Below are 72,089 nucleotides of genomic sequence, written 5' to 3' on the forward strand. Positions count from 1 at the left end.
CCTTGAATTTTGTTAAGAAATGTTTTATTGAATCAATAGAGCCACTGAATCTGCTGCTGCTGCTGCTGCTAGCGAGGAGGATGACTTTTTTTTTCCTTTGAGAAAGAACCCGGTCAGGTGAGACCGCCGTTATGTCTGTGAAACCAAGGTGAAGCCTTTGGGAGATTATTCTCTATCTCCCAAAGTGCTGCACCCCCGTGAGGCACATAAATACCATTACAGTTGAATGAAGTGTACTCTGGCACAGAAGAATCTTCTGGGGACCAAGATAGAGCCAGTAGATCATGGCTTGTTGTCAAGTCAGCACAGAGCAGAGAACAAATTAAACAAAGTGAAAATATAAACAATCAAAAGTAAACAATCTTGGTCTAATTCAGATCACAAGACTTCTGTCTGCATGCTCATTCAGTGCTGTAGGAATCGGATCACTCACAGACCGCAGACACGCCCCCTGTGCTTCCATGCCCAAATAAGGATTTGATGAACACTTGTGGCAGTGTGGACGCCGCGTCAAATGACGAATGTGCTCGCCATAGGCAGTAAACTTTGATATAATGTAATAATAATGTGATAAATTCTGTCCAATGCATTCAGATTCCAAACTTTTATTTTTAATAGAACGCACAAAATAATACCCCCCCCCCCCCCCCATTTCCATTGTACTGGCATTGTTAAAGTGTATGCATGTCTTTGGTAATTGTTACATTATGAAAAAAAAACATTGCACAGTGCTGTCTGTGTTCAATCACAAAGTATTAAAACAGTGGAATAGGCACAAGCACAGGACCAAAGGAACACAAAATTCAGCTTGTGGTAAGGCAGACTGTGGGGGTCTGGGGGAGGTGTCACTGACAGATTCCCTCTGCCTTAACATCTGTGGTGTGTCATATTGTGATTAAAATGAATGTTCCTCATGCACACCTCAAAATAAGAAAAAGCTGCTCCAAAATAATGTAGAACTGCAAGACTTTCCCCCTGTCTGAACCATCATGTGCTGTGTCAGAGTTGAATTTTGACTAAAGTTAAATTTTGACTAAAGTTGAAACAAAAACTGTACAGCTAGGACTTTCCAACTGTATGAATCTGCATGTGCGTGTTCAGATGACCCTTTTGACGAAAGCTATTGCCACAGACTGTACAACTAAATGGCTTTTCCCCTGTATGAATCCTTGTGTGTTCATTCAGAGCACCCTTTTGACTAAAGTGGTTGCCACAAACAGTACAGCAGAAGGGTCTTCCCCCCGTATGAATCTTCATGTGTTTATTTAGACTACCTTTTTGACTAAAGCCGATGCCACAAACCGTACAACTAAATGGCTTTTCCCCTGTATGAATCTTCATGTGGTCCTTCAGATATTTACTGCCACTAAAGCTGTTACCACAAACTGTACAGCTAAAGGGTTTTTCCCCTGTATGAATCCTCATGTGCTGCTTCAGAGTACCCTTTTTACTAAAGCTGTTGCCACAAACTGTACAGTTAAAGGGCCTTTCCCCTGTATGAATCCTCATGTGCTGCTTCAGAGTACCCTTTTGACTAAAGCTGTTGCCACAAACTGTACAGTTAAAGGGCCTTTCCCCCGTATGAATCCTCATGTGCACCCTTAGAGGACCCTTATGACTAAAGCTGTTGCCACAAAGTGTACAGTTATGAGTCTTTAATGATGGAATTTGTTGTGGTGATTTCACGCCATGGAACAGTGGGTTGCTCATCAACACGCTTTTCCCTTCCATAGGTTGTGTCTTGTGTGATTGCAGTGTGTTTAAAACTGACTGGGTTTCCCTGGTTTCCTCACACTCATCACTGTCTTCAGTATCAGAATCAGAATGGTGTGAAGAGAGGAGCTGAGCATCACTAGTTGGTTGTGATGTACAACACTCATCTGCACCAGCTGGTATTTGTTTGTGTGCAGATGAGGTGATGGCTGGAGGGTCTGTTTCTGTGTTTTCAACATCTTCACTTTTCACTGTTAGTAATGTCAACATCGTCCCATCAGCCTCTAACGGGACATCATCTTGTGTTTGAAATTGATCCTCCTGTTCCTCTTTAATGTGTGGATGTTCTGGTTCCTTCTGGATCAGTCTGGCCCCACTCTCCTTCTTTTCATATGAAGACTCCTCTTTACACACAGGGACACAGTCTAGGTGGAAGGAAATGTGACAGTTAAGTCATGACACTCATAGAGATAGAACCAATGTAGTCCAACAATGTTAACCATTTGTATTTGACAAAGTGTTTCATCACAAAAGGAAACATGGCAAGCCAGCAAAATCTCTTGATTTCACACAATGCAATACAATACAATACAATATAATATAATATAATATAATATAATATAATATAATATAATATAATATAATATAATATAATATAATACTACAAATGACATACTATAACAGGGTGTCCAACATTGGGGCCACATTAGAAAATATTAAAACAGCCAAGGGCAGACTATGTCCTGACATAATGTACTTTCGGTCGGACTATAACAAAGTCCCATACACCGATATACCCATTGTATATTTACCCATTTGAACGATTTTATTTAACTTTAACATCATCTATACAGTCTTTTGTCTGCGCCTGCTCTGAACAAAACACAAATAACTATTCGCCTTTTCACATTACCAGACGTGCAAGGTCAAAAAAAAGCTGTCTGGCCACACTTTTGACACCCTGGCATGTAGTATACTATTGACTCAACAGCCACTGACAATGGGTGCTGCATAACCAGAGAAAATGCACTCCCAACTAGCATCTTTCTCAACAAGTATCAGCCTAGTAGTATTCTATTTGGTGCATTACTCTAGGTGCATATTCCCAGCATAGCTTATATGATCTGCTATTCTCTACATGCATGTGAGCTGTCTCTTGTCCTATACACACAGGACAGGAGCAAATTTTTTATGACAGCAATCAATGCATTCACATTTGAAGTCACTGAGTCAAATCAGTCCCAGCAACAACAGACAAATGTTAATGAAGTGTAATTACGATCACTCTCACCTTTGGTGTTTCTTGTGCACGGCATATGAAGACCCTCCTCCTTTATAACCAGTTTCACATTCCAGCCTGATGGCTTTGATGGCACCTCCACAACGCATGTTGTTGTCACCACCTACCAAAAAAAAACTGTGTAAAAAACACACTATCTTTTTTCATATACTAAAATACAGTCAGCAGCAGATTTCTATCGATTTCCTAAATTTGGCATCTTAATGTGTAAGAAAACATTAATGTTACGGGCCTAAGGCACTTAAAACATCTTATATATTTCATTGACTGGTGTTCCCCAGCTACTTGTCCTTCACCTTTTATCACCAATCCACCAGAGCCCTTCACATGAGTGATCTACAAGCCTACAACATGTTGCCAATTACATAATAATAGATAAAACATGGTTATACACTAACACAAACATTACAAACCTGGTGTGCTATCTTCCTCCTTTTGGGTTCTCTACAGGACTGCTCAACATCCCCAGGTTGGTCCATCTGTAATGACGCATGGCTTGGTATTAAACACAGTTATAGATAGGTGTAGGCCTACTTTGTATTTTAGATAAATACAGATGTCTTCTTCAATGTTAGTAGTCTGTAATAAACAATATCCTACATAGTCCCACTCTTTAGTTTGACTTATGTAAAATGAAAAGGCTCAGTCACACAATTGCACTGTGCAACCTTACCTTCTTGTCCTATTCTCCCTCAAAGTGAAATCCTTGGAACTTGGATGAAAGGTCAGGTCTCTGAATTTGCTGAAAGACAAACAACATAGTCTAGCCTACACCAAACGTTATGGTACTTATACCTGAGGAGTGTCTTTCACACATTTCATTCCACCAATCAGGGTAGAGCAATGGAAGTTGGGGGAGGGGAGGGCTAAAATGCTTCCAATGGCACTGGACTGACATCAAAAAGCACATAGCATCAACTACCAGGGAACGTTTTAGCAAATTTTTTTGTAGTTTTGTAGAAATAAACATACTTTGTTTTTGTCCATTCATTTATGCTACAAAAATCAACCAGGTAGAATACCATATGACACCCCTTCCACCCCTATGGACAAGCAATCACAAACAGAAAGCTGTCAAAGGACATGTCCTCTTGCATTCAGTACAGTCTGATCATATAACATGCCTTGCATCCTTGCTTGAAACAATTTTATTAAATTATGTTTAAAAACTATCTTCAATGTTATTCTGTGTGTTACATTAAATTGGAATTACAATCATTACTGACTTTTGACTTTTACTGTTGTCAAAGTTAAATAGTGATCATTGATACAATGCTTGTTCATTAACAGGGGTTTCCCCAGCTCAATGTATTAAACATGAAATATAGTTTCAGGTGGGAAAGTAATATGGAGAGATAAGCCGTTTATCAGAATCAGTGTTATATTGTTCCAGACAGTTACCAATTGCTTTATTAATTTTCCTTTTCTGCTTGTTTATCCTGAATTCTGCATGAATTTTGTCTGCTGATTGGATAAAATTTGTATTTTACTAACGTAAAGTAATCCCTGTTAATAAACAAATACTTTATGTCAGTGATTAGACCTACTATTGGAATAAACACTATAGAGCCTTTTAACACTTGTTTTAATGATATCACACAGTGGTGTAAAATAACTAAATACACATGTAATGTAGTTTAAATATAAGCTGTACGGTACTTAGAAGCTCACAATGCATGTGCTTGTAGATCGGCATATTTTTACAAATTTAGAAAACTTGAGAAATGGGACATTCTGCACCATTCTACCTTTGTCACTTTAAGTACATTATTATACCAATACTTGTGAATGCTACTTTTACCCAAGTAAATGTTGAATTCCTGACTTTTACATGTGAAAGAATATTTTTTACAGTTCAGTATTGCAACTTTACAGTTTACATGCATTAATGCATTGTTGCTGGTTGTAGGGGTTGAAACTCTATATGTATATCTAATCAGTTAAAAAACACAGGTTGAGAATGTTGTGGAATGTTTTGGAGGAAGTTTGTCCCATTGTTAGTGGACAGATGGGTTGGGTCAACTCATTTGCATGTATTCCTTTCATTATGAAACCTATAGTGAGCACATAGCCCCCAACAGGATTGTGTAAATGATGTGGAACATGCAGATTAGAACTAATTTGCATTAGCTTTAGGATGGGGACAATTTAGCCTCCAGCAACACCTGAAAGGTGACAAATCACTTTCCATGACAGGCAGCTTATGAGCTCTATACTGATATATTGTTATTTGTCCAAATAAAGAAAGTATTTTTGTACCTACCCCTGTGTGCTACCTATTGTGCCCCCCCCTCTATTTCCATTTTACTGACATTGTTAGTAAGTGTATGGATTTATTTGGTTTGTTACATTATGAAAAAAAAACATTGCACAGTGCTGTCTGTGTTCAATCACAGTGGCTAAAAACTGTAGAATGGGTATAAGCAGAGAAGCAAAGGAAACCAGAATTCAACTTGTGGTAAGGCAGACTGTGGGGGTCGGGGGGAGTTGTCAGACTGATTCCCTCTGCCTTAACATCTGTGGCATGTCATATTGTGATTACAATGAATGTTCCTCATGCAAACATTGTTAATACAAAATAAAATAAAAAATATAATGAATGTTGTCCAATGTATCCTGATTCCAAAGTTGTATTTTCAGTGTCACAAGTTTCACTTTTACACTGAACTTCATCACCTACTTCATCTTCTATCACCTACACCTGAAATCCTCCTCATCACACGAGGGTTATGAGAACATTGTATCTTACACTCTATGTTATTTAGGAATACATACTCCTGATTTGGATTGTTGCACGTGTTGTCCTTATATTGATATTTGTGTCTATATTACTCAGATACTTATCGTTGAATCTTGTTCATAATGTGAATATATTCACATTATTGGTGTTGTATGTCCCATAGTTTATATATCGCCGTGGCAGTGTGCACACCACATCAAATGATGAATGTACTCACCATAGGCAGTAAATGTTAATACGATAATAATAATAATGCAATGAGTTCTATCCAATGTACCCATTTCAGCTAAATGAACAGCTAAATGGCCTTTCCTCCATATGAATTGTCATGTGGCTTTTTAGACTATCCCTTGGACGAAAGCTATTGCTACAAACTGTACAACTAAATGGCCTTTCCCCCTGTATGAATAAAATGTTTATAAAACAAAGACTTCTGTAGATTAGACTTTCATGGTTAGATTTGACCTGGACCTGGTCTCCTCTCCAGCACACAACGGTTAATACTGAGAACATAGGATCCCTTCTTCTTTAGGATTAGAGATTCCCGCTTTGAGCCTGACAGTGTCTGTTCTTTTGGCTTTAATATTGTTATATTGATATGTGCTTCTATATTACTCAGATTGTTGAATCCTGTTTACACTGTAAATATATTCACATTATTGATTGTATATGTCCCATATACTTTGGAATGCAATAACAATCTGTAGTGTTCTTTAGGATACACAAATACATTGGTGAGTCCAAAAACACAATTGCTGCTTTTTTTGCTTCATAGGGCAGAATAGGCTTTCATTACCCTTTCACCTTTACGGTTTAAAATGTAATTTCTAAAGTCAGAGGTACTTGATAACTTCAGTGTTTTCCATATCGCCTTATATTGTCAATCTTAACAGCTGATACTGTGATTTGGAAAATGAAACAGAGTATTTAATATATCTTTATTTTTATCAGAGATAATGTTGTTTTCACTTTTGTAGAGGGTTGCATAGAGCATGCTGGGGGGAGGAGGGAGGGGTGGAGCACAGTATGTTAGATTGTGATTGGTGGAGAGATGGTTCTATTGTTGTCTTTGGCCAATCATTCAGAGCAGTTGTGTTTTCACCCCAGACTCTCTGGTATAAGAAGAATTGGTCTGTGTCATTTCTCCACAAGTCTTCCAGGATATCAATCATTTCTGATCGCATCCCACTGTGAACTCCAGACTTCAGGATAAGATGAACTCTCTGAAACTAAACTCTGCTGAACAGGAAAACAAGGACCATGGTATGTTACTTATTCTACCTCCCTTTTAACTCCATATTGGTTTTCCTACATATTCATTTCATTCACAAGCTTACATGTTGTTTCATTGTATTTTGACATGTAGCTTTGCTTTAGATTAGATGGAGATCATCTATGTTGTGCACTACAGTTCATCAACAGAATCAGTGACTATAGAATGCAAGTAATTTTAGTAGTGCTTAAGCCTTAATGCATTTATTTTATGGCATGCAACATCTTTAAGGTAATTCATGGTAGTTAGGTAAACAATGAGATTTTATACAATCCACAAGAAAGTTAACAACTTGCAAGTCCACAAATAATGTCTACCACTCAACGATATTTCATTTGTATGTGTTTCCAATCCAGTGATCCAGTATCTTCAGTCTGGCATCCCTGTTCTACCAGAGGTGAATGTAAAAAGAAGGTTGGCTAAGAAAAAACAACATGGCTGTGATCAGTGTGGAAAACACTTCCCTAGCACCACCAACCTTAAAATACACCAGAGAGTTCACACTGGAGAAAAACCTTATGGGTGTGATCAGTGTGGACAGCACTTCACTCAGATGTCCAACCTTAAAAGACACGAGAAAATTCACACTAGGGATAAAACTATTTCCTGTGGTCATGGTGGAAATAGTTTTACTGCTACAAACAACTGAACATGTCAAGAGCGTATGAAAGACACATCAGATTAGTGAGATTCACATAGGACAAACATCAGCATAGCATGATAATCCATTATAGTCTTTTCATAAGCATAGTTATTAAGATGGCTAAACTTTTATAAACACATTACACATATATGAGCATGCAGATTCTAGAACAATAGTTCAATTGTTGGGGATGAATTAAATGTTAGGATGCAATGTTGTTATTCAATGATTAAACAAGCTACCTATGTAGTCATACAATGTATAAATTGCCATTATGATTTTTTCCCTTGTTCTAAAGGGACTTTTCTGAGCATAATAGAAATTGAAACACGATCTATGTGGTGACACATTATTGTGTTTTTATGCATCGCTTTTATTCGCTTTGTTAATTGTAAATAATTTTTGGTACAGGTTGTACAGTCACAAATAAAGGCAAACATTAGTAAAGATGTTTTTTAGTGTTGGTTTATAGTAGTATGTGATGGTAACGAGTTGTGTGTGTTAATTTCAGTCAATCACATGAAATACCTTAATATGTGGTAATAACACACCTTAATGTGTTCAATATAGCCTACAGATGCTGGTGTGAACAATCACACAGCTTACTACACACGTTATATAACAAACAGATGTTCCTTCAGCAAAGCAGATTCTACCTAATTTTGTGGTTCTGAACAGATTTGGAGCAATCCGGTGCAAATTAGGTTTCTATGGGGACTTGATGGTCCAATCTATCTTAAAGAGGTGGTGCCATGATTTCCCCCCCTCTAAAACATGATTATCAGGTATTATGATTATACTAGGAGGAAGATTTTTTTCCAAAAAAGTATACAGAAAGAGTTAAAATTGGGTTTTTATGTGGCCACACCCCCAGTTCATTAAGTATGCATGGATGGCATGGTGGGTGGTGACCCAGCTGATATAGCCACACCCCACAGTGTTGGGTGAATGGCAATTGGGGAGGAGTTGATACTGTGACACACTTAGTATCTGTGTTTTTTAACTGATCCTGGAGGCTAACCTATCCAGTGAAAAAATGACCACCAAGGTAATCAATAAAGTCAATCAACGAATTCGCTTCTTGCAAAGAGTTGCCCCACTGATCAATATTAAATCCCGAAAGACACTAGGAGGTGCTCTTATTGGGCCCCTCATTGATTACGGAGTCCTTGTCTGGTATCGCGACGCCCCAGCTGCCTTAAAGCTAAAGCTCCAAACAGCCCAAAACAAACTAATTAGGGTTGTGCTTGGTCTCCCTCCTCTGACCCACCTTACCGAGCATCACCACGAAAGCGTGGGGTGGCTCAAAGTAGCTGACAGAGTACAGCATCTTGCAATGGGCCTGGTGTACAAGATACACTACACCTCCAAGATTCCCATGTACCTGACAAACTACTTCTTAAAGGTCAAGGATGTTCACGATCATAACACCAGAGGCAGCTCCACTAATCATCATCAGCGTAGATTTAACACTAAACAAGGCGCTAACTCGTTCTCCTGCTATACCATCAACATGTGGAACGCCCTTCCACAAGCCCTAAAGGAGAGCAAATCCCTAGCCTCCTTCAAAATTGGTATGAAAAGTCACCTTCAGACAGCAGCTACCCGTGACTTGTAAATAGACTAAGCCCCCATGCTCCCCCCCCCCCTTTTTCTTTGTATCCTGCCTTTTGTATTTGATGTTATGCTTTTGAAACTGATATTATCCTAGATAAAGTACTATGTTCTATCCGTCTGTCTTTCAATGTTATATGAGATACTTAAAGTGTGGTTCCTGTGGAAATAAGCCTCGGCTTTCTAGGATCTCCTTTTAGTTGACCTTGTACCAGTGATTTGTACTGTCATGAAACTGTACTTTTTTCTATTGCAAACTTCTAATAAATTCTTCAATCAATCAATCAAACACTTTTGACCACAAGGGGCAGCCTCCAAGAGAAAACAAACAAATACTAAGAGAATACATCATTTAAAAAAAAACACATCAGGGGGTCTAATGAAGTACTTTCAACCTCCTAGACACAGAAAAAGTACAAAACTATGGCACCACCTCTTTAATGACTCTGCATGAATAGCAGAGCAGGGAGGTGAGAGACTCATTCATACAGAGGTTCCCACACGGAAAAGAAATATATGCACATATATGATCAAATATATGCACATGTATGATCATATATGCATCATATATGTTGCATATATGCCATATTGAGGATAATATATGTGCATATATGTGGATATATAAGACATATATGTGTCATATACGGCTTATATATGTGACCGCTCGTGGTGTTTTCAGACACAACGGGGCCATGGTCATTTTTCTACTTTTCACATTTTCCGAAAGTACAGAATCTAAGCTTTCATATGATGTATCATTATTAGAAATTTGACAAAATTTGAAGAAGATACGGTCATTTGAAACTTGTAAGTCCAGAAACACCAAAGCAAAGAAAATGCCCTTGAAAGGTTTCTCTATTTTAACACCTTTTCAGGTCCCAGAAAATGGGAGTGACATAGTAGTTAACCCCACCTCTAACCACTCCCCAAACCACTCCCCCACTAGCTGTCAACTGTCTGTCAATATTTAAAACACATTTCACATTAAGACAGACCTTCAAGCCAGTAGATCTAATAATACTCGGGTTCTCAAACCTTTTTAGGCTGTGACCCCCAAAATAAACAAATAAAATGACATTAAGCTAATCATCTGGGGACCCCAAAATATAATTTGGAGACCCCACAGTTTGAGAACCACTGGTATAAAGTAATTAAGTACATTTACTTAAGTACTCTACTTAAGTATAATTTTGAGGTATTTGTTCGAGTATTTCTAATATTTTTACTCCACTACGCTGTGAGCTTGTAGATCTGCTATTTTCAAAGTATTATTTTATAGCCTATACATTTTGAAAACATGAAATGAATAATGAAAGATGCCTACTTCATGAGTAGGCCTACTTATTTCTATGTTTACTTTAAGTACATTTTGATGGAAATACTTGTATACTTTTAATCAAGTAAATTCTGAATATTTCTGCATTATAGTATTGATACTTTTACTTGAGTAAAGATCTGAGAACTTTTCCCACCACTACTCTTATTTCTTTGCCCAAAGACGCGATTCTCTCTCTCTCTCTCTCTCTCTCTCTCTCTCTCTCTCTCTCTCTCTCTCTCTCTCTCTCTCTCTCCAAAGCGATGGTCACTTTACCAGTCACTCCTCCCCTCCCCCCCCGCCTCTCTCTCTTTTCTCTCCATACAGAGTGATGCTCACTTTACCAGTCATCAGTAATTCACCCGTCATCTCTCTCTCTCACGGAGAAGGTAGCGACGCGACAGGTTTTGTAACATGAATGAGACAGAAAGAGGGAGCTCAGTGGTCATGTGAAACGGTGCATGCAATAAGAATAAACTTAATCTGACGCTGATTATAAACCAATTGATCCCCGGATCTTTCTATGCTAGATTGAACCACCAAGTCTTGACAAAGAAAGTGAGAGGGAGGGGGAGGGGGAGAGAGAAAAAGAAAGAAAGAGAAACGCTCCTTGCAAAAAAGCGACTCAACTCCGCAGTCAAGCCGGACTTTCACTTCGTCGTACAACGTGTTGCAATGCATTCTGAAACTAGCTGATCTATAAGCTCACAACACGTTGCATTCGCAACATGTTGTGAGCTTGCAGATCAACTCTTTTCACCACGCTAAAACGTCTCACTTTTTCGATCTGAGTGATCGCCACTGTGGAGACAGGCAGCTGTCCTGTTGTGTTCCTGGTACATGATTCAACGCATTATAACAAGCGTGCTGACACAAAGTGAGTAGCAAACTTAGCCATTAAGAAGATACATTGATATTGTTGTGTTTACTGTTAGAAACACGTGTGCTTATGGGCGGTGCTGCGGCGGTGCTCAGCCAGGAGGGAGAACAATAGGCGAGCCGCGAGACCAATCGCAAGCACTCTATTTAAATACGTGGAAGAATGTTACACCCCCAAACAACCACGGAAAATGTCTTAAACAGAGCCATGTTTAAGATTTAATTTTAACCATTTAGTGAACCTAAAACGCCTATCTCTTGTTATAAAAACCTCCTACAACATTCAAACTGTTTTATTATGGCTACAAACGAAAAAACCCCAAAAATAAAATCGAATGCATTTAGCTCTATTGTAGAAATCCATTACCCCCGAGTTGTGTCTGAAAACTCTGTGAGTGGTCACATATATCCACATATATGCCATAGTCATGGTCATATATTTGCATATATGTCATCCATAATGCCTCATATATGTTCATATATGTCTGACCTTTTGCATGTATGTCATACATAATGCCTCATATATGCTCATATATGTCTGACCTTTTGCATACATGTCATACATAATGCCTCATATATATGCTTATATATGTATGACCTTTTGCATATATGTCATACATAATGCCTCATATATATAGCTCATATGTCTGACGTTTTGCATACATGCCATACATAATGCCTACATCTCACTTTTATTTGCAAAATAATGTGCATATAAGTTTAATATAACACAATTTATCATAGTACTGCAGGTCACCCCGGTTGCTGGGGGGCCGACTTATGGCCTTTTTAGCGTGCTGCAGTGGCAGGGGTCCACCACTAGGTGGCGGTCTACGAATGGCTGTTTCCGCGCCACCGAGGCGGACGCGTGGATACCGGCCCCGGCTCTCCCGGTCGCTCCTAGGCCTAGTTACGGCATTTTATGTGCACTGCAGTGGAGGGGGTGCCTCACTAGGGGGTGCAATCACTTTTGGATCTGTTCTGGAGCAGCTGGAGTCGGTGGCCCCCCGGGAATTCCCCATGAGCAGCCCTGTTGGGGTCATTTTTGCACTTTTTGGAAGCTGGAACAGGGGGCCCCTGGAGCTCCGGGGGTCCTGGGAGGGGTGGAGGTTGTGGTTTGCCAGGCAAGGACTGTGTGTGCAAAGTTTGGCATGGATTGGGGCATCGGTGGCAGAGATATGAGTTGGGGAAAAGTGTGACGTGACGGACAGCCAGCATTTTCACGCGACGGGACCAACTACATCGGACTCAATGTAAAAAGTCAAGTCAGAATAAGTATATTTTATCTGAAAAAATATATAATTGATGCCGTCCAAAAAAAAATTATATAAAACTAATTATGTATAATACAGATTTATTAATATAATTATAGGCTATTAATTATATTATTAAAATTATATAGTATGTATTATAATTATAATAGGTGTAATAATTATTGTTATTATCATTATCAATCAATTTATTATCTAATATAATCTTTGCATACAGTAAGTGTTGTTCATCACATGAGAAACAATGCATTGTTGCATCAGCAGTTATAGGGTTAAGTGCCCAAACTTGGTTAGACCAGTGACATCACACAGTGCTTTGACAGTGCTCTGCCTTGCAGCAGACTGAAACTGGATTGAACCGGTTTGTTTGAATTGCTTTCAGTGACTCACTGCCAGTCTGCCACTGCCAGTGAGTGTGAGTGCAGGCTGAAGGCTCTCTCATGGACTACATTTATATCCTTTTGGTAGGTGAAATTTAAACAATACATAACCACTGGATAATGTAACTGTTACATGTTTGTTAAGAATGTTGTCTGTGGTGTTTTTGTCTGTGTTTTTTCCTGAAGGGCCCATGCTAACCAGTAGACAAATACAAAGCTAATGCTAACGCTAGCTGATGCTAAAGTTATTACAATACATCCTAAAGGAACTGAATGTTCCAACTGTGTTGAATAGCTTATACTATGCCCTTTTGATAGAAGTGGCAGTTATTTTGTTTAGTGTTATCAATGCTTTGCTGTGTACTGTAGTATGTGTGGCTAACAAAGCTAACATTAGTTAGCAACTGTTCCATGTTAGCAGCATGTGTTGTTTGTAGCTGACATAGCTAATGACAATGTGCTAGTTGTTCAATGGTAGCAGAGAGTGTACAAATGGAATCAAACAACCCCTAACAGGTTAATTTGGTTCCATTTGTACACTGTTAGAGTTAAGGGGAGACCTTGACATTTTAATCTGTTGTTGACTGTTAGCCATGCAAGCCCCCAAAATAATCACATTTGAACTGCATGGGGACCTCCCAAAATATTCAAATTTTAACTGGGGACCCTCCACCCACCAAGCACTTGGAATGCAGTGAGCTTGTAGATCTGCTATTTTCACATTTGTTGCCTCTTTCTTATATCAGCTGACAATTTGGCCAATGTTTGACCAGTTCTTATTTAGTGTTGTTTACTTTTGATATTAGATCTTATAGTGGAGCTGATGTTAACACCACTGACACTAGCCAGACAAAATGACACACATCTGACACTCAAAGGAGGCATGTGCTTGATCCATCATCATGTGTCAGATCATTTAATTTAATTTCTGGAATCAAATTGGTGTGTGTGTGTGTGTGTGTGTGTGTGTGTGTGTGTGTGTGTGTGTGTGTGTGTGTGTGTGTGTGTGTGTGTGTGTGTGTGTGTGTGTGTGTGTGTGCACACTGTAGGAAGAGTCCTTCAAGGCGTGATAAAGAGGACTACGCAAATCATTGCCTTGTTTCCATACCTGGCCGATCCCCAGGGCACTTTGGGCTATGTAAGTACATAATACAAGTCTAACTTCTTTACTCCTCACTCCTGGAATTGCTCAAAAAGACAAGAGTGCGATTTAAACTAAATGTCAACACATTTTCTATATGCTGACCCTTTCTCCTAACCCCAACAAGTCGATCGCCACAGATGTCAGACCTGTTGACCTTGACTTTAGCAATTCTCCAGACAAGGGCATGTGTTTAGTTTTTTAAGGAGAAAAAATAAAACAGGTTCTTGTTTTTTAGGAGCAGTATTACAATCCAGCAGATGGGAGTGGGTTTCTTGCATGGAGAGTGAAAACACTTCAAAACGAAGCCTCAGGGGGACACAAGAAGAGAAGAAACACTCAGCCACTGACAGGTATGTGATTTTGATTATAGTTAGAATTTCACATGTTAAATTATTTTTTAATGTGCATAGGCCTATAGTGCATTTTTTGCTACTGTGGTGGGCATCGCAAGGGGGTCCAGTAAAAAGACAAGTGGCCCTCTGGTGTAAGGGGTAAAAACTGTCTCAACGTGTTTGAGAAACTAAACCCAACATCACATTGTAGCACTTGTTGCCAAGCAGTGGGTCGGGATCCATATGTGGGTCGCAGACACATTTTTTAACGTACCTTATATTTGTATTGTTTTTTTAAAAAAAAATTTTTCAAAACATTTTCATAAACAGTCTCCAAAAAGCTAAGGTTTTCATGAAAAAAAAAATCAATACAATGATTTTACGAAGTAATTTCATTAAAGAAAAAAAAGTAGTTAGTGAAAATGGCCTAAACTAGTGAAAACAGCAGATCTACAAGCTCACAGTGCGTCGCACCGCATTGTGAGCTTGTAGATCTGCTGTTTTCACTAGCTTGGGTCCTGGGCAAATGTCTAATTTCTCTTGAGCTAATAGTTTGGGAACCACTGCTCTAAGCCATGGCCCATTGGTCAGAACTAGTCCCAAGTCCCAACATACCTTTCTCCTAACCCCAACAAGTACATACCTTTCTCCTAACCCCAACAAGTTGATCGCCACAGATATCAGACCTGTTGACCTTGACTTTAGCAATTCTCCAGACAAGGGCATGTGTTTAGTTTTTTAAGGAGAAAAAATAAAACACGTTCTTGTTTTTTAGGAGCAGTATTACAATCCAGTATATGGGAGTGGGTTTCTTCAGCTAACGACAGAAACCCAGTGTCTTGAGGGCATCGCACTGATGATGGTCAAGGAGAAGATGGAACAGACCTTCACCCATCGCCAAACAATGGTTCATGACCCAGTGAAGTCCTCTGAAATATTCACCACCTTTACAAGATTTCTTGACATCGCAGGAATGGTATGTCGCTCTTAAACTGTCATGCCTTAAAATCAAACTGAAATGAAAAATTACTTTAAACAGATCACATCCCTGGTCATAGGGTGAACCCATTAAAATGTATGCCATGTCGTCTGTATTCCATCCTGTCTGCAAAATGGAGATACAGGATTTCAGTCTGATGTTTGGTGATGACATCGCTGCAGAAGTGGCCTACTTACTCACTACATGCAGTAAGTCCTTGAACAAAGCTGTGGACTCAACCAAACAGGTGACCATGTAGATCTGCTTCATAACGCTGAATCCACAACAGAAGAACTGGAAAATGGTACGCTGGAATTAAAGGAATAATACTAATGGAAGAGGGAATTGGTTTTGAAACCAAAATGTAAACATATTTTAGTAAAAATGTCTTTGTTTCCCCCCACCCTTGTATTTTCAGGATGGGACAGTGAAATGTCCTCCATCTTGCCTTATCCACCAGATGCCACCCTCACCTCAAGGCCGCAACAAGAGACCAGGAAAGCTCTCAGCCCGACAAGCCATTGACCACCTTTTGAAGTTTATCTAGGTAAGGTTACAGTTCTATTAAAGTTTAAGATGGCTCACTGTACTGTCCCTAATATTCACCCTTAAAACTATACTTTTGTGAAATTATGCGATGACCATGCTCATCTGTAATCAGCGATTGCCCTGTGATATGTGTCTGCTTCTAAATCTAAATCTAAATACTGAATGAAGAAATTCAAAAACTGTCCTGGGTGTTCCCAAAAGCCTGATTAGATGCTAAAATGACAAAAAGTCATTTTGAAATTAGAATATCTCTTTAAGTTACTCTAGACCCCCGGGTGTGTTGTTATAAATATCCCCTACCCTGGCTGGGTCACCCACCATTCACAAAAAATGAAGCATAGTGTTGCAGTTGTCAATTATGTCAGCTCATTTCTTTGTCTCACTTGAAACTTTACATTTTCTGTTTACTGGAGAGATGGGGAGAGAAGGTTGCCGTTGAACATGACAATCCCTGCTACTGAGAAAAGAAATATTCCATAGCAATGGCATAGCAATGACTGTTATCAGAATATAGCGCTATTTAACACTTATTTGTTGTTACTCAACCTTTGAATATGTTGGGATTGTCATAATATTTTTTCCTCTTCATTCCAGGCATTGAACACCTGCAAGCTCTCCAGGGACTTGTTGAGATGGTTGGGGACATGGAGATGGCAGATCCAATGTGAAAAGTTAAGGTGTTGGCCATTGAGGTGCAAGAGCTATATCCAGGTATGTATAAATGTATTATGGATTTTACATTTTTGCTGATACGATTATAGTCCAGGTAAAAATTTGGGAGGTAGACGAACATGTTCAATTTACATTTCACACTACAGTGAGAAGATTAACTATCTTAACTATATCCCATACTATGCTTTGTGATCTGTTAGAGCTAGAACATGAAGTTTCCTTTAGGCCTGCTTTACACTGGCAGTCAAATCCAGCCTCAGATTGGAATCCGATTGGATTAAATGGTCACATGGAACCAATCAGATTCCAACCCGGATGTGACACAGATCTGATTCAGGCTGGGTTTGGCTGCCAGTGTAAACCAGGCCTATAATTAGATCTCACAATGGTCTGTTTCCATGGTCCACTTGAAGAGCAGAAACTTTGTGAAATGTGTTAATCATGGAATCTCTGTTCACTGGCTGTGGACTCTGTGTTCTCGTTGGAACAGGCAGCCATTCACCACAGTGCTAAGAAGGACTGCAGTCGCCTGTCTTACCAGCTGTTTGACAAATTCTTCACAACTGAAGAACTGGAAGGATGCAGTTGTCACAGGGAGGCATGGTGTTGTTCCAGAGCTCGAGGGCAAACATATGCTGGACCCCACCCAAGTGGAAAAGATTCAAAGTAAGTTTATCTTACACTTGACTTGTGGGTTTTGTGAAGTATATTCAGATATACAGTATGATGTCACCATTGCATTGGTTATGTGGGAAATATGTGTCTGATACATTGTGCAGTAGTTAGTTAAGAAATGCAGCCCAGCTTCAACTTGATGTTGCAGTGGTGAGTCTCCCAGTCTAGTCAAATACTTTTTAATGTAATATTGTAACATCCCCCACTGACTGAGCAAAGGACCGAACATGGGGAAAACAGCCCCATATAGAACCTCACCCTCCGCTGCATACCGTTGTGCTCCTCGAGATGAGGTCCTATGTGGATATCCCTGGGCTGCAGTAGAATGCCTCCACGCCGAGGTAGAGGTTCTATCCAAAAAGTAAAGGTAGTTCCATGCTCCCAGAGTATGATTTTCCATCCCGCGGTGCATAACAGTATGCAGCAGAGGTTCTATATGGGCGAGGGGAAAACATGTTTAATGTGCCATTATAGCTAATTTAATCTTCTCTGTCTCCAATCTTAAGGTACAGCACCGAAGCTGGATGGAAGGCAGTATCGGTGGAAACATCAAGACTGGTTGGACAACGCTGAGGTGATTCACCGCAAGGGGAAGAGCAGGCTGTTCTTCCTGAGAAGACTGGGATCGTTTAGCCACCAAACTGTTATGGCAGTTTTATTTTTTATTAATGTGGAATAACGTGCTGGGGAGGAACTGAGCGAGTGACACCTTCAACTCAACAGACTGGTGAGGAAGGCGAGCCGTTGTTGGGTTCTCCTTGTAGGGGTGGAGGATTGACCAGGGTGCAAATGGCTAGAAAGCTGGATACAAACTTGAAGAAATCCTCCCACCCCCTCCACCTTCCTTGGATAGACAGAGGATCCGATAGATTCATCTACCCAGGACTGAGATGTGAGAGACTGGGAAAGTCCTTTGTGAATGTTATACAATGAGACACTGCGGTCATTTGGACAACTGTAACTTAACTGGAATAATTGTTACTGACTGTTCCGCGCTTTGCTGAGAGTCCAGCCCATGTCACTTCTGCTTTTTTGCACTGACCAATGGACATTTTGCATTCTCTGTAAGTATGTGCCTGTATGTTAATTACTGCCCACACAAAATGCCACACACACACACACACACACACACACACACACACACACACAATGTGTGGCCATTAATGTGCCAGGCTACAGCAGTCGATATGTCGTCAGTTCAGTTTTCAAATGGAACATACAGTATCAGTGTCAGTTGAGTTCTGCTTGTATGTGAATAAATGCTAATAATGACTTCAAGATTGTGTGTTTTATTTTGTATTCCTGTAGGTATATATAGAGAGTATGGTATGTGTATCATTTAACACATATATGTACATGTATGCCACACATATATGTGCATGTAGCGTCACATATATGTGTGGCATACACGCATGTATATGAGCGGCATATATGCCCATATATGGGCTGCTTACATGTACATATATGTATGGCATATATGTGATATATATGGCCATATATGTGCTGGACATATATGAACATATATGTATATATATGCACATGTATGTACATATAGGCGCCAATTTTGGGTTATGTGCATATATGTTTATACATATATGTGGCATATATAAAAAAAATATATGTACATATATTTTCTTTCCGTGTGGGTTGTTTTGTTCTGAAGGAAATTTGGAGTAATGCTGCACAAATTCAGTTTCTATGGGAACTTGAATGAACAGTCACATGTCTCATAGACCTGTTCAGACTTCATTCTTGATGTCGATGGGCTGGTTCCTCATTTGCATATTGGGTGATCAAAAGTGGACAGCTTTTTAAATTCTCTCAAAGGCAAACGTTCATACCGGTACATCATTCATTAATGCAGGTAAGAAATGTGACAGAGTATTTCTACAGTTCAGTATTGCAACTTAAGTACTTTCCCCACCACTGCTTACAGTTTACATGCATTAATGCATTGTTGCTGATTGTAGGGGTTGAAACTCTATATGTATATCTAATCAGTTAAAAAACAAAGGTTGAGAATGTTGTGGAATGTTTTGGAGGATGTTTGTCCCATTGTTAGTGGACAGATGGGTTGGGTCAACTCATTTGCATGTATTCCTTTCATTATGAAACCTATAGTGAGCACATAGCCCCCAACAGGATTGTGTAAATGATGTGGAACATGCAGATTAGGACTAATTAGCATTTGCTTTAGGATGGGGACAATTTAGCCTCCAGCAACACCTGAAAGGTGACAAATCACTTTCCATGACAGGCAGCTTATGAGCTCTATACTAATATATTGTTATTTGTCCAAATAAAGAAAGTATTTTTGTACCTACCTCGTGTGCTACCTATTGTGCCCCCCTCCCCCCCCCCCTCTATTTCCATTTTACTGACATTGTTAGTAAGTCTATGCATTTCTTTGGTTTGTTACATTATGAAAAAAAAAACATTGCACAGTGCTGTCTGTGCAATCACAGTGGCTAAAAACGGTAGAATGGGTATAAGCAGAGAAGCAAAGGAACCCAAAACTCAACTTGTGGTATGGCAGACTGTGGGGGTCGGGGGGAGTTGTCAGACTGATTCCCTCTGCCTTAACATCTGTGGCGTGTCATGTTGTGATTAAAATGAATGTTCCTCATGCAAACATTGTTAATACAAAATTAAATAAAAATATAATGAATGTTGTCCAATGTATCCTGATTCCAAAGTTGTATTTTCAGTGTCACAAGTTCCACTTTTACACTGAACTTCAACCAAATCATCTTCATAAAAAACAACCCATAGCTCTTCATTAAGCCCCTTCAGGTGCTTGGTCTGTAAAGAGTGTATCCAGCAAGCCTCTCTTTCAGCAAAATAATTCACCACCTCTTGTTAAGGGCTGTACAGCCTCAATGCCCCATTGAAATGCAATGTGTAACCAGGTCTATGAAGACGGAGACTGGAGAAAAACCTTATGGATGTGATCAGTGTGGACAGCGCTTCTCTCTAATGCACCACCTTAAAGGCCACGAGAAAATTCACACTGGAGAGAAACCATATGGGTGTGATGAGTGTGGACAACTCTTCTCCACATTGTTTGGCCTTAAAATCCACCAGAAAATTCACACAGGAGAGAAACCCTATGGATGCGATCAGTGTGGACAACACTTCTCTCAAATGTCCACCCTTAAACGCCACCAGAGAATTCACACTGGAGAGAAACCTTATGGATGTGATCAGTGTGGACAGCACTTCACTCAGATGTCCAACCTTAAAAGACACGAGAAAATTCACACTAGGGATAAAACTATTTCCTGTGGTCATGGTGGAAATAGTTTTACTGCTACAAACAAATGAACATGTCAAGAGCGTATGAAAGACACATCAGATTAGTGAGATTCACATAGGACAAACATCAGCATAGCATGATAATCCATTATAGTCTTTTCATAAGCATAGTTATTAAGATGGCTAAACTTTTATAAACACATTACATGTATATGAGCATGCAGATTCTAGAACAATAGTTCAATTGTTGGGGATGAATTAAATGTTTGAAATGTTAGGATGCAATGTTGTTATTCAATGATTAAACAAGCTACCTATATATGTAGTCATACAATGTATAAATTGCCATTATGATTTTTTTCCTTGTTCTAAAGGGACTCTGAGCATAATAGAAATTGAAACACAATCTATGTCGTGACACATTATTGTGTGTTTATGCATCGCTTTTATTCGCTTTGTTAATTGTAAATAATGGTTGGTACAGCAGTCACAAATAAAGGCAAAAATTAGTTAAGATGTTTTTAGTGTTGCTTTATAGTAGTATGTGATGGTAACGAGTTGTGTGTGTTAATTTCAGTCAATCACATGAAATACCTTAATAATTTGTACAATATAGCCTACATTAAGATGCTGTTGTGAACAATCACACAGCTTACTACACACGTTAAACAGTATAACAAACAGATGTTCCTTCAGCAAAGCAGATTCTACCTGATTTTGTGGTTCTGAACAGATTTGGAGCAATCTGGTGCAAATTAGGTTTCTATGTGAACTTGATGGTCCAATCTATCTTAAAGGGACTACACCATGAATTTTCATTTTTCCAATTTTTATGTATTTTCTTGGTGTCCCACCAGCAACGTCTATCCTCACAAAGTCCTATTTCTGACCATTGTGTATTTCTCAGTTTATGGGCAGATCTATGTTAGCATGTCTCAGAACGGTCCTGATTGTGAAATGTCAGATTTGTGATGTCACAAGGCCTGAGAAGGAGGCAGGATGAGCTGGGAGAGGGTTGGGGAGGGGTGGGCAGGCCTGAGAAGGAGGCAGGAGGAGCTGGGGGGGGGTGGGCAGGCCTGCTGAGCAGGAGGTGGGGAGGAGTGTGGGGCCAAAACTGGCTCAATAGCGCAGTCCTCCCACTCAGGACAAGGTGGTACTGCAGCTGAAAATGCTCTGAAAGCCAGGCAGAAATGACAGGGGCTCTGTATTCAGGAGTGGTAATTTAGCCTCAAACCTTTTCAAAAACGTTTTTGGGACACAAACAGTGTTATATAAATTATTTTTAAATGCATGGTGTAGGACAGGGATGTCAAACATACGGCCCGCGGGCCATTATTTGTATATATGCTCTACAAATAATTGTAGAGCATATATTTCTGAGCATTTAGAAAAAAAAGGTACGTCTCTAGCCCATTCCTGTCAAGAGTTATGATTGTTTTAAGAACTGCAGGCTAGGTTTCTCCCACCAGGTGGCGGTGATTGAGTTGATTGATTGGAATGTTAAGTGATCAGCTCTCTCTCTCTCTCTCTCTCTGAAGATGACAGCGTTGCTAGGAATGGGGTGGGGGGTCTGGCTATGAATCTTACCTGAACGTACCTACAATATTCGAACTGTACTCAAAGATTACACATATTAGACATGGAAATTAATGTTGTTAAGAAAATAACTTATTTAAAAAATATAATAATAATAAAATGTAAAAGTTTTATTATTCAGATATTTTCTGAATATGCCATTATTGTTCATTACTTTTATTCTTTTTATTATAAAATACAATAAAAATAATAATTGTCCTGCATCAATAATATTTTTTTTTAGCCATTTACAAATTATAGCAGAGACTATCAGGAATGGAATTATTCTATTATCAAATGGTTTATTCTTATTGGCACTTCTTAAAGGAGTAGTTCACCCCCAAAATGCCATGGAGCCAATGTAGACTCAGTCCTAAAACAGAAATTTGATTACAATAAATGCATGCCTATTGATTCCGGATGGGGACCCAAATGCATTTGGGTCCCCATCCGGAATCAATGGGGGGAAGTGTACTATTATCAAATTTTTGTCTTAGTAATGCGACAAATAAAATAAAAATATATTATTGAACTCGAGTCTCCATGGCGTGAGTAATCAAAGAAAAAAAATCCTTTTGGGGATGAACTACTCCTTTAAACAAATAGCATCTCTCGTACCTAACTGCAACTGTAATACCAATAATGAAAGTAGCTATTTTACTTAATAATGAACACAATTTGTAAAATGATATACTGCTATACTGCTAGTGATAGCAGTGGCTAAGACAACAGGAAGAAAAACAGAGCGAACATATGAGCGAGTGTGCATGCCATCCGATCCGCGACTGGTTCGGCCCTCATCAAGTCGCCTTTCATCCAATCCGGCCCTCACCCCAAAATGAGTTCGACACCCCTGGTGTAGGACCTTTAATGGCTCTGCATGAATAGCAGAGCAGGGAGGTGAGAGACTCATTCATACAGGACATCACCAGAGGTTGTTTTGTTCTGAAGGAATTTGGAGTAATCCTGCACAAATTAGTTTCTATGGGAACTTGAATGAACAGTCACACGTCTCGTAGACCTGTTCAGACTTTATCCTTGATGTCGATGGGCTGGTCCCCTATTTGCATATTGGGTGATCAAAAGTGGACAGCATGTTAAATTCCCTCAAAGGCAAACGTTCATAAATCATTCATTAATACAGGTAAGAAATACTTGAATCTCTACTCTTCAAGCCTCTGTAGGCCTATATAAGAAATGCTTGAATCTCGTATCTGTATGAAATGTTGAATCTTATACAATGTATTAGTCCAGCAACCAGCCTATATGGCCTCTAGGGAAGATCAGAGGTGGGTTATTATTTTTTTCCATGTGGCCACAACAGAAAATATTGTGGAGGGCCGGGCCAAAGGCAGTGCTCCCCGCAAACTTCTCCAGCAATACTTCACGTGACCAGACTGTGACCAGTCTGACTACCTGCTTGTTATTGAGAGTCAACAATCCAATGATCTCACACACTTATCATGATGTACGCATTGCATCCACTTGAAATGAGAAATGTAGCTTCAGAGTTACTGTGACTAAAGCTTTTGCCACAAATTGTACAACTAAATGGCTTTTCCCCTGTATGAATCCTCATGTACTGCAGCAGATGACCTTTTAGACCAGGGGTTGGCAATCATTTTTCCCATGGGGCCACATGAACAACAGCAAATATTGTGGAGGGCCGGGCCCAAAGGCAGTGCTCCCCGCAAGATGTGCTCCCTGCAAACTACGTCATAGGACTTTCACATAATGAATAACTATCAAGCATGTTTGGTCTCTCACAGCATATCTCCATATACAGTACATTGATCTTCATATATCAAATAAAATCACATTTATTTATAGAGCACATTTAAAAACAACGTTCATTGTACCAATGCATAACAATAAAAGCAATAACAACAATTAAAACATAGTAAACTAAAACAATGCGATGAAAACAGATCCGGGGATTCAAATGCTTGTGAGTAAAACAGGGTTTTGAGCCTGGATTTAAAAGAATCAATGGAGGGGGCAGATCTAACATGAAATGGAATGATGTTCCATAGCATGGGAGCATCGACGGAGATGGCACGGTCAAGTTCGATGTTGGAACATCTAGTAGACCTAGGTCAGTTGACCTTAGGTGCCATCTGGTGGTGGGGGGGGGGGGGGGTAGTTTACAAGGCCAGTGAGGTAAGCAGGGGCTAGTCCATCTAAGGCTTTATACACAAACAGGAGGGTCTTACATTTTATTCTAAATTGCACTGGTAGCCAGTGCAGGGAGGGTATAGGACGAGGGTGATGTTGTCTCTTTTCTCAGTGCCAGTCAAGAGCCTGGCTGATGAATTCTGAACGTGTTGGAGACGGCATAGGGCTGACTGACTGATTCCAGTGTAGAGTGAATTGCAGTAGTCTAACCAGGATGTTATGAGGGCGTGTATGATAATTTCGGATTATGGCTAGAGAGAAATGACTTGATTTTTGCTATGGAGCGGAGGTGAAAGAAACTAGATTTAACCACTGCATGTATTTGCTTGTCAAACTTGAACACACAGATTCTTAGCATGGGGCTTGACGAGGCCAGATAAGTTGCCTAGGTTGTTCTGGATCTGTGTGATGGAGTGCGGGGGGCCACATAGGATTATTTCAGAATTTGAGTTGTTTTGTTTGCCATCCAGCATTTGATGTCACTAAGGCAGCTTCTCAGGTTGTCCAGTTGTAAATGGTTATTTGGTGTCAGGGGGAGGTAGATCTGTGTGTGAACGGCATAGCAGTGAAATGATATGTATTTGCGGAATATTTGGCCTAGGGGGAGCATGTAAATGGAGAAAAGAATGGGGCCCAGGTTGATCCCTGAGGTACTTTGGATATGAAGGGTAATTTGGAAATAGGCCTTTTTTTTCTTCTTTTTTTAGATGGGTACCAGGGGTCTCCATTATATGCGTATCTGGTGACACATTATTGTGTGTTTATGTATCGCTTTGTTAAATGTAAATAATGGTTGGTACAGGTTGTGCAGTCACAAATAAAGGCAACAATCCAATTTCTCCCCTGAGCAAGCAAGCAGGTTATATTAGCTCAGTGGATAAAAAGAGAGAAATCATCATTTGTGCATGAATCTCTGGTTATAATGTATATAGTGTCCGGTCTCTGCTCTTTTGAGAATGTGCACATCAAAGTAATAAGGCAACAAAAAGGAACATGGCCGCCCGTGTCCATTGAATTCTCTATGGCAGATTTTAAGTACAGTACTGAAGTAAATGTGCGTTGTTATCGTCCGCCACTGATGAGTGATTTATGTGATGACGTGAGAAGAACTTCTTCTGCTGCCTCTTGATCTTGATCCAGACCGCTAAAGGAAACCATCTCAGTGTTCATCTCTCCTACACGCTGCCCTTTGGTGGCCTGGAGGAACACAGCAGCACCAATGTTTTAACTTACAGGATCACTAACCTCGTATGGAAATTGTACTCGTCTTTTCATTTTATTACATTATTATTATTATTACCCTTATTATTCATGAAAAAGTGAGAAATGTATCACATTGTAACGTGATCTTTTCATGTTATAACATGATAATGACAACCGCCGTTTTCATACGGATGCATGCAAACGATTAGGTGACACATTTGAAATCAGCTGAAGTCTTTGCAATCAAAGATGCATACGGTAGCCTACCTTCCTGTTGGCCCTGAGACGCTTGAGGATGATGATGATGATGAGGACGACGATGATGATGATGAAGAGCATGACCAGGAGTAGCACTGTGAGTGTAGTTGTGCTGGCGCTGGACGTCACATTAGAGGCTGTGAGAAAAGAATACAAAAAGGCTTAATCAGTCCGTGTTTGCAGGGCCGGTTCCTGGCATAGGCAACATAGGCGGTCGCTTAGGGCCACAACCATAAGGGGGTCACATCACAGGGAGAAGACTGCAACGCGTTTTGAGCTTGTAGATCAGCTATTTTTCACTATATGCATTGTGGAGTGAGTGTGAAGTGACCCTCTCGACATGTGGCCAAGACCCACAGGTTAATATCGGAATACTGATATGTTATTGATTTCAGCTGTTACCCACTTTAATTACTTCAGTCTATAGTAGTAGCATAATGACCAGTGCTATAGTCTTTTTTGTCAATGTATTTGCATTTCATAAGGTTAACATACAAACATATAAATGTATTTGAAATTAAATAATGGATAATCGCAATGCTTGTAGATCTATTTTTTTTTAAATATGCATTGTGGCCCTCTGGAGTGATTGTGAAATATAGTGGCCCTCTCCATCATCTAAGTTGCCCACTCCTACCCTATCCAAATGCTACTTATTATTTTAATGTGCAATAAAATTAAGATCTCACACAAGACACAACAGAATTGAAAATATGCCACATACTGTAGAGTTGAATAGGCCTACAAGTTGCAATTTGAGACCAAAAGAACACAGGATGAAGGTGTGTGATGTTTTGTATGAATCTGATTCAAATCAATTGTTGTTTTTTCTTGTTATAGCATTACACTCATGTTTTTGGACAAATTAAACAGTGTCTAGAAATAGATATGTATTATAATAGTTATATCTTGGTTTTGAAATGTTTTTCATTAGAGCATAGGCCTACATGTTTCTGTTTTAATAGCTTTTAACTAACCAGAGAGAATGATCTGATAATGTTTTACCTCCATTGTAAACTTTATTGTGTGTTATAGGTAGAACTGTCTGATCTGTGCCAAAATGCAGATTTCTATGCATTTCTGGGGTTTTGACTGCCCCTCAAAACCCCAATTTTTTTCGGCCGCCCGCCTTGCAGGCGGCCAGGATGTATCCCGTATTTGAATCTCTGGGAGTTGGCAACCCTAGGTGTGTAGTTAGTAGATACATGCTTGAGTGCTAACAACAGACACCACATGTTCTACTAGATAGAAGAAGACGTTATTATTTATCACTTTGGTTTTGGCGATTCAAAGACAGTTAATAAGTGCGCGCGTCCGTCAGTGGGGGGCCACCTAAAATAATCTCGCTTAGGGCCACCTGAACCCTAGAACCGGCCCTGCGTGTTTGTGTGGCGGAGAGAGTTGCAGCCCCAGCCTGAAGCCTCAAAAGTCTAGTATCTGCCCTCATTCCATAGGGATATCCCTTTGGAGTAATGGTTAAGATATTGGACTTTCACGCGGGAGACCCGGGTTCGAAGCCGGGTGGGGAGGTTTGGATCACCTCCGTTACATTTGCTCCAGTGCCTTCCATCCACAGCCTAAATAAATATGCAAAGTCACTTAAGTTGTCACATGAAAATTATAAAGTATTGAAAATAGAACGTTATACTCAGTTAAATGCTTAGTTACACCTTATTTGAATATTTAATTATATGATATAGGCTACTACATAAAAATAGACCCTTTGTTTAGCAGTTTTCAATCATTCTTTTTCACAGAATCAATTGTATTACGGTCATGATTCATCGTGCTCCTGGATGGCTTGATTCTAGACTTAAAAACATACATATCTGTGTAAATCTCGATGGGAAAAATGAATGAGTGGTTTCTTTGTGGCACCAGTAAAACACACCCCCTGCTATGCCCTAAATCTACAATCTACAAGCTCACAAAGTGTTGTGTTGTATGATCGTCTGTTTTCTGTATAGATTTGATGGTGAGGAGAAAAGGGACGACACCTGGGGAACTCCAGTCAACAGTGGTGTGCGGGTCAAATTATTTAGAACCCAACCCAGGTCGGTACGTTGGTACTGGTAGGTATTGGTGGGCAGGTGGGTAGATTGATTGATTGAATGAATGAATGAATGAATGAATGCATGCATGAATGATAAAGTAAAGTTGTTAAAAACTTTGTTTGATACCTGAACAGATCAACTCCAGTCTCTTAGTGGAAGTAACAGACTGCTTTGTTCCACACTCCCTCACTGATGACTCTGATCCAACACAGAATGCATGAACCAACCATACAGGTTCATGTGCAAAATCAGAGGTCCTTTCTGTTGAAACAGCAGAGCCGCACTCCAGCTGTCGACACAATACAGACGATGACTTCTGGTTCCAATGAGTGCCATCCACTGGTCTCCACTCCCCCTGATAGTTCATCTCCAGTCTACCAGTACAGTGACTGGTTCCTCCCACCAACCTGACAGAATCCAGCTCTGTAAAGAGACAATAGAATTACAAGGGAAAATGGTATAATTCTTTCATTGTAAAATAATAATCCAAAACTAAAGTGTGCTTTGTCTTTTACCTGAACAGGTGAGTCCAACAGTCTTGTCAGGTGAGCAGGTGTTTCTATTTGAGCCTGAGGTTCCACAGTCCATGAGAACAGACTCACTGCCGTCACAATGGAACTCTTTGGGCCACATTGGAGCCTCCACCTCTCCATAGAGCGCCCCCTGGAGGACAGACGGAGCGCCACAGCCAAGCTCTCTACAGAGCACCTCTGCATCCTGCTGGTCAAAGTCATCTTCACAAACCGAGACCCACAACTTATTAGACTTCACCTCCACTCTGCCTGAACACGGACTGGTCCCATTCAACAACCTCACTGACTCTGGAGAGAGAGAGAGAGAGAGAGAGAGAGAGAGAGAGAGGGTGAAAATGCCTGGGGTACCTATATGCATTCATTAAAACTATGGCAAAATTGTCAAATTAAAATTAGCAGCAGCAAGTCATTCTTAGTAAAGTCTAACATAATAGACGGTCTATATACATATATAGTTGTTGAAATGACATTGTTTCAACATCTAAGCTAAGCCTATAGCATAAAAAATGTTCACTTTTAGACCAGTTATAACCCGATTTTCAAGGCTCATGGAGTGGGTGGGTGCGTGGGTGGGTGCGTGGGTGGGTAGATAGATCGATAGATTGATGAGATCATAGTTTGTTACCTGAACAGGTCACCTTCAGTCTGTCAGTGGAAGTGACAGACTTCTTTGCTCCACACTCCGTCGGCGCAGACTCGTCACATTCGGATGTAGTCCACCACACATGTTGAGGAGGTGTATCCCTACTAGCACTAGAAGTCCATTCTGTTGACAGAGCAGAGCCACAGCCCATCTGTCTACACACTACAGAAGATGAGCTGTGGCTCCAGTAAGACAGACCGTCCGCTGGTCTCCACTCTCCCTGGTGTTTCAGCATCAGTGTACCAGTACAGCCACCGGTGACCCCCCTCTCCTTGTCCAACCTGACATCACTAGACCCTGCGAAGAAAAACAAAATAAGCAGTATGATTGTTTTGAACATAATTGCGACCGTAGGTCACAAGTTTAGTATGTGAACAGTCACAGCTTGTCCGTATGTACAGTATGATGTATCTCTGTCTATAACGCCTGACACTGTGTTTGTCGCTCTGACATCATGCTGACATCACTGTGATGTCAGGGGAACCACTCTTCACAGAATGGGTTTTCCGCTCTGGCTTCACTGTGATGTCACACTAGCAGAATCCCTTTTATGCCCATATATGGAGTTCCCTGATGTCATCAATATTAAGCCAATATCTAGGACTTCATATGGGAATGTATTCGGAGGCCACATCGGCCACATACCACACTAACAGCTGGTTCTATAGACGGGGATCTCTATGTATGGGCAAAATGTATGGGCGCGACCTCGCCCTTTAGGGCGAAGTCACATGCACAGTGCGTCGTGAGCGTCATGGTAGCGGCGGCACTGAGCAGGGAAACCAAATACAACCACCCTAATTGTATGAGCTATAGGCCTGCCCTATTGTATTAACATTATCAATCATACAGATTGGATACATAATAGAGATTTTGCATAATTGTTAAATAAATAGTTTCTTACCTGAACATATCACCTCCAGTCTCTCAGTGGAAGTAAAACTATTCGCATTGCGGTAAGGGCTTCCACACCACCTCAGCGAAGACTCAGATCCCACACAGGAAGATGTAATCAACCACACAGGTTGATTTGTAGAAACAAAGGTCGTTTCTGTTGAAACAACAGTGCCACAGTCTAGCTGTCTACACAGTACAGACGCTGACTTCTGGTTCCAACTCCGATAATTAGCTGGTCTCCACTGGCCCTCGTGTTTCATCTCCAACATGCCAGTACAGTGACTGATTCCTCCCACCAACCTGAAACCATCATGTGCTGTAAAGAGACAAGCTTTAACTTGTTATCTACTGTATAAACATTATTAGAATTATGATTATTATTAGTAAGCCTATTATTAGTAGTAGTAGTAGTAGCAGTAGTAGTAGTAGTAGTAGTAGTAGTAGTAGTAGTATTAGTATTAGTATTAGTAGTAGTAGTAGTAGTAGTAGTAGTATAAATGTATAGATTGCTGTCATTGTCAAAGTCATTGTTACCTGAACAGGTCACCTCCCGTCTGTAGGAGGAAGTAACAGACTCCACTGGACCACACTTATTCAGTGAAGTCTCAGATCCAACACAGCGAGATGTAATCTTCCATACAGGTTGAGCTGTAGACTCAGTCCATTTTGTTGAAACAGCAGGGCCACATTCCAGCTGTCTGCACGCTACAGATGATGACTTCTTGTCCCAGTAAGACAAACCATCCACTGGTTTCCACTCTCTCTGGTGCTTCACCACCAGTGTACCAGTACAGTGCTGATCACTGTACAGCCCACCGGTTACTCCTACCAACCTGATATCAGACTCTGTACAGAGACAATAGAACAAGCTTTAAAACAACATTCTTTGATTGTAAAAAATTATAATCAACAATAATGTATAATGTGTACTGTATAGAGAGTATAGAGAATACACCTGTATTTATCCACTAAGGTAAAGATGAATAATGTAACATTAAATTAACTTTGAAGTATTGAGATGCATAATACACAAAAACAAAGTTGAAAAACATTTCTGAAAAGAATACAGTATTAACCATTACCATCTAGATGTGAATATGCAAGTTATTAAAGGCAATGGTATGTTGTTTACGTCTACATTTCTGAAGGACTAGAGTGCTCCAGTACCTTCTGTGGGCTCACTGGCTCAGAAGTGTCCCAGTGGCTGTTTTTAAGACTATAGATACATTACTGTCATTATTTGCTATGGCAGTGGTTCTCAACCTTTTTAGGCCACGACCCCCAACATAATCATATTTTAACTGGGGACCCCCCCCCCACCCTGATGAGCACTTGGAGTTGTAAGAGTTGAGGCATTACATTTTGTATAAGACGGCTCTATTGTGAAAGGTTTCTGCCTCTAATATTTGACAATTTGGCCAATATTTAATTTGTCATTTAAGAGGTATTAAAAAGTCCTTAAATTGTCACTTTAGAAATGTGCTATACACTTAAAATGTATGTGGTTTGTTTACTGATGTTGAGGGAGAAAACAATGTTGCACATTAAGTTAATCATCTGGGGACCCCTTGAAAACCACTGTGCTATGGTACCTGAGGCTGAACAGACGACTTGCACTCTTTCATCGCTGTAACTAGACATCATTGTTGCACACTCCATCAGTGAAGACTCGGAACCAACACAGGAAATAGAGGAGATTATCCACACGCGTTGATCATGAGCAAAAAGGCTTGCTGTTGAAACAGCCCAGTCACAGTCCAGCTGTCGACAAACCACAGATGATATCTTCTGGTCCGAGAACGACGCTGGTCTCCACATTCCCTGGTGTTTCACTTCCAGTATACCAGTACAGTTATTGCTTCCTCCGACCAACCTGACGTTTTCGGATACTAAAATAAAAAGATAAAAAAAAGAAAAGAAAAGATAGTAAGCAGTGAAAAGGGACTGTTTGGCTCAGTTGCGCAAGTAAAAGACAAACTTTACCTTTGTATTGTTGTTCCATAATTAGTATTATTACACTATAATATTCATATAGGTAATACTACAAAAGTGTATTTTGTTACCTGAGCAGGTGAGTCCAACAGTCCTGTCAGGTGAGCAGGTGTTTCTAGTTGAGTTAGAGGTTCCACAGTCCATGAGAACAGACTCGTTGCCTTTACACTGGAACTCTTTGGTCCACATTGGAACCTTCACTTCTCCATAGAGCGCCCCCTGGAGGACTGAAGGAACCCCACAGCCTAGCTCCCTACAGGCCACCCCTGCATCCTGCTGGTCAAAGTCATCTTCACACACCGAGACCCACGACTGATTAGACTTCACCTCCACTCTGCCTGAACACAAACCAGTTCCATTCACCAACCTCATGGCCTCTAGAGAGAGAGAGAGATTAATCATTGTTAATAATTAACAAGAATCAAGAAAAAAACTGTGGCAATAATCACCATCATCGTCGTCGTCGTCGCCGTCGTCGTCATCTACAACATCAGAGTGATGGATGGATGAACAAACAGACAGACAGACAGACAGACAGACAGACAGACAGACAGACAGACAGACAGACAGGTTACTGCCATTGTTGAAGTAATTGTTTGTTACCTGAACAGGTTACGACCAGACCGTACTGGTATCTGTTAGAGCTCCATGCTCCACACTCCTCCAGTGAAGATTCAGATCCATCACAGGATGATATACTATCCCATACATATGGATTGGGTGACAACAACAATAATGACGATGATGATGAACTGCCTGTTGAAACTGTTGAAACAGCAGATCCACAGTCCATCTGTCTACACACTACAGATGATATCTTCATGTTCCAGCGATTCTTCCCAGCTGGTCTCCACAACCCCTGGTGTTTCACCTCCACTACACCAGTACAGTTGCTGATTCCTCCCACCAACCTGACATCATTAGACTCTGTACAAAGACAAAACAAATGGTAATCGTCCAAATGTGTAGTTGTTTTTCTTGCGAAAAGGATGAGCATGTGCACATTTTCACAGGGCATTAGTGTTGAGAAGTCTTGTTTTTTTAATGGAAAGGTTTGGCGTTTGGAGCAGAATTTGATATAGTGTAACAGGGTTAGAAATATCCTTTTATTAATTTCTACAAAATCCTCTTTCTTTGTATTGTATACTACTATAGTACTAGAGCCACCTGGTGGAAGAACAGCGCAGCTGCATGTAGTCTAGTGTCCCTTTGTGCACACTGTAGTTTGCCCCAGCTAAAGGAATAGTGTGTTTAAATAATGGGGTGGGAACAAGAGTAAACGTCAGCAATGGAGCACTAATGTAAGCATTAGTTCTTACATGGGGTCCTTGGCAGGGGTATGTACATGGGATGGTGTTTTCCTCTGGTGTTTCAGTCCGAGTGTATCAAAGGGTGCGTTCGGAAATGCGCACCGGGTGGACTGCGCGGGCGTTTATCGTGGGCTTGCCCAGGCCTTACGGCCTGGGCATAAATATAACGATTGCATTCACCACGGCTTCGTAACTCGCGCAGCGCTCCGCCGGCCGCGCGGCCCTGGCCCGCTCTTCGCGGCCACTCGCGCCTGCGGCGCTCGGGGGCGAAGAGCAGGACCAAGGTCCGCTGGCCTTCGCGCCGCTTGCAATGTCGTGGACAATAAAACGAGCGCACCCTTTGATACACTCGGACTGAATCACCAGTAGAAAACACTCTCTCGTATGTACATGGGAAGTAAGGAAAGAAACAACTGTTGGAAGTGATCACTATCCCATAATAACTGAAGTAGGGTTGACAATGGAAAAGTATGAGAATAAGGAATTGGGCGTTTAATAACGCAGATTGGGAAGAGTTTAAGAAAATAAGTGAGAAAGAAATGGAGGAAATTGATATAAAGGAGGAAGTTAACCAGCTAAATATGTCTGTGTGCAGAGCGATGGTAGAGGCAGCAGAGAAATCAATTAAGAGGAAAGAAGGGAAAAACAAAAAAAGGAACAAAAATGGTACCTTGGTGGAACAAAGAGTGTGGTGAGGCAATTAAGGCTAGAAATAAAGCATTCAGAATGTTAAAAAGAAATCATAGTCTTGAGAACCTTATTGAATATAAGAGAAGCCAAGCAAGTGTTAGAAGAAGTATCAAAAATGCAAGGAGAGCATGTTGGAGGAATTTCTGTAATTCTGTGGGAAGGGAAACAGAAGTAGGACAGATTTGGAGCATGATTAAACGAATGAATGGTATTAAGAGAGAGTATGGGTATCCAGTTTTGAAGGAGGGGGAAATAATGGCAGTGAAGGAGGAAGAAAAGGGGGAGATGCTGGCAAAGGCTTTTGTTAAAGTACATTGTTTAGGAAATATTAGTGAGGAAGGGAAAAGAGGAAGGCAAGTGACATTAGCAGAAAATGAAGGTTTAATGCAGGAGGAGGAAGACAGCGAAGATTTACTTAATAAAATGTACACAATGACAGAAATGAATCGTGCCTTAAGGAAAACAAAGATGACAGCACCAGGGAAGGATCAGATTTGCTATGTAATGATAAATAATTTAAGTGAAGCATCGAAGGAAACATTTTGGAACTATACAATAGAGTTTGGAGGGAAGGGAAATTGCCAGAGACGAGTTGGAAGGAGGCAGTTATTGTACCAATACCCAAACCAGGGAAAGATAAGTCAAACCCAGAGAATTATAGGCCTATTGCAATAACGTCTAACATATGTAAAATAATGGAGAAAATGATAAATGAAAGACTAACATATTATATGAAGAGTAAAGGATACTTATCAACATATCAAAGTGGATTTAGGAAAGGAAGGAACACAATGGATCCAACCTTATGTCTGGAACATGAAATTCGGAAGGCACAGATAAACAAAGAAAGTGTAGTAGCAGTATTTTTTGACATTGAGAAAGCATATGACATGATGTGGGTAGAAGGATTACTGATTAGACTAAGGAAACTAGAGGTAAAGGGGAGAATATAAAGATGGATTAAAGATTTTTTTAATAGGGAGGTCTATACAGGTGAGAGTGGGAAAGAGCTTATCAGGTAAATTTAAAATAGAAAATGGGACCCCACAAGGAAGTATAATTAGTCCACTATTATTTTCGATTATGATAAACGATGTGTTTAAAGGAATAGAGAGGGGTATGGGCTTCTCATTGTTTGCAGATGATGGGGCAATTTGGAAGAGGGGAAGAAATGTCCAATTTATAGTAAAGAAGTTACAGGAAGCGATTAATAAAGTCGAAGAGTGGTCATATAGATGGGGTTTTAAGTTTTCAGTAGGAAAGACAAAAACAATGTTCTTTACTAGGAAAAGAATTGGAGATGAGGTTAAATTAAAAATATACAAACAAGAACTGGAAAGAGTCAAGCAGTTTAAGTTATTAGGAATATGGTTTGAAGAAAGATTAACATGGAACATACACATCAAGAAAGTTCGAAATATAATGAGGTGCCTAGTTGGAAAGGAATGGGGGGCAGATAGAATGGCGTTAAAGGCCATTTATAATTGATTAATTAGGGCCATAATAGATTATGGGAGTGTTGTGTATGGTGCAGCAGCAGAAACACACCTGAAGAAATTAGTTAATATTCAATACCAGGCGTTGAGACTATGTACAGGAGCCTTTAAATCGACACCTACAGCAGCGTTACAGGTGGAGATGGGGGTCATGCCCATAGATTTGAGAAGACTGCAGTTGTCAATCAATTATTGGGTAAATTTAAAGGGTCATAAGGAGGACCATCCAGCAAAAGAGATATTAAAGCCTAGCTGGGAAAAGGAAAAAAGGAAATAAATAACTTTGGATGGACAGCAAGGAAAAGAGCAGAAGAAATAGGAATTGAGAAACTGGAGTTTAGTCCAACAGTGCCAATGCCAGCAGTGCCACCCTGGATTTTACCAGATGCAACCAGTTGACTTCGGTATATTGGAAAGGAGAAGGAAGGAAAAGGAATTTGTATGTAATGCGCAGAGTGTCCAAGAGCATATGGGTTTTGGGTTACAGAATTTCAGGTGAGGGTGGGTAAAAGGATTATTGATGAGGTGTCGGTGTATAAAGCTGAAATGGTAGCAATTTTACTAGCAATACAGTGGATAGAGGAGATTAGACCTCTGAGTGCGGTAATATGCTCAGACTCAAGTTCAGCTTTACAGAGTATGCAGTATAATAAATCTGAAAGTAGACCAGATATACTAATAGAAATTCAACAGGGATTATACCGAATAATGATGATGGGCATAACGGTGGTGTTGGGTGCCAGCGCACATTGGAGTAAGAGGGAATGAGGAGGCAGATAAAATAGCAAAGGAGTCCACACAGTGTGTAGATGTAACAATGAAAGTTAATATTAGCAAGATGGAGGGTAAGAATATTGTAAAAAGAAGGATGAAAGAAAGATGGCAAAAGAGGTGGGAGGAGGAAAGGAAGGGAAGATGGTTTTATAACATTCAGAGGGGAGTAGGAGAAGTGAAGGGAGCAGGAAGGAACAGAAGAGAGGAGAGGATAATAACACGGTTAAGACTAGGACACACAGGTTTAAATGGAAATTTACACATGATAGGGAAACATGACACAGGACAATGTGATCATTGTGGAGAAGAGGAAACAGTGGAGCATGTGATGATGGAGTGCAGGGAATACGTAGTGGAAAGAAGTCAGTTAAAAGAGAAATTAGCAGAAATTAAAGAGAGATATGAATTAGTAGATATATTAAGGAAGATTTCAGGAAATAAGTGTTATAAGTATATATTAGACTAGTATCTTAGGGAAACAAATTTAATTGGGAAAATTTCTTTTTTTTTTACGTTTGTTGTATTACAGTAATATAAGTATCAGTATATGGGTGACTCAGGACTCCAATCACACGTAGGGAAAAGTAAAAAGGAAATAAAGAGTTAAGTAGGTGGCGGTAATGCACAAGTATGTTTGCCAACCGCCAATAAACCCGAATAGAAGAAGAAGACGTTTGCCCCAGCAAAGGAAGTGAATCCTTGCTGCAGGTAGAGGCAAGCCCCCAGAACGGCTTGTAAATATTGAAGCAGCCGCCCTACTGGCCAAAGCTGGAATTTCAGGCGGGGTGAAACATACATGCACGAGCATAAGAGCGCGGCGCTGGGGTCTACAATAGGGTTCAATGGACGTCGACGTCGTTCGTGACGTCATTCGTGACGTTTGGCTCCACTGCGTAGTGGAGCCATTCCCCAGAATGCACCTGGATTAGCTACATGCTAGCACGTAGCCGTTGCTTCAAAACGCCACTGAGCACTTGCATTGAAATGATAGTGGGGGCGGGGCTCGTCCGCTCTCTATTTTATATATACTCTATGGGTAGAGGAGAGAGTGTTTTCTACTGGTGATTCAGTCCGAGTGTATCAAAGGGTGCGCTCGTTTTATTGTCCACGACATTGCAAGCGGCGCGAAGGCCAGCGGACCTTGCTGGCCTTCGCCTGCGGCGCTCGGGGGCGAAGAGCGGGCCGCGCCGCGCGAGTTACGAAGCCGTGGTGAATGCAATCGTTATATTTATGCCAAGGCCGTAAGGCCTGGGCAAGCCCACGATAAACGCCCGCGCAGTCCACCCGGTGCGCATTTCCGAACGCACCCTTTGATACACTCGGACTGAAACACCAGAGGAAAACACCATCCCGCAGGTAGAGCGCATGAGAACTTGGGTGCAAACTTTAAATATATATTTTATGCTTTATATTAATCATTTGCACTCTTTGTTACAGATTGTTGTTTGTGTACATGCTGCTGCTGTGCTGTTTGTTTGTTTGTTTGTTTGTTTATTTCACTTACAAAATATTTAAAATACTTTTACAAAGATTTTAGCAAATGTGAAGGAGATGCCTAAAAACCCTCCAGGGGCTTGAGAAGTGGCATTCTCCAAAAATATTTACATTCAAACAGTAAAATTACATCAAGGTAGAATATTGTATCCATTATAAATAAAACAATAGACATGTCCTACAGATTGCTTAACAAAACAGAGAAAACAGAATAAAAAGAACAGAAATGAAGCAAAATCATTTCAACAATCCACAGCCTGAGACACACAAAAGATCAACCTCTAAGGAAAATAATGAATAGACCCAGATTCGTTTAGCAGACCATATGGAAAGTATATACTGGTTAAAAGAAGAGATTTAAGAGCCTTCTTAAATAGCTGAGAAGACAGCTCCCATAGATATGATGGCAGAGAATTGTATATTTTAGACCCTCTGAATCCTATATTAAACTGAGTTTGAGACGTTCGGGCTGCTGGTGGTCTAAGGTCATTTGCGCCACGTGTTGGATAATTATGGACCTGAGAATTACGCCCAAATATATTATGAAAGAATGAGGGAAGGGTTTTCCCCAATGAGCCATGAACAAATAGACCAATTTGAAGATGGTTCACTTGATAAACACTGAGAACACCTAATTGACTAAACAAAGGTTGAGAAGAATGTCTTGGATGAACACAAGTTATTGTTCTAAGAGCTCGTTTCTGAAGTCGGTATATAGGCTCAAGTTTGGTCTGATGAGTACTAGCCCAAACTATATTGCAATAATTAATATACGGATAAATCATAGTATAATATAACATAGTGGCTACCTCAGAGTTGATCAAATGACGGGTTTTACGTAGTATACCAATACTCTTAGCCATTTTTGTAGATATAGCCATAATATGTGATTTCCAGGACAGTGACTCGTCAATCATAATGCCAAGGAATCGTGTGGAACACACATTGGTTATAGGGATGTTATCAATATATATTTTTGATGATTTGTCAAAGATATGTGGTTTAAGCCCAAAACATATGAAGTTAGTTTTTTTAATGTTGAGTGATAATTTATTACACTGAAACCAGATGGACAGCTTACCAAGTTCTTCATTTAGGACCTTTATAATGGTGTCAGGATCTTTATGAGAGTAGAGGACGCTTGTGTCATCTGCAAATAAGATTTTCGACAGTTTATCCGAGACATTTGAAAGGTCATTAATATATATCAAAAATAACAAAGGCCCAAGAGTTGATCCTTGGGGGACTCCGGATAGCATATGAAGAGGAGGAGAATTGGTTCCATTGTATGATACAAACTGCTGTCTGTCTTGAAGATAACTCTTGAACCAGAGGAGTGCATTATTTTTTACACCAATATGATACAGTTTCTGAAGAAGAATATGGTAATTGACCGTGTCAAACGCCTTAGATAAGTCCAAAAAGATTCCTATAGTGTTTTCTGTTCTGTTTCTAGCTTTATATATTTCATTTACTAGGTGTATAAGTGGCATATATGTTGAATGTTTTTTCCTGAACCCATACTGATGTGTATATATAATATTGTATTTATTAAGATGTTCGATTAATCTATGATAAACAAGTTTTTCAAGTATTTTTGATATGGCAGGTAAAATGGAGATAGGTCTATAGTGATTGAAAATGGCTGGGTCATCATCTTTGTGAATCGGGATAATCTTTGCTATTTTTAGTTCAGAGGGAACTATTCCCTGCTCAAGTGAAAGATTGAAAATATGAGTTAGAGGATGTACAATATACTCATGAATAGTTTTCAGTAATTTAGAGTCAATATTGTCACAACCTGGAGAAGAATCCTTCAGCCCCATTAATGTCTTCCGAACCTCATCTTCTGAAACAGCTGAGAAATTAATATTATCAAGGATAGGAGAATTCATAAACTGAAGGGGATTTTGGTTGCTAGGTGGAATCTTTGAGGCCAGAGTAGGACCAACTTCTGAGAAGAATGTATTGAAATTATTGGCAATTTCTTGGGGGTCAGAAATAAGCCCCCCATCAGCCTTGAATTCTTTAGGTAATTTCTTGCTTTTGTTATTTTTGTTGAGAATACAATTAATTGTTCTCCAAAGGAGAGTCATGTTATTTTTATGTTTTGAAAGTTCTTCATTATAATAATGTTTTTTAGCTCCTCTAATAATGTGATTTAATTTGTTTCTATATTTCTTTAATTGAGCATGATTAAATGGTGTTGGACTAAGAAGGAATTTTTTGTACAGTCTATGTTTAGTATTTACGGATTTCATGATGGCTGAAGTTATCCATGGTTTGGTTGGGTTATGATGAGGTTTGGAAGACACCAATCTAAGGGGAAAACACAAGGCATAGGCCTGAGAGACACATTTTAAAAACAAAGTATAGGATTCTTGTGGGTCTACAGAATGAAGGATATCTGTCCAGGGATACTTGCTGATCACCGATTTAAATTTAGCTGTGTTTGCAACATTGAATATTCTCTTATATTTAGGAAATAAAGTCGGAGTAGACTCAATATGTTCCTTGAAAATTATTAGAAAAATTGGACAATGATCAGCAACCTCCATACACAGGACACCTGACTTACTGTTTACCCCCAACACATTTGTAAAAATATTATCTATCAGTGTGGCAGAAGTCTCTGTCACTCTGGTTGGAACTGAAATCATAGGATGGAAATAATATGAGTACATTGTATCAATAAATTCCTTAACTTGATTATTATTCATGTAGTTAGTAATGTTAATATTTAGATCACCCATTAAATAACATTTTTTACCTTCTTTAGAAATAATGTCAAGAACCTTTGCTAAATCACTATTGAAATCAGGCAGGTTGGAACTAGGTGGTCTATAGATACATGCAATAATGGACTGGCTAGTTTCAACAAACACAGCTTCAGCTGAAGACACAAAATAGTTTTCTATGTCATGTCTTTCTTTATAGACCAGGTTAGAATTAAGATATAAAGAGACTCCTCCCCCACCTTGGTCTTCTCTGTATCTATAAATATGGTTATAGTTATTCAATTCATACAAATCAGCAATGTCAACATTCAACCTAGTTTCAGTTAGTCCAATAACTTTGAATGAGAAATCAAGTTTGGACAGACAAAGGGCTAAATTGCCATTATTTGCATTCAGGCTGCGAACATTGCAGTGAAAGATGGAAAAATCACTATTCATGTTTTGGTGCGCAACAAAGGATTTAAATTCCTTCTCAGAGTAGTAATCAGATATTCTAATCGAACCTTGTTTGAGCTGAGAAAAACAGTTTGTGTCAGGGTCAGTATTATATAAAATGTTCGATGTCATGATAACCTGTTAGGGAGAAAAAATATGTTAAAAAATAAAAATAAAACAATAATATTGGGATACATAGATTCAGTCCTGCTGTGGCTTTCGTGGTTTGATTACCAGCCGGTCATAATTAATGACCGCATAGTTTCCACTTTCTCTGGCTTGTTTCATTGCAGGAATGAGGTCTGCTCTCTTCTTCCTTATCAGATCAGAGAAGTCCTCATTTACGTAGATTGAAGTGTTCTTAAGATGGGCTCTCGCTTTGGCCATAATGAGTTCTTTGTCTTTGTACCTTAAGAATTTCACAACAATTGGTCTTGGTTTTCCAGTGTTCTGTTTCACAGATCCAGTGCGGTGGGCTCTTTCAATTTCAATAGACTTGGAGTCAATGTCCAGTTTGTTGCTGAAGAGCTCTCTAACCTTCTGTTCACTATCCGACCAGGACTCATAGGAGTTTTCCTGTGTCAGACCATCAATAATGACATTGTTTCGTCGACTCTGGTTTTCTATATAATCGATTTTGGAAATGACGTCTTTGTTTTCATAGTTCATACTCTGAGAGGGCAGAGACTTCAGCTGTGTTTCAAATGAACCAACTTTCTTCTCAATCTCTCTCAGGTCATCAATTTGGGCTTGAGAGAACTGAAGGCTAGATTTTACCTCCTGTACCTCTTTCATGAGCCCATCGATTCTAGTAGTTGCAGATTCCATGATCATCTTGGTGAAGCTCATGAAGGTTGTTTCTTGTCTGTTGAGCATTTCCACATAGAACTCCTTCTGCTGGTCCATCATCTCTTTCATGGTCCCCACAGTGACAAAATCCTCGTCACTGGTGATGTTTCTTCTGTCGCCCCGGGGCATGATTACCCACTGGTTAGGGATGAGATGAGCTTGGTGTAATGATATCCTGGGCCTTCACAGACAGAGTGTCTTTGTCTGTGTTTCAGGCTGGTTCAGCACAGCAGATGCGTAGGCCGACGAAGGTGTATCAACCAGATATCAGGAATCACAGAAATCATCCACCACTGTTGTCTGCATGTGCTCTTTGCTTATCACTCAATTGTTGAGTAGCACTTTGAATTAAAAACTTTAAAATCTATAATGTAGAATTATAGTTAAAAATAAGTTGTGGTGCCAGGAGCCAAACACATTCAGCTGCCAAACAGGAAATTTGAAAACAGCCATTTGAAAACAGCAGATCTACAAGTTCACAATGCATTGCTGTGTTTGATGACCAGTGTCATATATTAATGTGTTCAAACCAGGTAGGCTTTGATTAATGTCAAACTTATGTTGTTATTCCAGCATTGTGGATTTGGGTGTGTTGTAAGGGATGAGGGGTTTTATTTTCTTGATAGTGTTTCATGCTCCACTTGTGAAACTTGCAAAACGTTCTGTTTAATAATATATAAATATAAAACTAGCTCTCACTGGATTAGGTGCTCTATAAGAAAGAAATGTACTAAATCAACACTATACGATCACATGTTTGTAGTTTGCCTCAGCAAAGGAAGTGAATCCTTGCTGCAGATTGTTGTGTGTGTATGCTGCTGCTGCGCTGTGTTTGATGACCAGTGCCATGTATGAATGTGTTCAAACCAGGAGCTCCAAAGTAAAGTGAACTTGAGTGAGAGCAAGTCCTGTGTGGCCGTGTCATCACTTCTGCACCATAGACACCTTCACCAAACATGCAGACAGACACTACCCGTTAGCACCTAAAAGAATGAAACATTTTCTCCAGATTGGTGCAGTGTACAGGTTGTACAGGAAGTGTGGTTTATATTTTTAGTCTTCACTTTCAGATAGAGCAGTATAGTAGAGAAATACATACGATTTAAAATCATTTGGTGTAGTAGTCTCCGATATGCAGTGGTGGTAACTAATTATTACAGCCATTTGAAAACAGCAGATCTACAAGTTCACAATGCATTGCATTTACAAAAAGATCATTTTATACATTTTGAACTTGTGAAATGGGACATTCAGCTGCATAATGAGTACTTTTGGTACTTTGAGTATTTTTATGCTGATACTGTACTTTTACTCAAGTAGGCTACATTTTGAATATGGGCTTTTAACTTTTAACACTTTTGCAGCATTTAGGTTGTTTACAGTCTGCTCACGGCCATCAAAGTAGATTACCTTTGCAAATTTATAGAAAAAATAGGCATCCATTATTTCCTATTGCGGTCTTGTGAAAAGCATTATGACTTCAGAGTAAAGTACGCTTGTAAGGCCCATAACATTCCCTGAGGATAAGAGTTAAAAGTGCTCCTAGAGGAATAGTGTAATTCATATATGATCAATTAGCCTTTCTCAAAACCCCTCCCCCTACTGAGATGATTGGACCACAGCGTAGCAAAACACTTCCCCCCGGCAAGTTGGCCCCTCCTCCCATTGGAACCCATGTTATTTAGACTTATTTCAGATGATGATTAGCAATATTAATATCAAGAAGAACATTTATATTACAATAACGCCATGGTGAAACGTTACTGCTGGGGGACCTGCAACATTGATTATACACACTAAAAACTCATGGGTCATTTCTTGACCCAAATCATGGGTCATTTGTGTTAGGTCAAATTTCGGGGTCATTTCTCAGAGCCACAACCCTTCCTTGAGTTATTGGGATATTATTTTGACCCAATTCCAGGGTTGTTCGAGTTAGATAATATTTATCTGGGGGTGACCCGTTTTTGGGGTTAGTGGTAACCCCTATACTTGGGTCAGTTGTCTAGCTTTGGGCCAATCAGGGGACAGGCACCATAAACCTGTTTGCAAAGCATGCTGGGAAAAGCATTTTTCTAGGTTTCCAGAGACATTTTCTAAGCTGTTGGGAGCTAAAAATGCTAAATATGTCATATCCATGTGTCTGTCTCGGCAAGCTGTCTGTCATATGTCTGAATTTGATTTGTCAATATTTGAGCCTAAACCCTAACCGTAAGTGCTTGGCTGCTAGCTTAGGGTTGAGCTCCCTCCCCAACAGCTTGTCTGAAAGAGAAGAACTCATAGTATAGTAATTCTGAGATTATTTTTGTGTATCTTCTCTAAATTATTCTGATTATAGTATTATCAACATTGTTGCATAATATATATTATGCACTTTTATGTTGATATTACCAATCTTTGAACAAATCATCTGAGAAGAAACCCTGAAACATTTCTGATGTTATGTTAATGACAGATAATATTGACATTGTCATTCTAAAGACCATGCATAAGTAGGTTGTATTCATTTAGCCCACTCAACCCCAAAACTTGGGTCATATTGACTACAATCTTGGGTCATTTTAAACAAATAATTTGGTTATTTATTTGACCCAATTTATGGGTCAATATTCATAACCAAATTTCTTGAGTTAAAATAACCAAACTGGGCATTGGTCCCTATTTGACCCGTGAGTTGGATCAAAAATGACCCAAGTTGAGTTGTTTTTGACCCAGCAGTTTTTAGAGTGTAGGTACCCAGAGCGTTTGAAGGGAGCGTTTTTTATTAGTTTTCCGAAGCCAGAATCTGCCTTGGCTTGTAGGCTGCAGGCTTGGACTGCAGCCTGAAGGGATCTTATCACTTGATAATGACCGCTGAGGCAGACGTTATCCCGCTTATTACATGGTTACTTAATAAATATATTAACTAGTAAGACGCCTCAGGGTGACATGCAACCTCGCCCTAAAGGGAGAGGTCGCGCCAATTCTTGGCCATCTGGCCAGTGATGTATATCGGACCAATTACCCATATATGGAGATCCCTGGCTGGTACCCATATATGGAGATCCATGTACTGTATATGGAGTAATGCTGTGAGAGCCCAAACATGCTTATAATTATTCGTTATGTGAAAGTCCAATGATGTCTATGACATCTGACATACCCTTTTATGCCCATACATGGAGATCCCTGTCTGTAGAACCAGCCGTTAGTGTGGTATGTGGCCAATGTGGCCTCCATATATGGGCATTCCCATATGAAGTCCTGTTAGATATGGGCTTAATATTGATGACAGGGAACTCCATATATGGGCATAAAAGGGATTCTATCACAGTGAAGCCAGAGTGTGATGTCAGTGCGACAAACCCATAGAACCACAGTATCAGGCGTGACAGAGATACATACAGTACAAGCTGTGGCCGTTCCCATACCTATGGTCGCAATAATTTTACCAAAAACGTAACAAAAACAGAGTATTTCCTTGTTTACAGTACTAAAATACTTGAAACAACTGCTGTGCTGGATGTCCCCCGAGCACAACATGGTCGCCAGTCTTGAGAGCAACGTTTAGTTGTAAATGGCGCTGTGTGTTTGTTTACGTGGCTCTCATGTTGGATACAGCACTATATTCATGCAGTGCAGTCTGAGTGCAGCAGGGGCTCTGAGCTGTTGATTAGCCAGCGGTCCGTTATAGAGCGGAGCGGTCATTATACAGATAAAATTCAGCGCTGATTTCTGCGGTTGACCAATCAGAATCAAGCATTCAACCAAGCCATGTAATAAAGATTTATAAGCAATCGGCATGTTAAGAAACATGTAGCCTACATTTTAAGCAGTTTATACTTTTGTTGGCTGTTGTGTAATGGAGAGTTGGTCTCATTTGTAGGCTGAGTACTACTTTGAAGCTCAACACACGCACGGCCGCACCACCAAATAAATAAATACTGTAAATAAATGAATAAATAAATAGCGATCAACCAACATGTTGAAAATCAATAAATAAAACTCACCGCAGTTGAGCTCGTCACTGTTGTCCCCACAGTCGTTGACGTCGTCACATCTCTTGGACATTGGGAGGCACACGTGGTTGTGACATCGAAACCGCCTGGTGGGCGGGCACGAGAGCTTTGCTGTGGGTAGGAAGATAAGAGAGAGAGAGACAGAGAGAGATTAGTCAGGGGATATTAACACATTGTATACTTTATTATTTTTTCTTTTGCGACGATAGGTCGCACGTTTACTATGACAAGCGTTACGGGAGCTGCTGCTACTACTGTACACACCGGCTCACTTGGGCAGGCAGCTTTGCCAGCCTTGCCTCTACAGTGGCTACACTTCCGGTGGAGAACCGGTGTACTCACCAAATTCCCCAGGATTAAATCAGGGAGGTGTTTTACTCACCACATTCCCCAGAGTTCTCATCAGAGTTGTCTCCACAGTCGTCCTTCCCGTCGCACTTATAGGCCAGGGGCTTGCACAGGGTGTTGTTACACCTGAAGTGATTCGGGCGGCAGGTATGACCCACTGACGAACAGACGGGGAGAGACAGGAGGTGACAAAGGACATAGAAGGACATAGAAGGACATAGCGGTTTATCAATCACTGGATCACATTTTTTAAATATACAGAAATGTATCCCAGGGGTCTTCAACAGGGGGTCCGGAACCCATAGGGGGTCCCCAGAGTTACTACAAGGGGTCCTCCAAATCTTTGAGTGATAGAAACTCTTTTTCTCCTTTTTTTCCTTTTTTAACCACTTGAACCCTAGCGTCCATATTCTGAGAACTTTAGCCAAAAATAGCTGATCTACAAGCTCGCAGCGCAAGGCGTTGTGAGCTTGTAGATCGGCTATTTTTGGCAAAGAGCTTTGGTGTAGAGTGAAATGTCAAGTTTATTAACCCTTGATGGTTCAAGTGGTTAAATATCTGAAAACACATATTTACATGAATCCAAAATACTCTGACGATTGTGCTGCCAAGCGATGAAACCATATGGAATCTATGGAGAGGTTGTGGGGGTCCCTGCGTCATCTCTCTCTCAAATAAGGGGTCCTTGTCCTGAAAACGTTGAAGACCCCTGATGTAGCCTATTTGAGATGAGAGATATGACATCCATTCTTACCTGTGCAGATCACACCAGCATCCTCGTCGTGACCACAGTCGTGCACACCAAATCCACCGTGTGAGCACTGAGTGAGAGACCTTTCACTTCCAGAACAACGCACATTGTCCATCCAGATTAAGCCATACCCTCGACCAAAACGGGCACCTTCAGGGGCGTCCTGTGCTCTCCCGCAGCTCAGCTCTCTGCAGACCACCTCAGCATCGTCCAGGTCCCAGCCGTCATCACAGACTGTTCCCCAGTTGTCGTTGTGATAGATCTCCACCCGGCCAGAGCACCGTCCTCTACCACCCGCCAGCCTCACTAAACCTGAACATGAAAGAAAAAAGAGAAATCACACCCAGTGTGAAGTGAGCGGTGCCTTTTATGAGTTCATTTTCATTAACCCATTAAGACCTGGAATTGTTTTATACTTTAGTTATTGAAAAAGATTGCGGATATACAAGCTCACAGCGTGGCACCGAGTGCCATGCTGTGAGATTGTAGATCTGCTATTTTTGAAAAGCAATTTGGGCAAAGCTTTGAAAATACGTATGTATTTTTAGAGCGAAAATTTGTATCTCAAATTTTGCTTCTGGGGGTCCCTGGAACTAAATATTTTGAGATGGGGGTCCGCGGCCAAATACATTTCATTTTGGGGGTCCTTGACATGAAAAAGTTTAAGCACCACTGACATAGAAACATATAGGCTATAGGCTTTTCAGAAACCTGCTGATTTTAGATAGTATTTTTTACACACCATTATAATCTTATTTTGATCACAAGACCGAATGTCAAGTCTCCAAGTTTTCTTCAGAATATCTATGATAATGATTTACTGTGACACTATGGCATATTAGGAGTCCAACTTGCACGGAGCCCCTTAAGTGTACTACAGGGATCCCCAATTAGTTTTCCCAAAGGGCCGAATTATGTCTAGGGTACCAAGCCGAGGGCCACAACATTGCAGGGGGCGACGGTGGTGTTCCCACTACTCCAGCGACAGTTTTCGTCGTTGTCAGGTGAAAATCTTGTATGTCCAAAACCGTTCGTTTTGAATTTATCATATTAAAAATGATTTAAACTAGTGAAAACAGCCGATCTACAAGCACACAACGCCTCGCGGTGCGAGGCGTTGTGTGCTTGTAGATCGGCTGTTTTCACTACTTTTGTGCAACGGCCTTGTATGATTTGCGAAAGAACACACAAATTTGGAGATACGAGATTTCCAGCCAACAACGACGATATACTAGTGTTGTTGGTGCTCTTATACCACCATGATTACTGGGGTTGGTGGGGGCCAGACAGTAGCCCCTCGCGGGCCGCAAATGGCCCGCGGGCCGCCTATTGGACCAGTAAGGGTCCATTTGGTTCTACCCGTAAGGGTCCATTCAGGTCCATCCAGCTCGTTGTGTGTTTCTGGTAATATTATTGTCCACTCGTTTTATATGTCTGTGGCAAAAATTGAATTTTGACAAACTTGCACCACAAGACATCATGGCGTTGAATTGACCCCTGAGCTCTGAGGGACGGACATATGGACGTACATACCGTACACACAAAGCCAGATGTAGGAGCGGTTAGCAGCCCTCAAAAAGAACAGGGGTAGGTGTACCTGTAGATGGTGCAGGTGTTGTAGATGGTGCAGATGGTGTGGATGGTGCAGGTGGTGCAGATGGTGAAGCAGATGGAGTAGATGGTGTGGATGGGACGTCCTGGGATGAGTTGGCCAGTGAGCGGTTCCATAGGGGCTGGAGTTGTGGCCCAGTTCCCCTGCACACTGGCCATGGAGAGAGAAAACAAAACGATATGAGCCCTACCGCTCATAGACAGTTCTTCATTAAACAGGCACATGTCGTGCACACATAGACATCAAAGGGCGGGCATGAGCCCCTGCCCTTTTATCCGTCTGTATAAAAAGAAGTGCCCTCTCCAGATCATGAATGCAGTTTTTACTATGGTGAAGGAAATGCTAAGAAGGCAGCATTCAAGAGAATTGCCTTGTCCAAACTCTCCAATGCAGCATATCCTATGTTGAAAGAATAAGAATTGCCCTCTCCGTGTAATTCAGTGTGGTATAAAGCATTGAAAGTACTGACCTCCGAGCTTGGAGTTCTGCTATTTTAGGTATTTTCAACATTCTCTGCACGTCCCTGCCTTTAAACACAGAGGTTCTTTACTCTGGAACACACACATACTTATTGCCAACTCCTCATCTTCACTCAGTAACTTTAAACACAGAGGTTCTTTACTCTGGAACACACACATACTTATTGCCAACTCCTCATCTTCACTCAGTAACTTTAAACACAGAGGTTCTTTACTCTGGAACACACACATACTTATTGCCAACTCCTCATCTTCACTCAGTAACTTTAAACACAGAGGTTCTTTACTCTGGAACACACACATACTTATTGCCAACTCCTCATCTTCACTCAGTAACTTTAAACACAGAGGTTCTTTACTCTGGAACACACACATACTTATTGCCAACTCCTCATCTTCACTCAGTAACTTTAAACTTTGAGGGCCAGCCTAATTTAGTTTATGATTTATAAATTTATATATACGGTAACAAAACAAACACCGCAAATCATGAACACCACATGCAGTTTCTTTGCAATTTGCCACGCACATTCCCACCACAACACATAGGCATACATGCCACTTAAAATCTACCTGCACCTAGGCCTCTTCTAGCGCCACCAGGTGGCCGATTTTTGCAAAACACATATTTTGCCCTGCCCCTACTGACTTTGCACACAAATCACGCAAAGCGGTACACAGTATCTCTAAACTCAAAGTCTATATACAGTAGGCCTGATGTGCTTACTGTATGCTTTGTAATACTATTTTAAATCTACTTACAGGCCAATTTGGATATATGTCACAGAAACAAAACCCCTGCTTTAGAAGCCAATGGAATATGATATAGGCCTATCTCACAGATACTTCTTGATCACATGACTATAGAAATAATGTGTTCGGATTGGCATGATGAGCTTTGGACAAAATGTGTTCAGATTTGCATGAGCTGTAGACAAAATTAAGGATTAATATAAAAAAGAAAAAGTTTGCCTTCTGTTGGTGCTATAAGAGACTAGTGTGAGTTCCAACAGTGCCGCACGCACGCACACACATGGACGGACAGACGGATGGGCGGGCAGACAGGGGCGAAAATATAGTCTCCGGACGAATTTGTACAGACAAAACAACCAATCACGCTCTAAAAACATTCATTTGAAAGAGTCTTACCGTTTGGTGAAAGAGTGAGTCCAAGGATGAGTATGATGATGTTGAGATGCATTGTGTTGGACAGAGAGTTCCAAATGACACACTGGGAAGAACACTTACAGCGTTAAATATGTCTGTGAAGCAGGGACGTGCAGAGAATGTTAGAGAGGCAGGGGCTGACATTTTTAATAGGGCCTTTTGATGAAAATCGCGAAAATAGCAGACCTCCAAGCGCAGTCGCAGCTTGATTTCCACACAGAGAGGGCACTTATTTCAACATGAGATGCTGCTTTCAAGTTCAGGAGAGTTTGGACAAGGCAATTCAATTGAATGGTGCCTTCAGGTATGGCATGGAAAGAGGGCATTTACATTTCTTTCACCATAGTAAAAACGGCATTCATGGTCTTGAGAGGGCACTTGTGACTTTTTACAGGCGGATAAAAGGGCAGGGGCTCAAGCCCCCTTCGATGTCTATGTGTGCACTTGCCTGCTAGTTGATGATGACTCCTGGGAACTGTGATAAAACTATTAGACTATATAATGTAGACAAAACATTACTGGGACAGTTGGAGGATAAATGCACTGTTGTGACTCACTGGTTTTGTAATACAAATCAAGGCCGTCTGCGCAATCATCAACAGCAGTCTTCACGCACGCACGCACACACACACACACACACACACACACACACACACACACACACACACACACACACAAAATGTTCCCCATTTGCAGGCTTTGCTTGGTTGTTGAATGAAAGCAGTTTACTATGTCAGAGTGAAAGCAGTGTTGTTCAGTGTGTGTGTGTGTGTGTGTGTGTGTGTGTGTGTGTGTGTGTGTGTGTGTGTGTGTGTGTGTGTGTGTGTGTGTGTGTGTGTGTGTGTGTGCGTGCGTGCGTGCGTGCGTGCGTGCGTGCGTACACAGTTAACCACTAATACACTCCCCATTCTCAGAAACAACAAACAATAGGAATGCAGTCTTTCTAAGAAACTAAGGGAACATGCATACACATACAGTACATACTGCATCTATGGCAGCAGATCACAATGAAACATGTTATTATGATGGGTGTACTCTGCTGAGACATTGTTGATTGTCTTTACAATCACACATAGTTGTTTGCTTTCGTCCGTCTGCCTGCCCACCCTTGGGCGTATCCTTTTAGTTGACCTTGTACCAGTTAACTGTACTGTCATGAAACTGTACCTTTTCCTATGCAAACTTCTAATAAATTCTTCAATCAATTAATCAAAAGGACAGAGAGATAGAGAGCTCCTCATATGGGCATAAAAGGGATACAAGCAGACAGACAGACAGACAGACAGATACAGAGATCTCCATATACTGTATGGGCATGAAAGGGACACGGGTGTCTGTGTATTAGGGCATTCACGAATAGTCATTTTTAGTATTCGAATTATTCGACCTCAAAGTATTCGAATAGTCGAATATTCGACAGGACTGGCCAAACTGTCAAATATTAAGTAAGCAAGAGGCGAACATTGTGAAAATAGCCGATCTGCATGCTCACAACGCCTCGCTATTTTCACAATATTTATCTGTGGAACCGAGTCACATTAAATGTAATACCTACAATTCCAAGTGCTTGTCAGGGTGGGGGTCCCCAGTTCAAATATGTTTATTTTGGGGGTCACGGCCTAAAAAGGGTTGAGAACCCCTGGTATAGAGCATTAACAAATTCATCCACCAGGTGCATTGACAACTCATTCTTATGACTTCCTATCTAGCCAAGCTTTCTAAACTATATATTTTTCAAAGAGAAAACAATAAAAAAAAAGGGAAAAAAAGCGAATATTCGACTTCGGTGAACAACGTCGAATAGTGACTTTAATATTTGAATATTCGAATATTTGGTGAATGCCCTGTATGTGACTGTTTGTGTCCCTTCTATGCCCATACACGGCCCACACATTTAGAGTTTGGGCTGCACATGGCTCGACAAGGCTTACTTAGTCTAGGTGTGTGTACATACATACATATACAGTAAGTCTGTCATAGGTTTGGTTTTTCTGTTTGACAAACATAGCAGGCTGAGCTGAACCCATGCACATCCGGTACTGTAACTTACCCAGGCTGTAGAAGCTGAGGGCACCATAATCGAAGAAGAAGCAAATGTGGCGCGCACGTGGCGACATGGTGCTGAAGGTGTGGGCACAGCTAGAGGCCAGCGGGTACGTGCAACAGGCCAGGAGGAAGACCAGGAAGGGCCAGGTGAAGGAGTCCTGCCATGCCGCTTGCATCAGTACCACTGTTATCAGCTTCCATAAGAAGTACCTGAAAGGAAATATCAATCCATCAATCAATCAGAAATGTATATCATTTGTTGTACATCACATGGCAAAGATAACAGATCGTAGGGCTGTCACAATTATTACATAATCGTCTAATCGTGATTATTTGACATAATCGTGATTATTTTCCATAATCGTCATAATCGTTTCCATGTTGAAAAATTATCATATATTTCTTTTTAAGTAAAAAATAGTGGAAATAGCAGATCTACAAGCTCACAACATCGCGACGCGTTGTGAGCTTGTAGATCGGCTATTTTTTTCTTCTCTGAGGTGGTACTTGGTGTAAAAGGGTTGAGAACCACTGGCTTAGTTCATTTAGAATATTATAACTAAATACAATCTTTGTGACAAAGCATTACAACATTATTTTCATTCCTCTCACCCTCAGTGCCGTCTGGTTCTGCCTGTTCCTCGCGCTGCTTCTGTTTGAAGTTCATGACACCATGGTGCATCACCTCCTCTCCTCTCCTCTCCTCCTCTCCTCACGAGGCACGTTGACCCACGTCTTGTGTCCAAATGTACACAGCGTCGTCTCATGTTGTCCCAAGTTGTTTAAAGAGCAATTGAACAGAGCAATGTGACATCTATATATATACATCCCTTGACATAGTTTGAAGCAACACTCAACTCATGCGTCTGCTCCCTATGGTCTGCTCCTAGGTAAACAGAGAAGGAGAGAGAACACTTCCTTGTCAGGTGATTGGGGAGAGCCAACCGGCTGCCAGGAGAATGTATCCCATGGGCTGGGGGGCCATGGCTGGCTTGATTGGTTACGTGGTTTGGGTTTTCTAGCGTAGCTGCCATGGCAGCTAGTGTCAATTAAGGGAGATAGGTTCTGTATGTCAGAGAAAGCAAAGATGAGCCGCCGGCCTGCGGCCGCCGGCTCATCTTTGCTTTCTCTGACACATGTTGATGATGATGATGATGATGATGATGATGATGATGATGATGATGAAGATGATCATCATCATCATCATCATCACCAACCCCGGATTGAATGCACCGACCCCGGATTGGAAGTTAGGAGGATAAAAGGAGGAAACGGCTTGTCTTTTGTGTGGTGAAATGGACTTGTAAATAAACCATTTGAATTACATGTAGCTGCAAATAAATGTAAAAAAAATAAATGAGGAAAAAAAGAGTGGAAAAAAAACAAAAAACGATTCTGTCCCTTTAGCATATTAAAAAACATAGCATATTAGTATAGCATATTAAACATAGCATATTAATTGCGACCGTAGGTCGCATTTACTATCAAACCCTGCACAAAGTGTGAGTGAGTCCGTCAGTCCGTCAGTCTGTCTGTCTGTCACACCTCACACGTCACACTCTTGCCCTGCTCATATCTCCGCAACCGTTGCCCCGATCCATGCCAAATTTTGCACACACGTTCCTTGCCTGCCAAACTACAACCTCCAAGGACCTCCCGGAGCTCCAGGGACCCCCAGGTCCCTGGGGGACCCCCAGATGTAAAAAATGACCAAATGTGCTAAACTGACCAAATGACCACCCCAACGGGGCTGCTCACGGGGAATTCCCGGGGACCACCGACTCCTGGTGCTCCAGAACGGATGCAAAAGTGGTGGCGCCCCCAGTGGAGGACCCCCTACACTGCAGCTCACATAAAATGCCGTAACTCCGGCTAGGAGCGACCGGGACAGCCGGGGCCGGTACCTATTCGTCCGCCTTGCCGGCGCGGAGACCCCACCCCTCAACTTTCCCCCGACTGCGTACTGATTCTTTAATTAATTAATTAATTAATTATGGCCCCGCCCCCTGCATTGGCTGGGCTCACTGGTACAAGGTCAACTAAAAGGAGCTTTATTTATTTCATTAATTATTATTATATAAGGCCCTTATCGAGACTGACTATTTATTTATTTATTTATTTATTTCCCTCCCCGACTATGTTTCCTTCCATCCATCCATCCATCTTCAACCGCTTATCCGGAATCGGGTCTCCGCCCCCCCCCCCCCCCCCCCCCCCCCCGGGCGTCTGCCTATCGGCTAAATAAATAAATAAATAAATAGATAACGTGCTTCCTTCCTTCCTTCCTTCCTTCCTTCCTTCCTTCCTTAAATAAATAATTAATTAAATAGCGTGCTTGCTTCCTTGCTTCCTTGCTTCCTCTCTTCCTTTCTTCCTTCCTTCCTTCAATAAATAAATAAATATATAAATAAATATATATAAATAGCGTACATCTTTCTTTCTTTCTTTCTTTCTTTCTTTCTTTCTTTCTTTCTTTCTTTCTTTCTTTCTTTCTTTCTTTCTTTCTTTCTTTCTTTCTTTCTTTCTTTCTTTCTTTCTTTCTTTCTTTCTTTCTTTCTTTCTTTCTTTCTTCCTTCCTTCCTTCCTTCCTTCCTTCCTTCCTTCCTTCCTTCCTTCCTTCCTTCCTTCCTTCCTTCCTTCCTTCCTTCCTTCCTTCCTTCCTTCCTTCCTTCCTTCCTTCAATAAATAAATAAATAAATAAATAAATAAATAAATAAATAAATAAATAAATAATCTCATTTACATATTGTTATGTAAATGAGGCTACATTAATTATGCAAATGATTATTATGTAAATGAGGCTGCATTAATTATGCAAATGAGGTTGGGGCGTGGTCTGCATTAATTATGTAAATGAGACTGCACAACATGCATTTGTTGCTAATTACACGCGAATGCAGGGGGTGGGGCTAATTAGCCTAATTATTCAAATTGGGGGCGCGGTCTGCATTAATTATGTAAATGAGGTTGGGGCGTGGTCTGCATCAATTACGTAAATGAGCCTGCACAACATGCATTTGACGCGCGCGTCTTGTTGCTAATTATACGCGAATGCAGGGGGCGGGGCTAATTAGCCTAATTATTCAAATTGGGGGCGCGGTCTGCATTAATTATGTAAATGAGGTTGGGGCGTGGTCTGCATCAATTACGTAAATGAGCCTGCACAACATGCATTTGACGCGCGCGTCTTGTTGCTAATTATACGCGAATGCAGGGGGCGGGGCTAATTAGCCTAATTATTCAAATTGGGGGCGCGGTCTGCATTAATTATGTAAATGAGGTTGGGGCGTGGTCTGCATCAATTATGTAAATGAGCCTGCACAACATGCATTTGTTGCTAATTACACGCGAATGCAGGGGGTGGAGTCAAACTTAATGAGTGGGAGGAGTCTAACTTAATGAGTGGGCGTGGTTTCAACAAGAGGGAGGAGTCTAACTTAATGAGTGGGCCTAACGTAATGAGTTTTGTGGGCGTCGCACGCATTAATTATGTAAATTAAGCCGACTTATGCAAATGAGGGGGGGCGGGGCATGGTTTGGAAATGCGTGTGGGTGTGGTGCGCATACATTATGCAAATGAGGCTGTTAAGTGGCGTTTCCCAGCGCGTAAAAAATGCAGACGGCCGTATGTAAATGAAGGGGAGGAGCTTAGTCGACATATGCAAATTTGGGGCGGGGCATGGTTTGGAAATGCGTGTGGGCGTGGTGCGCATACATTATGCTCGCATACATTATGCTCGCATACATTATGCTAATGAGGGCGTTAAGGTAGGTTTCCCAGCGCGTAAAAAAAGCAGACGGAGTTTAGTCGACTTAAAAAAATTGGGGGCGGGACATGGTTTGGAAATGCGTGTGGGTGTGGTTCGCATAAATTATGCTAATGAGGCTGTTAAGTGGCCTTTCCCAGCGCGTAAAAAATGCAGACGGCAGTATGTAAATGAAGGGGAGGAGCTTAGACGACATATGCAAATTGGGGGCGGGGCATGGTTTGGAAATGCGTGTGGGCGTGGTGCGTATACATTATGCTCGCATACATTATGCTAATGAGGTCGTTAAGGCAGGTTTCGCAGCGCGTAAAAAAAGCAGACGACCGTATGTAAATGAAGCTGAGGAGCTTAGACGACATATGCAAATTGGGGGCGGGGCATGTTTTAGAAATACGTGTGGGCGTGGTGCGCATACATTATGCTCGCATACATTATGCTAATGAGGTCGTTAAGGCAGGTTTCGCAGCGCGTAAAAAAAGCAGACGACCGTATGTAAATGAAGGGGAGGAGCTTAGACGACATATGCAAATTGGGGGCGGGGCATGGTTTGGAAATGCGTGTGGGCGTGGTGCGCATACATTATGCTCGCATACATTATGCTAATGAGGTCGTTAAGGCAGGTTTCGCAGCGCGTAAAAAAAGCAGACGACCGTATGTAAATGAAGGGGAGGAGCTTAGACGACATATGCAAATTGGGGGCGGGGCATGTTTTAGAAATACGTGTGGGCGTGGTGCGCATACATTATGCTCGCATACATTATGCTAATGAGGGCGTTAAGTGGCCTTTCCCAGCGCGTAAAAAATGCAGACGACCGTATGTAAATGAAGGGGAGGAGCTTAGTCGACGTATGCAAATTGGGGGCGGTGCATGATTTGGAAATGCGTGTGGGCGTGGTGCGCATACATTATGCTCGCATACATTATGCTAATGAGGTCGTTAAGGCAGGTTTCGCAGCGCGTAAAAAATGCAGACGACCGTATGTAAATGAAGGGGAGGAGCTTAGACGACATATGCAAATTGGGGGCGGGGCATGGTTTGGAAATGCGTGTGGGCGTGGTGCGCATACATTATACTCGCATACATTATGCTAATGAGGTCGTTAAGGCAGGTTTCGCAGCGCGTAAAAAAAGCAGACGACCGTATGTAAATGAAGGGGAGGAGCTTAGACGACATATGCAAATTGGGGGCGGGGCATGGTTTGGAAATGCGTGTGGGCGTGGTGCGCATACATTATGCTCGCATACATTATGCTAATGAGGTCGTTAAGGCAGGTTTCGCAGCGCGTAAAAAAAGCAGACGACCGTATGTAAATGAAGGGGAGGAGCTTAGACGACATATGCAAATTGGGGGCGGGGCATGGTTTGGAAATGCGTGTGGGCGTGGTGCGCATACATTATGCTCGCATACATTATGCTAATGAGGTCGTTAAGGCAGGTTTCGCAGCGCGTAAAAAAAGCAGACGACCGTATGTAAATGAAGGGGAGGAGCTTAGACGACATATGCAAATTGGGGGCGGGGCATGTTTTAGAAATACGTGTGGGCGTGGTGCGCATACATTATGCTCGCATACATTATGCTAATGAGGGCGTTAAGTGGCCTTTCCCAGCGCGTAAAAAATGCAGACGACCGTATGTAAATGAAGGGGAGGAGCTTAGTCGACGTATGCAAATTGGGGGCGGTGCATGATTTGGAAATGCGTGTGGGTGTGGTTCGCATAAATTATGCTAATGAGGCTGTTAAGTGGCCTTTCCCAGCGCGTCAAAAATGCAGATGACCGTATGTAAATGAAGGGGAGGAGCTTAGACGACATATGCAAATTGGGGGTGGGGCTTGGTTTGGAAATGCGTGTGGGCGTGGTGCGCATACATTATGCTCGCATACATTATGCTAATGAGGGCGTTAAGACAGGTTTCCCAGCGCGTAAAAAATGCAGATGACCGCATGTAAATGAAGGGGAGCGGTGCAAGGTTTGGAAATGCGTGTGGGTGTGGTGCGCATAAATTATGCTAATGAGGGCGTTAAGGTGTGTTTCCCAGCGCGGCCTGATACCCACCCAGAGAGAGAGAGAGAGAGAGAGAGAGAGAGAGAGAGAGATAGAGATAGAGATAGAGTGAGAGTGAGAGTGAGAGTGAGAGTGAGAGAGAGAGAGTAGTTTTCTTCCAGAGTAGTATTCGGTGATCTCCACGTGTCTGCGGACCCCGCAAGCACCGGCGTAGGAGGCGGGGGGGTCGCGTACGTTTTGTCCCCCGTGGGCCGCGGACCACCAGTTGGGCTGCCGCAACGCTGAATTCCAAAAAGGAGAGGAAAAAAGCCTCAAATGGGGCCGGCACTAGGACCACGCAGACTTTGGAAGAGGCTGCGGTCAGCCCTTAGGCTTCCCTATGCTTGAAACTGGTCCGTGTCATGTAATTCTAATTAAGTCCATTACTTCCTGTAAGTAGACTTAAAAATAAAACCAGTTGCCTAACGGGAGTAGCCTATCTTATTTTGAAATCCACCATTTTGAAAGGAAGTGAAGTGCTTCTGCTTGTTAGTTATTGGCTACTTGCCGCAGCCTGTATGCAGATCAATGTAAACAGAACTCACGTGTGGACCAGTGTGGATTTACTGGATTACAAGCTTTTGACTAAACTAAAGTTCATATTATGATATGAAAACAATTCTCCTTTGACTTAAACAACGTACACCCTTTGAAAGTTTGTTAAACTTTGCACATCTGCAGCAGATTAGGTAAGGTGCTGGTTAATTTCCATTCTGCTGGTTGGCTGTTCTTGTTGTGCCTTGGTGATAAGAGCATAGATTGTAGAACATATGTTGAGAGGCATAGAGCTGTTGCTTTGGTGTTTCTACCGTCTCTTTCTCTTTATAGTTGTTTATTTTGTCTCATCTCTCTGTGATACAGTAGTAGTTGTGTTGTGCTCCGTGTGTACAATCATATACAGGAGTGTTATCAATTAAAACAAGCATGCATGCATGTCACTCGTCATGCCGTCATGTAATTAACGGTTCATTGCTTTTAAATGTTCTAACGATATTTTGTATGACTCTGTTGCACTGCACCGTTAGGCTATGTGCTCTAAATCAGTGCTTTAGTTTCTCCTCCATTCTGTTTTTGCACAGTTGAAATTGGCTCCTTAAAGATCCACATTCAAAGACGTATTTGACATGTATTTAATGGCTGGGCTGGCTGGGCTGAGCTGTGAAAATTGATGCTGTGTTGGGGCAGGTTGAGCTGGGCCAGAAAATTAAAATGTGTCCATAAAAACCCTAACCCACGCATCACTAGTGTAGTGTATGTGTGTAGTGTGCTGCACGTATACATGTACATGCTGCGCTGTGTGCTATAACTCATTGTTACACACCAGAACCGACCTGGAAATGAGTAGTATTCGGTGATCTCCACGTGTCTGCGGACCCCACAAGGGTCATGGACTGTGTGCAATTTCAGGGGGGGATATGTTTTGGTCTGGATGTCCCCATGGATGTCCCCTTTAACTACAGTGAGCAGCCGTTGGTTGTAGCGCTCAGGAAGCAGTCAGGGGATAAGTGTGCCTTGCTCAGGGACACTTTGCTGAGGCCTGGAATGGGGGCGGTGCATGGTTTGGAAATGCGTGTGGGTGTGGTTCACATAACACCGTTCCGTTTGTGGGTACGACCACTCACCGGGATGATTTTGTCGCCAGGACTTGATTGATTGATTGAATACTTTATTAGAATTTTGCATAGTTTAACACATTATGTAACACTCATTTTGTTCCTTGAGGCCATTCAAACAACAACTAAATAACACAAATATCAGAACAATAAACATGTGGATGTCCAGAGGCTTGGAAGTCCAATGCACACGGAAGCTGCAATATTCATACATTATTGATTGAATACTTTAATCGTAGGGCCTAGTCTAGAGTCTAGACTACGTTCTAGACTCTAGATTAGAACGTAGTCTAGAAAGCTAAAAGGATAACACAAAAAAGTCCTTGGGGACTTTCCATCGGGGTCATCAACAACATAGCATACAAAATGAACACATTATAGGCCTACATATCATGAATACAAACACTATGAGCTATATTTTTATCCAAATATCCATGCCATACACACTTCTTTGTCTTTTTTAGTTTTAGTTTAGTTTGAAAAACATTTTTTTTTTAAACGTAAAAAAATACATTCTACATTGACACGTGAGCTTGTAGATCAGCAATTTGATATATTTTTTTTTGTAAAAAATGGCAAAAGAGTTTAGGGATGGGGGGGGTAAGGCATGGAGAAAATACGGCCATTACAAAAGAGATGGGACATTTACATTTACCTCCCCTTTTGGTCTCCTGGCAATTTAGAAAGAAACCAATGTTGCTGTGAGTTTCACTCACTTTGGAGAAGTAGCTAGACAGGTATGACACTATATTGAGGGCACTGAGGGCACTGTCTCTTTGATTATCAATCCCAGTTATTTGCTTAACCCCGTCTTCTACCCTGAGCCATCCCAAACTATAGCAAAGTGTGTTGGAATTAGTTGGGTCATGATGGGCATAAGGCCGAGAAGTAGCCATTATATCAGTTTGTTTTTGGAGGTCTGAATGAGGTCATGACAGTCAGGCATAATGTAACAAATGCATACACATCTAAAATGCAAATAACTCTGGCAGTCTTTGTTTGATACAATCCTTTATTTTATGGAATGAGAACTTTTATTACATTCATTAGACCTTTAGAGTTACCGACCTGATGTCTGATATCTCTTAAGTGCACCGACCATGACTTCCACCTATACTGTACGAACCAGAGGCAGCTCTGATGAGGCAGGTCCCAGCCGTCATCACAGACCGTTCCCCAGTTGTCGTTGTGATAGATCTCCACCCGGCCAGAGCACCGTCCTCTACCACCCGCCAGCCTCACTAAACCTGAACATGAAAGAAAAAAGAGAAATCACACCCAGTGTGAAGTGAGCGGTGCCTTTTATGAGTTCATTTTCATTAACCCATTAAGACCTGGAATTGTTTTATACTTTAGTTATTGAAAAAGATTGCGGATATACAAGCTCACAGCGTGGCACCGAGTGCCATGCTGTGAGATTGTAGATCTGCTATTTTTGAAAAGCAATTTGGGCAAAGCTTTGAAAATACGTATGTATTTTTAGAGCGAAAATTTGTATCTCAAATTTTGCTTCTGGGGGTCCCTGGAACTAAATATTTTGAGATGGGGGTCCGCGGCCAAATACATTTCATTTTGGGGGTCCTTGACATGAAAAAGTTTAAGCACCACTGACATAGAAACATATAGGCTATAGGCTTTTCAGAAACCTGCTGATTTTAGATAGTATTTTTTACACACCATTATAATCTTATTTTGATCACAAGACCGAATGTCAAGTCTCCAAGTTTTCTTCAGAATATCTATGATAATGATTTACTGTGACACTATGGCATATTAGGAGTCCAACTTGCACGGAGCCCCTTAAGTGTACTACATGGATCCCCAATTAGTTTTCCCAAAGGGCCGAATTATGTCTAGGGTACCAAGCCGAGGGCCACAACATTGCAGGGGGCGACGGTGGTGTTCCCACTACTCCAGCGACAGTTTTCGTCGTTGTCAGGTGAAAATCTTGTATGTCCAAAACCGTTCGTTTTGAATTTATCATATTAAAAATGATTTAAACTATAGTGAAAACAGCCGATCTACAAGCACACAACGCCTCGCGGTGCGAGGCGTTGTGTGCTTGTAGATCGGCTGTTTTTCTACTTTTGTGCAACGGCCTTGTATGATTTGCGAAAGAACACACAAATTTGGAGATACAAGATTTCCAGCCAACAACGACGATATACTAGTGTTGTTGGTGCTCTTATACCACCATGATTACTGGGGTTGGTGGGGGCCAGACAGTAGCCCCTTGCGGGCCGCAAATGGCCCGCGGGCCGCCTATTGGACCAGTAAGGGTCTCATGTCCTTACCCCTCCCGCACCTCCTCTCCTGCTCCTTTTCTTTTTTCCAGCAAGAAAGGGCTATAGCAGCGCCGTGGTACTGTATGTACTGTATGGCAGCAGCGTGCTCCCTTAAATGCACAAATACATTTTCGTTGTACTGTGAATGTACTGGTATGTGTACTGTTCTTTGAAAATGAGTTGATCGTTGACAAATGAAACTGTGCCTGTGTACCTGTACTGTATTGTTACAATGACAAATAAACTCTAAACCTCTAAACCAAACCAAACCAAACCTATTGGACCAGTAAGGGTCCATTTGGTTCTACCCGTAAGGGTCCATTCAGGTCCATCCAGCTCGTTGTGTGTTTCTGGTAATATTATTGTCCACTCGTTTTATATGTCTGTGGCAAAAATTGAATTTTGACAAACTTGCACCACAAGACATCATGGCGTTGAATTGACCCCTGAGCTCTGAGGGACGGACATATGGACGTACATACCGTACACACAAAGCCAGATGTAGGAGCGGTTAGCAGCCCTCAAAAAGAACAGGGGTAGGTGTACCTGTAGATGGTGCAGGTGTTGTAGATGGTGCAGATGGTGTGGATGGTGCAGGTGGTGCAGATGGTGGAGCAGATGGAGTAGATGGTGTGGATGGGACGTCCTGGGATGAGTTGGCCAGTGAGCGGTTCCATAGGGGCTGGAGTTGTGGCCCAGTTCCCCTGCACACTGGCCATGGAGAGAGAAAACAAAACGATATGAGCCCTACCGCTCATAGACAGTTCTTCATTAAACAGGCACATGTCGTGCACACATAGACATCAAAGGGCGGGCATGAGCCCCTGCCCTTTTATCCGTCTGTAAAAAGAAGTGCCCTCTCCAGATCATGAATGCAGTTTTTACTATGGTGAAGGAAATGCTAAGAAGGCAGCATTCAAGAGAATTGCCTTGTCCAAACTCTCCAATGCAGCATATCCTATGTTGAAAGAATAAGAATTGCCCTCTCCGTGTAATTCAGTGTGGTATAAAGCATTGAAAGTACTGACCTCCGAGCTTGGAGTTCTGCTATTTTAGGTATTTTCAACATTCTCTGCACGTCCCTGCCTTTAAACACAGAGGTTCTTTACTCTGGAACACACACATACTTATTGCCAACTCCTCATCTTCACTCAGTAACTTTAAACACAGAGGTTCTTTACTCTGGAACACACACATACTTATTGCCAACTCCTCATCTTCACTCAGTAACTTTAAACTTTGAGGGCCAGCCTAATTTTGTTTATGATTTATAATTTATATATACGGTAACAAAACAAACACCGCAAATCATGAACACCACATGCAGTTTCTTTGCAATTTGCCACGCACATTCTACACATTCTACCGCCACCATGGCCGATTTTTGCAAAACACATATTTTGCCTCTGCCCCTACTGACTTTGCAGACAAATCACGCAAAGCGGTACACAGTATCTCTAAACTCAAAGTCTATATACAGTAGGCCTGATGTAGGCTTACTGTATGTTTTGTAATACTATTTTAAATCTACTTACAGGCCAATTTGTGTATACATGCGACGTTACGGTATAGTGTTTCTCCCGATTAGGGAGTCTTATTACTGATAATTGGTAACCGGATCATCATTATGGATCATTCTGACAATTAGACAGGACCAAACCTAAACCTACAAACATGATATACAAGAAATACAAGAAAGAAATCACACCCAATGTGAAGTGAGCGGTGGTCGTGCTTGCATAACGTCTTCAATTGGAAATTGGTGATGTAATACAGGCTGCACATACACACACTTTGCTATGGCAAAACGTTGAGGAAAAAGACTAGGATATAGGTCTAGGATGTAATTGGTGATGTAGTATGGCTACACACACACATATTGCTATGGCAAAACGCTGAGGAAAATACATTGCTATGGCAAAACGCTGAGGAAAGGTGGCTACAGATAGTGCACACACAAAAGGGCCACTCCTTCACACTTTAGAACAGGGTTCCCAAACCTTTTTGGCTAAGGGCACCCCACAACAATTTAAAATGACCAAATAAATTCCAAATATTATCAAAATATCTCGCGGCACCCCTGGACTGCAGTCACGGTGGCACCGCTTTGAAAACCCCTGCTTTAGAAGCCAATGGAATATGATATATAGGCCTATCTCACAGATACTTCTTGATCACATGACTATAGAAATAATGTGTTCGGATTTGCATGATGAGCTTTGGACAAAATGTGTTCAGATTTGCATGAGCTGTGGACAAAATTAAGGATTAATATAAAAAAGAAAAGGTTTGCCTTCTGTTGGTGCTATAAGAGACTAGTGTGAGTTCCAACAGTGCCGCACGCACGCACACACATGGACGGACAGACGGATGGGCGGGCAGACAGGGGCGAAAATATAGTCTCCGGACGAATTTGTACAGACAAAACAACCAATCACGCTCTAAAAACATTCATTTGAAAGAGTCTTACCGTTTGGTGAAAGAGTGAGTCCAAGGATGAGTATGATGATGTTGAGATGCATTGTGTTGGACAGAGAGTTCCAAATGACACCCAGGGAAGAACACTTACAGCGTTAAATATGTCTGTGAAGCAGGGACGTGCAGAGAATGTTAGAGAGGCAGGGGCTGACATTTTTAATAGGGCCTTTTGATGAAAATCGCGAAAATAGCAGACCTCCAAGCGCAGTCGCAGCTTGATTTCCACACAGAGAGGGCACTTATTTCAACATGAGATGCTGCTTTCAAGTTCAGGAGAGTTTGGACAAGGCAATTCAATTGAATGGTGCCTTCAGGTATGGCATGGAAAGAGGGCATTTACATTTCTTTCACCATAGTAAAAACGGCATTCATGGTCTTGAGAGGGCACTTGTGACTTTTTACAGGCGGATAAAAGGGCAGGGGCTCAAGCCCCCTTCGATGTCTATGTGTGCACTTGCCTGCTAGTTGATGATGACTCCTGGGAACTGTGATAAAACTATTAGACTATATAATGTAGACAAAACATTACTGGGACAGTTGGAGGATAAATGCACTGTTGTGACTCACTGGTTTTGTAATACAAATCAAGGCCGTCTGCGCAATCATCAACAGCAGTCTTCACGCACGCACGCACGCACGCACACACACAACACACACAAAATGTTCCCCATTTGCAGGCTTTGCTTGGTTGTTGAATGAAAGCAGTTTACTATGTCAGAGTGAAAGCAGTGTTGTTCAGTGTGTGTGTGTGTGTGTGTGTGTGTGTGTGTGTGTGTGTGTGTGTGTGTGTGTGTGTGTGTGTGTGTGTGTGTCGGTCCGGCTGTTACCAGCTAATCTTCAGAACCTCTGCCACACATTTTTCACATGCATGGTCCTTTTATAGCGCCACCATGAGGCCGATTTTTGTCAAACACATTTTTTGACAGTACAGGTTTTGTCCAAACCAGGCGCGGACGGCTCATTAAGGCGAAAGGCGCTCGCCTTTTATTTATTTTTGATCCTGTCTAACAATACAAATAACCCCCCCCCCCCAAAAGCCCAGCTTACCGACATAATGTTGCTCAACCAGTTCCTTGCCCATTCACTGGTATGCGGGGGAAGGCGACCACTTGTCAACTAATCAAGTCCTTCATTGAGATGTAAATTAATTTCGGCTTGCCTTTTGTTCTCATGGCCATCACCTCTACCTGAAAGCTAGGCTACTGTCAACTGTCCTCTGAAATTCACTAGAGTGTTGCTTGGATTTGACCGAGTAGTTTTCAACACCATGCAGTCAGCTGGAGCTGGGGCTGGAGTTTAATGATGGAAAATGCACATTGGCACTGATTTTGCTGTATGATTGTCATTGTCTACATGTGTGTAACTTTGTTTTCTCTGTTGCAGTGGTGGAAAAAGTACTTACATTCTTTACTTAAGTAAAAGTATCAATACTTACAGGCAATAGGCTGTTCAAAATGTACTTGAGTAAAAGTATGAAAGTATTGGCATCAAAATATACTTAAAGTACCAAAAGTTAAAGTACAACACGTTTGAAAATAGCAGATCTACAAGCTCACAATGTGTCCATCATGACACAATGTGAGCTTGTAGATCTTCTATTTTCAAATAGCCAAGGTATAAAATAGGGCTAAATTGGTTAATGTAGCCTATATGTTTTATAATGTCATAATTTATATCTTCAAATTGTAACTAGTAACAAAAGTTTACAAATAAATGTAGTGGATTAAAAGTACAATATTTGGATCCGAGATGTAGTGGAGTAGAAGTGAAAGTATTGAAAATTGGAAATACTCATGTAAAGTAGAAATACCAAAACTGTACTTAAGTACAGTACTTAAGTAAAAGTACTTAGTTACTTTACACCACTGCTCTGTAGTCTATGACTATATCAAGTAATTCCCTGTACTGGGTAGGCCTATATACTTTCCCTCATGCTAAAAGACGTTGGACAACTGGGATTTTCCCATTTTATTCTCCATCCTGGATGACAATAAGCATTACACGAATATCTCACAGCCTTTTTTACAGTAGATATGCAACCCATAATTTGTCATTTGACTCTCAGTCTAATGTTCCTGCTGGTTCACTGGTTCGAATTTTATTTATGGCAGCCAAATTCCAAAATGTTCATTTTATTTTCTCACTTTGAGGTTAGGCATAAATTTAGATTTTAGGAGGGGTCATGGCATTTTCGACCTGTCCCTTACATTGAATATAGGCCTACTTGAATATTGTTTTTATTATAACTATTTTAAAATGTGTGATTTTCTTTTTTTTTTTTATAATATTTTTTTTTTTATAATATTTTTTTATTAATTTTATGGAGGGGGGGGGGGGGGGGGTGGCATTTCGGCTGGCATCTCGCCTACCCTGACTCTCATTCCTGGGTACGCCCCTGGTCCAAACATCACGCACATCTACAGTCATGTGGTCAACACGGATCTGCCCGATTTTCGATATTCCATCCTGATTGGCTAAGATTGGCTTCAACAGTTTGTATGATTGGACGGTTTTGAAATCATTAACGCAGCGTGCAATTTTCATGACATTGTGCATGCACACAAATCTTTCGAATCAGCCTCATGGTGGCGCTAACAGATTTGTTTTTACCTATAACTCCACCGATCAGTGGAAAACTTTGTATGCAGGAAAAGGAAAACCCTTTGCCCTGCATTTTTCACATTTGGGGCCAACTTATGTAAAACACATTATTTGCTTAGTTACTCAGTGGTGGGCCGTCAGGGCCTGCAAGGCCTTCTCTGCTGGCCCTGCACTGCCCGATAAAGGCATTTATATTTCATAATATATAATTATTTTTCCACAAACATATTGTATTTATTTCACTGCCATCATTGTCTCATTCACTCAGTCAGGCTGGTGTCCCCGGAGCAGGTCGCGCGCCGCTCGCGCGGCCGCTTAACGCCAGAAGAGAGAGCCCGCTGGGGGCTCGCCTCCCCGCCCGACCGGGTAAGTGGAAAAACGATAAGAGTAGTGGTATTTCAACGGCGGCGCCGCCTGCCGAAGCTGCGGGCCTCCCACTTATTGGTCTCTGCTTCCACTCCCTGCAGGTCTATTTTTTTTTTTTTTTTTTTTTTTTTAACCAATCATTTTTTGTTGTCTTGTCTCTGGGTAGAAATCTCCACCGTGAGCCTTCAGAATCTCCATTGAAGCCAGCCGCAATACAGCCGCAGTAATGTGTGAATTTAGATTGTCAGCTTCTTTAACCAATCAGATCTCGAGTTTGCCCTGCTGCGCGTATTCTTTCAGATAGCAGATTCTTCTAGCTGGCCCTGTTGCTTGCTTGCCTCAGAAAACCAAAGGCTTTTATTTTGGCATCGCTAGCATCCCATTGCCCTACAGTCTATAGATCCCATCCCTGGAAAGTTTCCCTGGAAAAACTGTCCAATGAGAAACAGGAACCACTTCCTCCAAACCAAACCTTTGTTTTCATGTTCTTCTATTTACTCTGAGCTGATGATGATGAGTTCAGTTCGCTAAATTAACTCACAAACAAATGCACAAATAACGAAACATGGCTGACCTTGGCAAACCTTTTAGGACTTAAAGAAAAGCTTGGCATTGATGGACACATTACAAACCATGGTGAGTTGAATCGATCTTTATAGGCAATTATTTTGTACTCTCTATGATGATTGATTGTTTTATAGGCTATATTGTTGTTGCTGTCTGTGTTGCAAGTTGGCTCTGTCTGTGCACTAAGCTGCACGTGTGTGTGTGTGTGTGTGTGTGTGTGTGTGTGTGTGTGTGTGTGTGTGTGTGTGTGTGTGTGTGTGTGTGTGTGAGTGTGTGTGTGTGCGTGTGTCAGATATATGTGTGAGCACTAAGCAGATCTACAAGCTCACAGTGTGGCACCGAGTGCCACACTGCGGGCTTGTAGATCTGCTATTTTATTATTTGCCATAGCAATATGTGTGTGTGTGTGTAGCCATATTACTTCACCAATTACATCCTAGACTTATATCCTAGTCTTTTTCCTCAGCGTTTTGCCATAGCAATGTGCGTGTGTGTAGCCTGTATTACATCACCAATTACCAATTGAAGACATTATGCAAGCACGACCACCGCTCACTTCACATTGGGTGTGATTTTTAATATAGGATTTGAAATATTCAAAGACTTGCACAAATCTCACGATTTAAAAAAATAGCAGATCTACAAGCTCGCAGCACGGCACTCGGTGCCGCGCTGTGAGCTTGTATATCTGCTATGCACAGTGCCCAGTGTGACAGCCCGTACAGTGACTGTTGACACTCAAACAACACCAGACTCAGTTACAACACCTGACAGTCACAACCACTGACAGAGTCATGACTGACACATAATAGACTGTGACTACCAAAGTACTTGCAGGACTATGATGTGACACATGGCCTTTGGGGGGATAAAAAATCACACCCAATGTGAAGTGAGCGGTGGTCGTGCTTGCATAACGTCTTCAATTGGTAATTGGTGATGTAATACAGGCTACACATTGATTGAAGAATTTATTAGCAGTTTGCAATACACATTGCTATGGCAAAACGCTGAGGAAAAAGACTAGGATATAGGTCTAGGATGTAATTGGTGATGTAATGTGGCTACACACACACATATTGCTATGGCAAAACGCTGAGGAAAACACATTGCTTATGGCAAAACGCTGAGGAAAAGTGGCTACAGATAGGTCTAGGATGTAACTGGTGATGTAATGTGATGTAATATGGATACACACACACAAATATTGCTATGGCAAAACGAGGAGGAAAACACATTGCTATGGCAAAACGCTGAGGAAAAGTGGCTACAGACACACGCACAGCCACTCTATGGAGCGGTTTACCACCGCTCAAAAAGGGATATTGGGTGTAATATTGGGTGTAATATTGAACTGACTTATTGAATGAAAATTGCCTTTAAAGAAAAAAATAGGTGATTTTGTACCTGAGGAATATTGATGAAGTAATATTTACCTTTGAGATACATTTCTATTTGTTATTTTTCACAGTTTTTTGAATTGCTCAGAGAATAATTTATTTTCAGTTTGAGGTTATTGCACCTTGGAATAAGAATTTACACATCAATTGTTTATGTGATGTTATTGCACCTTTTCTATAATTAAGAGTTTACACTTCAAAAGAAAAGAAAAAGGATTGTTATATTGGGTACGTGTTTCCACACAGACCGATTAGTGTGGGACTCACCAGTGCAGCAGGGCTGACAGCCACTAGGCAGTTGAAGCAGCCCGTTTCTACAACCACAATGCGAGGCGGGACTACGGCTGCTATGCAAACAGCCGTCGGCGACGGGTTCCCACCCCTTGTACTGAACTCTTTGGTTCCCATGGCGACGCGTCTATGCAGCAGACGTTGTAGACGCTATGTGGAAAGGGAGCCTCTGGCGTTGTAGAGACGGCTGCGGCGGAAGCAAGTTTCTCTATCAAGCACTAATCATTTCCAGTTACCGTTGTCATCTGCCATAGCCGTCCAAAGCTTAAAGTCGCTAATGTTTAACATGTGCTACGTTCTATGTGAGACTTATTGTTAATAAATGTGTAAGCAGCTACAATTACTTTAACCGTCTATTCTGTGCATGAGAGGCAAGAACGAAACAATATAAGTACACTTTTCTGACATTATTAGAATATATCCAGCATTTAGAATTATTATCCGTTCCCCTAGCCCTTAAGGGCCGGGTCACATCCAGTTGATTGGCTCTGTGGCATACCGGCTTCCTGTTCATTTTCCCATATCTTCGTCTTATTGGCTCAGCACCAAAAAAACGTCACAAATTAATTATAAAATGTTTTGTAATTTGTGAACAAAAAAGAACAACAAGAAAAAAGTAGCTGCCGATCCCGATTATGGTATAAAGTGAAAATATCGGCCCCCTCTAATTTATACTCTGCACATTGAGCTTTGTTAGAAACAACTGTTGGAGAATTTCACACTGCTTGGCCCCCATCTCAACCCTGGACCTCGCCTGCATGGATTCCATCTGGATGAACTTATGCTCCAACTCGTTTAGGTTTATTATAAGGATTTTTTGCCTTTCCGCGAGCTTTCGCTCATCGGAGAGCAGCTGTTGCTCCATATTTGTGATCAACTGCTCTGCAAAGTTAATGCTTTTGCTAATGTCCGTCTTTTCTTTAACCAAACTGTGTTTCTTGCAGATTATCTCCCTTCTCTGCCTCTCAAAGTCGGCTTCCTGCATCTTAAGCTCCTGCGCGAAGTGAGCCTTCAGGTCGCTGTGTTCCTTTTCCCACTGAATAGGTTTCCTTTGCAGTTTGTTCTTAGCGGAGGTGAGCTCTTTATAGAGTATATTATTATTCATGTCATGCTTTTGAGACACCATTTTACCAGCCTCATTCCCCGGTGTTTTAATCTGCTCCTCCAGCTGTTTGATCTTCTGCTTTGTATTCGCTAGCAATGTGCTCATCCTCTGCTTTGATTCCATAAGTTCGGCTCTCTCTCTCTCTTCTTTTGTAAAAGCCGCGTTCCTGTAATTCGAGTCAACTTCCCTCGGTACTTGTCTTCGCTCCTGTTGCCATGACTCAACCAGTGGTTTCTCAATGGCATCCCTGGTGTAGTCCTCTATTGGCACCTTGCCCTGATCCAAGGCCTGGCCCTTCTCATAATGATGATCAGTGGGCGGTGGGATGTGACGGCGGGCCTTGTATCTCGGCGGCGCGTAGGTCTTCCAAAGAAGCTCTTTGCTTTTCTGTTTGGAGATCGGCCCCAGCGGTTTCTTATCGGCCTTGTAACCGCTATCCCTATCATCCCAATCTTTCCTAATATCTAGCTCTTTCGCCGCGGCTCTCATCCTTTTCTCCAGAAATTCGGTCCTACTGTTGTCCATGTCGGTCCTCTCTTTCTTGACATTGAGCTCGCGCTCTGCCGCCTTCATCTGTTTCTCCAGGAATTTTATCCGTTCTTTCGCGGTGATCAGCTTTCCAGTCAACTTCAAATTCTTATCATTCAAACTTCGTCTCTCTTGGTACCACGGTAGGTCATCACAGTAGGTCGACTTCATCGGCACTTCCCTTGGGTATGGCTGCCCGTTGGGTTGCCCGTTGGGTTGCACGTTGGGTTGCCCGTCGGGCTCGGGTTCCACTGGTGGCCTGCAACAGGCCGATGTACAGACCTTCTTTGGATGACATCGTTTCTTTTTCTTTTCTTTATGTTCTTTATCTAGTATCTCTATTTCCTTCCCAACTTCTTCCAGAGCTATCTCATCCTCTTTTTTAACTTCGTACTGTGTAGAAACTGAAATCCTGTCCAAGGACCTTGCGATAGCTTCCTCTGCCTTCTGGATGCCGAGTTTGCACTCCTTCAAGCCTTGACGCAGTTTGTATCCCCTGTTGTACCACACCAGTGCAGATTCAAATTCCCCCATGGCATACAGTGCCTCTCCCTTACAGTACAAACCCCTGTAAAACGACATGTCCTTCTTAAGCGAGGCCTCAGCATCACGTAAAGCCGTTTTGGTGTCCCCTAACTTCAAAAATATTGTTGACCGAGAGGCGAGCAGGTTCTTGTCATCCGGCGAAGTAATCAATTTCTTGGAATATCTTTCTATTGCCTTGACATATTCGCCCTTGCGGAACGATGGCTTACCCGCGGCCATTTGGGCTGCTTTTGTGTTACAATGATGGCC

At 41.4% G+C, this 72,089-nt stretch overlaps 2 protein-coding genes across 2 annotated transcripts; both read right to left on the bottom strand.

The window, feature by feature from the left end:
• Nucleotides 1–24,863: 24,863 nt before the first annotated feature.
• Nucleotides 24,864–29,326, bottom strand: LOC308297811 (scavenger receptor cysteine-rich type 1 protein M130-like; the record flags this gene model as incomplete). The annotated part of the gene is made up of 5 exons (XM_080741378.1): nucleotides 24,864–25,681; nucleotides 25,955–26,082; nucleotides 28,126–28,422; nucleotides 28,515–28,820; nucleotides 29,158–29,326. 5 exons carry the CDS (start codon nucleotides 29,324–29,326, stop codon nucleotides 25,547–25,549), a joined length of 1,035 nt encoding a protein of 344 aa, XP_080597504.1. The 3' UTR covers nucleotides 24,864–25,546.
• A 3,149-nt stretch (nucleotides 29,327–32,475) lies between these two features.
• Nucleotides 32,476–52,995, bottom strand: LOC308297813 (scavenger receptor cysteine-rich type 1 protein M130-like; the record flags this gene model as incomplete). Its single annotated transcript, XM_080741380.1, has 9 exons — nucleotides 52,864–52,995; nucleotides 52,256–52,461; nucleotides 50,188–50,269; nucleotides 48,545–48,709; nucleotides 46,951–47,259; nucleotides 46,231–46,353; nucleotides 45,840–45,959; nucleotides 32,668–32,991; nucleotides 32,476–32,546 (listed from the first exon to the last, which is right to left on the bottom strand). The coding sequence occupies exons 2-9, from the start codon at nucleotides 52,280–52,282 to the stop codon at nucleotides 32,476–32,478; spliced, it is 1,221 nt and encodes a 406-aa protein (XP_080597506.1). The 5' UTR covers nucleotides 52,283–52,461; nucleotides 52,864–52,995.
• Between the last annotated feature and the right edge of the window lie 19,094 nt (nucleotides 52,996–72,089).

The sequence above is a fragment of the Nannobrachium achirus genome (assembly GCF_963921795.1).
Source record: "Nannobrachium achirus genome assembly, chromosome: 14".
Taxonomy (NCBI): domain Eukaryota; kingdom Metazoa; phylum Chordata; class Actinopteri; order Myctophiformes; family Myctophidae; genus Nannobrachium; species Nannobrachium achirus.